This window comes from Lagenorhynchus albirostris, chromosome 19 (assembly GCF_949774975.1).
Source record: "Lagenorhynchus albirostris chromosome 19, mLagAlb1.1, whole genome shotgun sequence".
Taxonomy (NCBI): Eukaryota; Metazoa; Chordata; class Mammalia; order Artiodactyla; family Delphinidae; genus Lagenorhynchus; species Lagenorhynchus albirostris.
Genome location: NC_083113.1, coordinates 46,469,686 through 46,541,774, shown reverse-complemented (window position 1 = coordinate 46,541,774; position 72,089 = coordinate 46,469,686). Strand labels below are relative to the sequence as shown.

General features: G+C 40.4%; 1 protein-coding gene across 1 annotated transcript; it reads right to left on the bottom strand.

Annotated features, from left to right (window-relative positions):
• Positions 1-40,246: 40,246 nt before the first annotated feature.
• Positions 40,247-47,663, bottom strand: CMTR2 (cap methyltransferase 2). The gene is made up of 2 exons (XM_060130361.1): positions 47,391-47,663; positions 40,247-43,776 (listed from the first exon to the last, which is right to left on the bottom strand). Exon 2 carries the CDS (start codon positions 43,755-43,757, stop codon positions 41,457-41,459), a length of 2,301 nt encoding a protein of 766 aa, XP_059986344.1. The 5' UTR covers positions 43,758-43,776; positions 47,391-47,663; the 3' UTR covers positions 40,247-41,456.
• Positions 47,664-72,089: the final 24,426 nt, after the last annotated feature.

Here is a 72,089-nt window from a genome sequence, read left to right as displayed (position 1 = left end):
GTCCCTTCAACCAAAAAGGCTAACAGGAAGTATGAAGACTTCTCCATTCCTAAGCTACCTGACCCCCAAGGAAACTCATATTTGGATCAGGTGTGAGAGGTGAGGTCAGGGCCTTGTCCTTTCCAAGGTGTGAGCAGATAATTGGGTCAATAAGCAGATAAGACTGTGAAGACAGAGACTTCTTCAGACTTCAGAATGAAGTATGCCAGTAACCCTGAAGGCCCCAAGACACCAAGCCCACCTCAGCAATCCTGGTCCATGGGACCCATGCAGAGGAGGGCCCTGGGCAAGAAGCTGAGAGGCAGATACCCAGAAATCATCGACTCACCATTGTAAAGAGACTTAGAGCTCAATGTGTATAAAACTCTTAGAACATAGTAGTTGCTCAATACATGAGCAGTAATTTTTCTTACTAGTATGAGATGACTCCAGTTCTGAACTTATTCCTTGTGTGGAGATTGCTACTTAACCTCTCTGTGTTTCACGCAGCTCCCACATCTATAAAATAGGGGCAACCACCCCACAGAATTGCTGAAGATTAAATACGATAATAACATAGGGGCTTCCCTGGTGGTGCAGTGGTTGAGAGTCCGCCTGCCGATGCAGGGGACGCGGGTTCGTGCCCCGGTCCGGGAAGATCCCACATGCCGCGGAGCGGCTGGGCCCGTGAGCCATGGCCGCTGAGCCTGCGCGTCCGGAGCCTGTGCTCCGCAACGGGAGAGGCCACAACAGTGAGAGGCCCGCGTACCGCAAAAAAAAAAAAAAAAAAAAAAAATTACATATAAAAAAAAAGATAATAACATAAACCAAGGGCCTAACAAATGAAAGCTATCATTCTTGCTAATATTGTCACCATCCTTCAGTCTGTCTTCTTTTTGACATCACCTCTCAATAGTCATCCAGTGCTAGAGACAGAATGTTTGTGTCATTACTCAAAATTCAGAATACACTAATCCCCAGTGTGATGGTATTAGGAGGTGAGCCTTTGAGAGGTGATTAGGTCACGAAGGTGAAGCCTTCATGAATGGGATTAACGCCTTTGTAAAAAGAGACCTCAGCAAGTTCCCTCACCCCTTCCTCCATGTGAGGAGGAAGTGAGAAGAAACGCCATCTTCTCACCGTGAGGACACAGTGAAGTGTCCTCACACAGTGCCTTCACACAGTGAAGTGTCTTTCCTTATGAAAAAGGAAGTGGGCTCTCACCAGACACTGAACGTGCCAGCACCTTGATCTTGGACTTCCCAGCCTCCAGAACTGTGAAAAATGAATGTCTGTTGTTTAAGCCACCAGTCTCTGGTGTTTTTGTTATAGCAGCTCAAATGAACTAAGACACTCAGTCTCTGTTGAAACTCCTGCTCTTCATTCTCCCAGTTATCAAGTTTTGACTGAGAACTCACTAAGCACTAAACATTGTTAGGTACTGAGTACACCCAGAAAATAAAATGCAGTCCCTACTCTCAACGGGCTCAGAGTCTTTTTTAGGATGCTTACTTCTCACACCTTCTCAAACCTAAGATCAAGCATCATGCCAATCCATTTTTGAAGAGCTAAAATTTTTTGGAAATCTCTTCCTGAATTAACCCAGAATGTGACTCCCAATAATAGTTTCTCTTTTACATGACAATCCTTCCAGTTTAAAAACCACCCACCATGGCCTTCTAAATTCTCCATTTTTCAGACTAACCTGCCTAAGTCCCATAAGCAGTCTCTCATGTGGTACGATTTCTAGTCCCTTTACATCCTAGTCATGCTTCATAGGACAAATGCCATTGGGCCAATGCCCTCCTTCATCATTGCTCAAAATGGAACACACGGTTCTTTCAAGTGCTGTGAGTAGTGTGAAGAGTGGAATTATTGTAAGAAAAAATTTTACTTCTTCACACTCTGAGACAGTGAGGTAAATAAACCTTCTCCTGATTTACATTAAAAAAAATCTAATCAGCCTCATTTTGTGAGTAGCCACCATCAGAATTTCCTGTTGACGTTCGGTGCGGTGGCATAAATCACTGCCTTAAGAAGACTGAAGGTCTGCCAAAATTGAGACTCACTTCCCCTCCCTTCTGCTGTTTGGCCTTTGTCAAGGCTCCTGGCTGCAAATTAGAGAAATCTACTCGGACTAGCATAAGCAAATAGGAGAATCTGTTGAAGAATTCAACTAAGTCATAGAACCTGAGGGCAGCTGGACTTTCTGGGCAACAGGAACCAAGGAGTGGAAAGTTAAGCCAAAGCAGGGCTGGGTCCTCTGTCTACATCTCTCTCTCTGGGCCCAAACATCCCTTTGTTTCTGCTTCTCTCTCTACATCTATGTCATTTTCCTCCTTTACCGTAGACCTATCTTTCTCTACTTTTCCACCCAAATCTTACAAAATAGTCATCCCAGTGCCCCACGTATCCATCCTCTCAGTTCACATGCATCTCTAAGTCTCTAAGTGTGGTGGGTTAAAGGGTGGCTCCAAAAACGATGTGTCTGTATCCCAAAAGCCAGATCCTGTAAATATTACCTTATTTAGAAAAAGGGTGTTTGCAGCTGTAATTAAGAGTCTTAAGATATCATGAATTACCCAGGTGGACCTAAATCCACTGACCTTGTAAGAGACAGAACAGGAGAAGACACAGACACATAAAGGGCAAACAGCAATGAGACCACAAAGGCAACGCTTGAAGAGATATGGCCAAGGAAGCCAAGGACTGCCAACAACCACCAGAAACTGGAAGAGGCAAGGAAGGATGCTCCCCCAGAGCCTCCAAAGCAAGTGCGGCCCTGCCTATGCCTTGATTTCAGACTTCTGGCCTCCAGACTGTGAGAGAATAAATTTCTATCATTGGAAGCCACACAGTTGGTGGTGATTTGTTGCAGCAGCCGTAAGAAACAAGAACACTAGGTTTTCATTTCAAATTCTTGGGAGAGAAAATCTGATTGGTTTAGGCTGACTCATGGACAAAAACATATCCCCTGCGCCCATTCACTTCTGCCAGAGAGATGAGTCACAGTGGATGAACATGGCTGCTAGGGCCACTCCGGTATGGAGGGTGGTTGTCAGTTCTCAAGAAAGTGAAGGTGGGCTGGGCAGAGTCCCCAGAAGCCATCTACTACATGGGAGTTCTTCAAGTATCCAGGCGCCAGACTTCATTTTTCAGACCTTTCCTCCACATCCTGTTCGTTTACCATTTTTGGATCAGCTCTCTTTGCCTCTAATTTTTCACTTGTTCATCTCTGCAAATCTTCCCACTTCTTCCCAACTGCCCTGCCACCACTCCATCTCGAGCCAGCATCATATCTTGCCTTGGTCTACTGCCACAGTTCCCAAACTACATGCTGATGCACTTCAGGGTGCCACAGTGAACTCAGAGGGGCGTCTCAGGTTATTTTATATCGTCATGGGAATCACAGCAATGTCTGTCAGAAACTACTAGCTTGAGGTGGTTCAGTTTTAATATTAGGTTATTATACTGCTTCCAATGACCAAATCTTTTCAGAGCTGGGTTTTTAGTAATTGCTGTGATGAAAGCAAGCACCACGTGAAAGTCAGTGTGGAACAGGAAATGAGACTCATGGTATCTGATAAGATTCCAAGGCTTGAAAAGGTGTGCACTGTTCAACAGGCACTAAATTGTTAGAACAGAAGTGCTTATTAAGGTATTTGGACCTGCTTACTTAGTAAACGGAGTTGTTTGTTATTTCTTTCTGCCCAGGGATGCACTGAAACAATTACTAAGACACTAAAAATATTGCTCACCTTTGCATTCTTATTTTACCAAGAGTCGGAGATGGAACCAATTCCCATTTCAAAGATGAGCCAAGCATCATTAATGCCCCCAGAGAAGAAGGTTATTGGGACCTTTCTGCACAGAATGACTTTCTGAGATCACCTGTTGGGTCACTTAGGAAATATGTTTGCTTTGCTTCCTCTTGTGGGAATGTCTAGTATGTTCAAGTTAACTCAAAAAGGCATATATTGAGCATTTAGAATAAAAAGCACGAGACCCAGGAAACCTAGGTTGGAGACTCAATTCTACCATCTATCACCTTCATGTCCTGAGGCTAGCTACTTCACCTCTCTGAACCTGTTTCTGCAGCTATTTAAGGGCGTAATGCAGTCACTCAAAAAATGTTATTTATGAGCCTACTCTGTGCTCAGCATTGTTCTATACTGTGAAGCAATGTTCTCAACCTTTTATTTCATTATTGCTCCTCTAAGGAGACTTCTTAGACATTTTTGGTCCTAATTCTGCCTCCCAAATTTTAATACCATGTATATACTGTATATCTGTTGGTGTATTGTATATAAATCTGTATAAAAAGAGTGAGATTTTTTGCCCCCTCAAGAACTACTTTTTGCCCCCTAGGGATATTATCGCCCCTGTTGAAAATGCACACTGTAAGGAGAGAGAGGATATTTCTGCTCTCACAAAACCTATATTCTAGCATGAGAAGTTGGATTAAAAATAAACAAACAAGTATCAGATGGGAAAAGTGCTTGAAATAGTAAAATAGGATGTGCTGACGGAGAATGACTGAGGTGATGAGCCAGAGGCCTCTCTGAAAAGGTGACCTCCGTGGTAAGATCTGAATGACAACAGGGGCAGCCAGGCATCTTCAAAGGAGGAGCCTCTAGTGCGGTGGCCCTCTGCTGGGCACCAGCTGGATGAGAGGCAGCAGGAGGGCTGAGCACGGTGAGCTCAGCTGACACCGCCACAGCCATCGGAGCATGGTTTTCAAGACTGAGTGATACAGCAGAGGAAAACACTTTGGAAACAGTAAACTACTGAATGAATGGGAGGGATTATTATGTGCAAAGTGCTGCTTTTAGGCACGATGGGCAGAAAATGACTAAGCCCTGGCCCCTGCTGTCAAAAGAGTTGTTTCTGAAAAATGGCTAAAGAAGCTGGATTCTGGGAAAAGGTTTAAACAACCAAATATATGAGATCTCTATCTATCTAGATAGATAGAACTAGAAGAGAGAGAAACATTAGAAGTAAATAAATGGTACCCAACATTTCTGAAGTGCTTCCTGTGTGCTTCTGTGCAGAGTGCTTTACACATGAATCCTCACGACCCCATGGGGTTATTCTCTTCGTTTCACAAGTGAGGAACAGAAGCTCACAAAGCATAAGTGACTTGCCCCAAATCACACAAGCAGTAAGTGGCAGGACTTAGGTCTGTCTGACTTGAGTCTAAGGTCTTAACCAAGATGACACAACTCCCAGTTTCCCCACCTGGTTCTTTGTGGCACTCCATCTTCCATGCCTGCCCCTCTGATATCAGTGATTTATATTTATTCAATTTGTAGAACTGAACTTCTCCTGCTAGGACATCAGACTCAGCTCAACAATTAAAGACTAATTACAATGCATTACAGGGCCTAGGAACAAAAACTGTCCACACCATGTTTAATTACCCACTGTTTTGCTTGTAGGGGGAAAATATATCTTATCTCAGGCCCTAAGGATGACCTCATGTCCTTAGTCAATAGAGTCAATGTCTGGGTTGGAAGAGAGTTTAAAATCAGATTTTGTTCTGTCTTGGACTTCCTAAAAATGCAAATCCAAGAACAGCCAATGGGAATATACTGCCAGTGATTAACAGTCAAGAGGAGCCCCAGAGAGAAACACTTGTCAAGAGAAGACACCAGACACTTGCTGTGTCTGTTGGCCTTGAGACACAATTTAAAGAATAGTAGATGTGAACACCCAGGATCTGGGATTGATTCATGATACAAAAGTGTCATGCGGCTCTGGAAACGAAAGTATGTGGTAGAGAAGACCTACAGTTTAAAAGAGGTGGAGCCAGAGCTAGTGTGTGAAAAATTCTTCCAGTCATCAGAACTGCACAATTAATTGTCGGCAGAGGACTTGGTTCTTGTCAATATCCCGGCAAAGTAAAAATCATCTCCTATTAGGAAAATACTTGATAATGCGGTTATACAATTATAGATGCACTATGTTTGTTCTCCTTTTATTGATGAAAATCTCACAAAATAGAATCCCTGTGTTTGTAGGGCCCAAAGGTGTAGCAGTACCACAAAGAGTGAATATGTCTGTTTGTGAGGTAGCAGATGAAGATATATATGCAACTATCAATAATAAATACACCAATTTACATCAACCATGCTAGAGAAAAAAAACCCTGAACTATCTATTCTCTCTAGAAAATGATACTATAAAAGCACTGGGAGAGAAGGCACATAGACATGCAAATATTAATGTGTAAGACATCACAAAATAGCACTGTAATAACCTACATTATTACATTCAACAAATACAAGGGTGGTTAAGAAGGGCAAGACCATCGTTGGCTGCAGTTGTGAGTAAAGCTTCAGGAGAGGTTGAACTTAAAGTGGCCATTGAAGGACCAGTAAAATTCTGCTTCACTTATTAATATGCCTCTGACGGATTCATCAAATATTGTATTGAATCTTCACTCTAGAACAGATCATGCCAGTCACTGGGGGGCCACTGAAAGCTCACAACCCCATCATCTATTCATTTAACATATTCACAGCTATTCATGAGTATGTACTCCATGCCAGGCACTGGTGATGCTGCTGTGAACGAGCAAGAGCCCTAGAGAGCAGAGGAAAAGGAGGGGTGAGGCTTCCACATGGGGGCCACAACATCCCCATAAACAGCTCATCAGGGCTTCACCACAGTGAAGATGACAAATTCTGAGATAAAACTTAGTCTTAGATACTTGGAACAAAAGAATTGAAAGCAACAGAGCCAGAACTACATAGAGGAGAAAATGGAGATGGGCTATAACTTTGATTTTAGAGGGAAAGGGTTGCAACAAATCTCATACTCTCTTTCTGGCAAAATGAGGAAGGTTCTGCAAAATGCCCAGATGACCTAGAAGAGAAGAAAGAAAGGTCTGATTTGAGTCCATATAATAATTTTGCTCTGATAATTATATCCTGTTACAGAAATGGAGAGGAATATATAAGAACTCATCCATTCATTCATTTAAGCACAAATTTCTCAAACACCTATATATTCAAGACTGTATCAACTGTGTCAGATACTAGGGATAAGAGAGGAAAATTCTCAGTTGTTCGTTTTCCAGCTAGACTAAACATAAAAGGGTACAACCTCCATGATAATGACATGGGAAGGGGGCCAGTAGGAAGCAGACACTGAGCCAGTGGTCTTTCATTAGCTGTCCAGCCTGAATGTTAGGAGGAAACAAGCAAGTCCAATTTGAAAGTACCCCATTGTCCTTGTCGTCTCATTAGACCAACTCTGAGGCTTCAGAGAGTCCTCATCCCCAGGCCTCATTAGAAAAGCAGATGGACATATCAGAGGGGTTAATGGCAGCCAAGGATGACCCCAATATGATTTGGTCCTAGCTTCTGACCCTCTAGAGATGGTTATGACTTTGAAAACTGAGGGCAACAACTTTTGGTGGGGAATGAACAACAAGGTACAATCTAAAATTATGCTAGAATTTAAGAAAATAATCCTCCCGACAGAAACAGAAAAAAAAAGGAGAAATAAAAATTAAAATAGAGTAGTAGCAACATGGCTATTTATACAATCAAATATTGCCCACTTGCACTAATAAAGGTAGTCGTGGCATGGATAATACACCAAAAAGGAATACTTCAAAATATTCTTAGCTATTCTACAAATGAGGGCAAAATTGGGAACCTAGCAGAGGAACATGGCTGATATATACATGGGTGGATAGTGCTGTGTGTGTGTGTGTGTGTGTGTATTTCTTGAGAGCCAAAATGAAGATGAGGACATAAAGTCGAAGTCCACATGGATAGAGTGGAATTATATGATGTGTTCTGTCCATGTGTTCTTCCTGTTCCTCACCAACTGTCTTGGTCTGCCAGTGTCTGCACTTTACCACCTAAACCCTTAATAAACAGGCTTTACCTCTGCAGCTGGCAACAGAGTTATCAAAGTAACGTGAGATTGAAGCACTCTATACCGTGGATAAATGGGATTCCCAAAGAGTGCAAAAACACCAGTTGTGGCTCTTATCAGATGAGCTGCGGATGTTTCCCATCCCAAAATAACAGTTCTTGTTCCACTCTCAGTAAAACAATTTCATTATTTAGGAGCTCAGGAAATAAAAAATTTCCAAATCAGTGGTGACGATATCTGCACAGTCTCTGCCTTTTCCCCATAACACAGCTTCAATGAGCTGTTAACAGTTCAATATGCATAACTATGCAAAGAGAGCATTGGTCTTCCTGATTTATTAAGCCAATGACTTATCCAAAGTCTTGCTTGTGGGCACTCTCGGACCCGTGGTTCCTGCTCTCCCCACTCTTGTTTCCGCACCTCTGTTAGCCCTTCTCTTTGTCTAGTGTTGGGCACGAAAATGGTCCCTGGTCTAGAATGCCTTATGCATTCCTCACCAGGCTGCCCAAGAGACTTTTCACAAATTGCTCGTGCACTTTAAACTTTAATAATGAAGACTGTGGACTTATATGAATAATACGCAGATGGAATCTGAAAGCCAATTTCTTTTGCTCATTAAAATTTAGGACAGCCATATTATACAATCAAGCACAATAGACTCATTTCACATCTTGTGACATGGACAACTGGCTCTCCTAGGCAAGAAGGAATTCAATTTACATTTAAATGCTATTTCCGGAGTATGACAAAAGCTCTCTGCATTAAAGTTTGAAGTACTTGAGGTTTTAGCCAGTGCATTTTAGAAAGTGTTTGTGATTGAAGTGCAAAAAAATGAGTGAAGAAGCTGATACCTTGATTGCAGCCTGTGAGAAACCCTGAGCCAGGGGAGCTGGGATTCCTGCCCCACAGAAACTGTGAGGGAAGAGATGCTGCTGTTTTAAGCCACTAAAAAAAGGAAAATGAGTGGATGCTTTGTTAAACACCTACACACACTTCTGGGAAAGTGTATTTTATTTTCTCCTCACCTTCTTTTCCCCTCTCATCTTTTCTAACTTGATAGAAACTATGCAGCAAGTGGACTGGTCCTATTCATACCAGACTTTAAGCCATGGGTAGCTCTTTTTCCCAGATAAAGCCATGACCAGGAGAGGTACACATCCCCAGTGAGGTGTACACATCACTCATGTGCATGTGAGCACACATACACACCCACACACACACATGCACACATCATTTCATTTACTCTTCTGGGAGAAAAATTACTTTAAGAAAACACCCATTTATTTTTGAGATAAATTAATTCCCCCAAACCAATAAATATAGAGTAAGGGAACTAATATTTACTATGGCAAACAAGGTCATTTGGTGCTAGCACCAGAAGAGCCTTGAATTCCACATCTAGAAATTTAAACATTACTGTGTGTGAGGAACCATTCTGAGATTTCTGAAGATGGAGCTGACGTAAACCAACAGTTAACTGACAGTAATAGGAATAATGAAGTGGAGAGGAAAGGAAATGGAATCAGGGAGACTAGTTAGAGAACAACGGTTATAGTTTGTGGAAAAAACAGCACAGAATAAACCAGAGACAGTGTGAATGAGAGAAGGGGGAAAGCACAGAGCTACTGGGGCAGAAGCACCTTAGTAACTGATGGCTAGTCGGATGGAGGATGGAGAAGAAAGAGTAGATGCAGTTTCTAGTCTTCATGACTGTGTGTGTGATGATGCCATTAATCGAGATAGGAAATACAGAAGGGAATACAAGTTTGGGGACAGGGAAGGGTAATTATATGCTCACATTTTTTAAAGTTTGCTTATACTATTGATATGACATGATGAAAATGACACTTTACCTCTGTGATCTTCCTCCCCAAAACCCATAACCCCAGTCTAACATGAGAAAAAACATCAAATTCCAATAGAGGGACACACTACGATACACATGACCAGTGCTTCTCAAAATTGTCAAGGTCATCCAAAACAAAGTCTGAGAAACTGTCACAACAGAGAGAAGCCCACATAAACAGGATTACTAAAAGTAATGTGCTATCCTGGGTAGCATGCTGGAACAGAAAGTGACATTACATAAAAACTAAGAAAATCTGAGTAAGTGATACACTTTAGTTAACTGTTCTAAAAAATACAATCTGTTTTTTTAAAAGTTTACTTATTAAAGCTTTTCTTTTCAAATTAATTAATTTATTTATTTATGGCTGCATTGGGTCTTCCTTGCTGCACACAGGCTTTCTCTAGTTGTGGCGAGCAGGGGCTACTCTTCTTTGTGTTGTGCGGGCTTCTCATCGCAGTGGCTTCTCTTGTGGAGCAGGGGCTCTAAGTGCACAGGTCTCAGTAGTTGTGGCACGTGGGCTCAGTAGTTGTGGCTCATGGGCTCTAGAGCGCAGGCTCGGCAGTTGTGGCTCACGGGCTTAGCTGCAACACGGCATGTGGGATCCTCCCGGCCCAGGGCTCGAACCCGTGTCCCCTGCATTGGCAGGCAGACTCCCAACCACTGCACCACCAGGGAAGTCCCTTATTAAAGCTTTTGATATATGCTAACCCATCATGGGAGCTGGGGCACAGGGAACTAAGTTCTTGTTCCCCACCCACAAATACTCCATTACATTAGATCTCATCCCTGCTAACTCTGTCACCTCCCCACCACCCACCTGAATGAGAAAATTGACATGGAGGAAAGCAACTCATTGCCTACCCTTAAAAGCTAGAGTTTCTGGCACTAATGTTGAAATTAAGAAAGGGCACATATGGGTGAGATAGCAATGTGACAGCAGAGGGGAAAGCTGACCTGAGAAGAGCATTTTTTTTCCAGTGACTGTGTCAGGGCTGTAAACACTATGATCATATACCTCAAAGCTCTGTGCTTTCGGATTTCATCCAACAAACGTTTACTCCGCACTTAGACAAGCTGTGTACTGTGAGGTGCTAGGGATACGGGGAGGAATACACCACAGCTCCTGCCCATAAGACGCCCACAGTCTACACTAGAGACAGGATGGCAAATGATTACAGTACATGGTTAGAGCAGGGATGTTATGTATTAAAATGCAAAAAAAAATCATTTTGGGAGTGGCTAAGGAGTTAACAGTGACTTCCTTTTATCTAGGAAGGTGGTTAGGGAGGGCCACATCAAAGACTGAGCTTTGAACTGGTGCTTCAGAGATAAGTAGGCTCGGACTTCCCTGGTGGTCCAGTGGTTAAGACGCAGCACTTCCCATGCAGGGGATGTGGGTTTGATCCCTGGCTGGAGAACTAAGATCCCACATGGTGCGCAGCACGGCCAAAAAAAAAAAAAGTTAAGTAGGCTCATGCCATGTTAAGTGGGAGGATTCAGCATTTGCAAAGACATGGCAACATTCAACTGCATGGTGTACTTGGGGAAGTGGCAGCCAGAGTTTCAGGTATGGACTTACTACCTGCGGGCTGTGAGAAAGGTCAATCAGGGAGGAGAAAGGCTAGAGTTAGGGAGACCAGGTAAGAAGCTACTGTAATGATTCCAGCTGGTGATGATGAAACTCTACACTCAGGAAGAAATATAAAAAATGCCCCAAGTCTCCTACCCTCTCACTCTTCCATCAACACATTCAAGCAAAAGAACCTGAGTCCCCGATGTCTTCTGCTCTTGGCAATGCAGGAAGGCCTGGCATCTGTTTCTTGGCTAGAGGTTGCCAATGTTCAGGCCTCCTCTCGTTAGAGAACCCTGGGGTGCAGGCCCATGCCTGTTTCAGAATTCACCAAGGAATTCCACACGCACCCATCTGCTAAGTAACCCTTCCTTTCTCCCCAGTACAAGTCCTCTCAGCTCTGGATGTTAAAAGGGGGCATGCTCAGTGCCTGCCTGGGAGCACTTTGGCATAACTTCAAAAGCTGCAGAGATTTCTATCTATCTTTTTTGTTTCCAGGAAGATGGTCAAAGCCATGGAAATGCAGGCTTCTTTTTCCCTTGAAGGTGGGTGAAAATAACCTATGGCAGATACTTTGCTTAACAAAGTCAAATGGCCTCATGAAACCTCAGGGTTTGGTCTCAAATTCTCATTGTTGCCAGTTGATATAGCTCAAAGAACTCAAGCTCTGTAACCAGGAGCAGCGGTTCCTGTTAGGATGTAGGCCCTGCAGCTTTGCTTTCCTGGTTGTTGCTGAAGAGAGGCACGTGGTGGGATAGTGAAGGGCACAGACTCTGTAGCACACAGACTTGGCTTGGGATCCTGGCTCCATCACATACCAGTGATATGACCTTAGTCAACTGGTTTACCTCTCCATATCTGTTTCCCCATTTGTAAAAATGGGCACAATAAGAGTACCCACTATGAAGGCTGCTGTGAGGATTAAACATTATACTCTAGGTGAAGCACTTGTACACGGCCTGGCACATGGTAATTAAAGTTAGCTGGTAGATGCCTTTTGCAGGGCCCACCTGTACCAGCTCCACCCTGTGCCTCTGGGTGTGTTACACTAAAGCAGCACACACACAAAGTACCTGCCGCTTGTACAGCTAGAGGTTAGGGGTAGTGGTACATGTAGTTAAGGGTTGGAATTCAACTGCCAGGGTTTGAATCCCAGCTACTCCTCTTCCTAGTTGTGCGGTCTTAGGCAATAACTTACCCTCCCTGTGCTTCAGTTTTCTTACCTGTAAAATGGAAGTAATAACAATAACTACCTCATAGAGTTACTGTGAGGCGCAAATGAGATTCATACATAGTGCTACACATAGAGTTCATTCATTCTCACTGCTGTATACTAGCCCATTTGCAAATATTCTGATTCATTTATCCATTCTACTCTTGATGGAGATTTCAGTTGTTTCCATTTGGGGGCTATTGTAAGTAGTGCCGCTATGAAAATTCTTGTACATGTCTTTTGGTGCAACTATGTACACAATTCTGGGTCAAGTGGAATTTCTGGGTCAGAGGGTATCAGTTTTAGCAGATGTGCCAATCAGTTTTCCAAAGTGGTTGTTCCAATTTAAATCCCTGCTAGCAGTGTATGAGAGTTCAGTCGCTCCACATCCTCAACATTTGGTATTTTCTGACATTTTCATTTTACATATTCTAGTGGATTTGTAGCACTATCACACTGCAGTGTCAATTTGCATTTCCCTGGTTGAACACCTTTCTGTGTGTGCATTAAACACCATGTCTAGCATATAGTAAGTATGCAACTACTACTACTACTACTATTATTATTATTATTATTATTATTATTCCCTGGTCACCAAAGCACAACTTTTCAAATAGCGACCTGGACAGAGACTTCTAGAAGTTTCTAGACATTTTATACTCTCTTGACCCACCTTTTATATCTCCCATGTGTGCCCTTCCCTATGTCTCCCACTTCTCTTGGTTGATTTCCCTATTAATAACACTCCGTGACTTTCCCACAGTCCAGACATAATGAATAAGAGGAACTAGAAACCAGGCGAGACTTCTGACCTCCATCCCAAACAGGCTCCCATCCCTGCTCAGGTGTGTCATTTCCAAGAAGAGCAAAACAATCCTCACTCAGAGGCTCTAGACCACCCAGAATCTCATCCATCTGACCTCACTTCCCTCTAGACCCTTCCTGATGAATGGTTTTGACAACTTCCTCATTATTACTGCCTCTGGTCCAAGCCAGAATTGAATCTTTTTTTTTTTTTTTACATCTTTATTGGAGTATACTTGCTTTACAATGGGGTGTTAGTTTCTGCTTTATAACAAAGTGAATCAGTTATACATATACATATGTTCCCATATCTCTTCCCTCTTGCGTCTCCCTCCCTCCCACCCTCCCTATCCCACCCCTCCAGGCGGTCACAAAGCACCGAGCTGATCTCCCTGTGCTATGCGGCTGCTTCCGGTGTGGAGAAAAGGGAACACTCTTGCACTGCTGGTGGGAATGTGAATTGGTACAGCCACTATGGAGAACAGAATTGAATCTTTAATGCCTTCCATTAGGAAAGATGCATCACTTGATTTTTAAGATGCACACTCAATTCCCCCTCGCATAGCCAGTATCCTTTACGCATTTGTTAATGCATAAAGCCACATACCCCTGAGGAAAATTCCATGATGTCCCTAAAACAAGAAGACAGTTAAGCTCTATCCTCAGTTTAGTCCTTACTGGTAAGCTCCAGGAGAGAAGAAAAAAAATGGCATTGTATAACTGGGGTAGAGTTGCATCTTACAAGATCTTAGCAAAGAGGAAAAAAGGAAGGCAGCTTTATAATCCCAAATCAGGTCAAAACTTTTTGCCCATGTTTGTATAAAATATTCTTCATTATGTAATGTAATGGACACGATTTTATTCTCTAAGTAGTTGGGTAAAGACTTCCTCTTAGATGAGACCCACATTTCTTGAAAAAATTTCTTGGTGTACCCTATGGAATAAAATGTGGGACCCCTGCCACCAAGGACCTTGAGAGGCAGAAATACTCTGGATAAGACAAGAGAACAAATTTGCTGCTTTGTTGAAGGCAACAGAAAGAAAGAGACGGATGCTAAAATGCCAAAGACATGGTTAAAGGCCACTCCGTGTAATATTTGACCCTTTAAGTCTTCAGGAAAGGTGCTTACTTCTTTAAATGCATAGTGCCAAGTGAATCTTTTGTGGAAATCCACGAAGGAACTGAGATTTGGATGCAGGTCCTCCCGGGGTAGAATTGAGAAAGTCTGAATAGAGGAGTCACAACAAGGAGGCAGAAAAAATTAAGCAAGGGCTCTGGACTCAGTCAAGCTCAGAGTAACCAACTTGTTGTGATTTGTGTAGGATTTTTCCAACTTTGGCATTGGAAAGCTCGCATTCCAGGAACCCCCTCTGTCACAAGCAAACTCTAATCAGGCTGGAAAATTGAGGATTTGAATTAAGTTTACCTAAGTTTCCTAAGGCCAGGGAGGTCCCAGTTGACAACTAAATTATAACTAAAATAGCACATATACTGTTCAGCTTTTGTTTTCTAAGTATGACTTCTTCTTATACAAAAACGTATACACAGAAACACAAATACCGAAAGTGTACACTAAAATTAAAATCAAATCTCCTGACAAGCTAAATCCCCCTTCTGATCAGTAATTTAAGTTTTTCACCATGGTTTACTTAAGAGTTTGCATTCCTTTGTGCATGGAGAAAGATCCACAGCTTTGCCTCAGCTCCTGCTTAAACCCCCCAAATCAGCTGCCTTTCCACTGGAAGACCTTCATTCTGATCCTGTACTTTTGCGAGGGAGAGAATAAGCAGCAGAGCAAGAGGTTCCTTTCTGGGACTCATCTCATCCCCATTTTTCTTCCCCCAACATGTATGTATGAAATGTGGAAGAACTAACCTAGGAAGGACTTGTTTGTTTTTAAAAATCTGGGCCCAGTGATCTCCTGAGCTAAGATTAATTATGTTTTCAATAAGTTTAACGCAGATTTTCAACTTTTTTAGTCTTAGAAACCAGGAGAAATAATTTATTAAGAACATGATCTCATGTCTAAACATTCACTCACTCCAAGGACTCCTAAACTAGAGAACAAATCCCAAGAGTCAAATCAGAACTACACTTCAGGCTAATGGGATTAGAATAAAGCAGTATAATCTAGGTGTGTTTTAAAGCAAGGCATGCCTGGATTTTAATTACAAACCTGGTAGGAACTGGCAGTCTGGCCTTGGTTCTATTCTCTGAGAATGAGGGGTATGAGAGAATGAAAGGAATCAAGAATTTGGGCCTGAACATTTGTAGCAAACCGGATGAACCCAGAGGTTACCATATTAAATGAAGTTAGGTCAGAAAGAGAAAGACAAATATCATATGATATCACTTATATGTGGGATCTAAAATATGATATAAATGAACTTATTTACAAAACAGAAACAAACTCACAGACATAAAAAACAAATTTATGGTTGCCAAAGGGGAAAGCGGGGGGAGAGATAAATTAGGAGTTTAGGATTAAAGGATACAAACTACTATATATTAAACAGATAAGTAACAAGATCCTACTGTATAGCATAGGGAACTATATTCAGTATCTTGTAATAAACTATAATGGAAAAGAATATGAAATAGAATATATATAATTGAATCACTTTGCTGTGCACCAGAAACTAACACAACATTGTAAATTAACTATACTTCAATTAAAAAAAAAAAGAATTTGGGCCTGAAGAACTAAAAGGATGAGGTAGTAGCCAATTGAGATGGCTATAGGTAGAGCAAGTTTAGGAGGAAAGATCAAGAGTTCCATATAGGATATGTTAAGGAGAGAGTTCTAGATTGGAAATATAAAGTTTAGGACTCGCTGACATACAGTGAGGTATTTAAAAGCTGTGACCAAATAACATCACCAAGGAAGTGATGGCAGAGAGAGAAAAGTCTGTATGTCCACGGGTACGCCTCAGGGGTTAGCTGACCAATATTCCCTCCATGCTCCCTCTCCCCTGCACCTATGCTCAGTCAATCCACCACAGCAGAAGGTTTGGCGCTCCTCCATGAGAAGCCAGCAGTGCTGTAGGACAAAGAATTTCAGGCTTGGAGATAAAAGGTGGACTCGGGCTCGGATCTGCCACACAAGTGTACTGTCTTAGGCAAATCACTTAATTTTGATGAGCCTCTGTTTCTTCACCTGTAAATTGGAGATAACATTATCTCCCTATAGAATATCTGTGAGTGTTAAATAAGTTGAATAAAAATACTTCGTAAGATGCTTTACACGCTACAAATTAGTATCATTTATCTCATAACCTCTGATAACTGAAGGAAGAAAATGCTGTGCTTCTGTTAGTGATTACATATAAAGTTTAGGATGGTATCTACCCATGTTTAAAATGCATAACCCTTTTGTTTTTGTTTTTGCTTTTGTTTTGGTACGCGGGCCTCTCACTGTTGTGGCCTCTCCTGCTGCGGAGCACAGGCTCAGGACGCGCAGGCTCAGCACGCGCAGGCTCAGCAGCCATGGCTCACGGGCCCAGCTGCTCCGCAGCATGTGGGATCTTCCCGGACCCGGGCATGAACCCGTGTCCCCTGCATCGGCAGGCGGACTCTCAACCACTGCACCACCAGGGAAGCCCCACATAACCCTTTTAAAGATATCTTTTATCCTTATCAACATTCAAAATGCACATACCCTTTGATGCAGCAATTCCAACTATCCTAGAGAATATAGCTGCACAAGCGTAAAGATAAATGTGTTAGGCACTAGTAATAATAATAAGATGTTAGAAATTATATCAGTAATGGGTTGGGTAAATAAATCATGGTACATTCATACAGTGGAATACTAGTCATTAAATGTAATGAGAAAATGTATGTGTACTGACATGAGAAGATGCCCATGCTATTTATGTAAAATAACAGCAAGCAAGTTGCAGACAATATGTACAGCATAATCCAACTTGTTTTACATGTCTATGTATTCATATTACACATTTTGATACACACATAGCAAAAGAGACTAGAAGGACATGGGCCACACTGTTGAGAGCAGTCACAGGGTCACTGAGTGTGGCTGAGGAGTTCATGGCCCTCTGAGGAATGTGAATGGCAGACACTGGAAAGAATTACTTTCACTTTCTCCTTTTGATACTTTGGAATTCTTTGAAGTTTTATAACAAAGGAAAGCTATCTTAAAGACATACCACAAACCAATCCCTGTACCCTGAGGTCCTTAAGAGAGTGGGTGCATATTTCCAAGTCCAGAAGAATGTCTCTGTTGGGTTCCTGGTTATATTTCAATTCGGCAAGCCACAGCTTTCCTTCCCACCAAGGCATGGGGTAACATAGTGGAAGCAGTCCATTGAGGGGAAAACATAGGCCCCAAAGTAGGGCTACTTTGGGAAGGAAAAAGAAAATACAAATATATTCTGAAAACAGATGGTGTCTGGAAGAGAACGTGTGTTTGGCAACAAGAAGGGAAAATCACAGGGGGGAGGAGAGAAAAGCAGTAAAAGAGAAACAGCCAAAGAAGGTGGTAATTAAGTGTGAAGCTGAAGATTTCCAAGGGATTTTTCAGCTTTGGCAAAAGTCAGGCCTCTGGACAATTCTGCTGAAGTGTGTAGACATTGCTTTACATTTCTTTTATTTATTAAAAGTATTCCAAGAGAGCAGTAGCTCTGAACCATGATATCCTGAAACTAGTTTGTCACCAATGTTTCAAGTATTAAAATTTTCAAATAACGTACTTTTAGTCACAGTTAAAGAGGCCCCAAAGTTAGCCCTCTCACTCAGTGGCATCCTAATATGCTTCCTGGGGTGGGAGACAAAGGGTGGAGTCACTGCTAATGTTGAGGGAGTTGTGTATAACCCACAGGCTACCTGTCTCACCATCTCCTAACACTGTCCCTATTCTTCTCTGGGCTCTGGAAGTCCCCACGGGTCACTGGTGGGACAGGCAGGACAACCATACGTTGGGAGATTTGTGACAATCAAGAGTCATGCCACATCCCACCTCATTTATAGTATGAACTAAGGCACAAGCATCTGAAATGTCCAATAACAAAGAGATTAATTGATGATTTATTTTGCACTAAATTGCTTGCTATTGCAGCTGCTCAGAATGTCAAAGAGCACCTAGGAACTATGACCGTTCCAGCAGGGAACAGCTGTAGGGGCCAGAGGCCAGCTCCCCTATCAGTGAGGGAAGGAAGTCCTTATGTCTGTACTGACCCCTCCTGTCAATACCAGTGACGGTTCACAGACAGGATTACAAAGGATAGGTTTTGCACTTGGTCCTAAATAATCTTTTAATGTCACAAAAAGCTGAGCCACAGACAAGAATACATTATGACGTCTCAAATTATCAGTTCTACCTTTGGGATAAGATGTATTCCATGCATCAAACTGAAGGTCAAGAGATGAGTCTTTTCCTCCAGACATGGTCAAAACCTTTCTGGGTCTTATAAAATGGGGCTTGGAATACAAGTTCACTGTAGCAGGGAGCTTTTGGATTGCATGAACTCTAGACATTGGATGTCGAGGGCTGAGATTCCATACCAAGCTCAAGTTTAACCTCAAATTATATATATACATATATGTGTGTATATGTATGTATGTATGTACATATAGTATATGCATATGTATGCTGCCCAGGGGCTCAGTTTTGGACAAATTAGGTTTGAGATGTCTATTAAACATCCAAACAGAGATGTCAAGTAGGTGACTGAATATATGGTCCTAGAGTTAAGGAGAATGGTCTAGGCTGGAGACATATATTTGAGCATTGTGGAAGGCAGAACAATGTCCTCCCAAGGATGTCCATGACCTCGTCTTCAGAACCTGTGAATATATTACCTTACATGGCAAAAAACTTTGCAGATGTGATTAAGGGTATGGACCTTGAGGTGGGGAGATTATCCTGGATTATATGAGTGAGCCCAGTCTTATCAGATGGGACCTTAAAATCAGAGAATTCTTCTCAGCTGTGGTGAGAAAGAGAGACGATGAAGGAAGAAAGTTCAGGGAGATATGACGTTGCTAAGGAACAAGACAAGCTAAGGAACGTAGGAGGCCTCTAGAAGCTGGAAAAGATGAAGAAACAAATTCTCCCTAGAGATTCCAGAAAGGAATACAGCCCTGCTGACAGGCTATTGTAGCCCAGTGAGACTGTGTTAAACTTCTAACCTAAAAAGCTGTAAAATAATAAATTAGTGTTGTTTTAAGCCACTAAGTTTGTGGTAATTTGTTACAGCAGCAAGGGAAAACTAATGCCAGCACCATAAATATATAGATGGTATTTAAATCCATACAAATGGGATAGAGACAGAAAAGATAAGAGGTCTTGGGACTGAGCTTTGGTAAATTTGAATATTAAGTCAGGGAAATGAGAAAGACCCAACCGGGATGACAGAAAAGGAGTGGACATGAGGTAGAACAAGAAAGTGGTATTCTAGAAGCCAAATGAAGAGTCTGCATCATCTGCTGCTGAAGGGTGAGGTAAAATGAGGGCAGAATTAGCAAACAAGACAGACAGAATAGGGAGAGCACACGTGCTCAGGCCAGTTGATACACAGAAGGAAAAGAGTGAACCCTGGTCCTCAGCACTCAAGCCACAACGATGGGAGAGACACAACAATGGTACCCACTCAGAATGCAGACGTTTTCATATACAGGGACTCTAGTCACCAGCAAACATGGCCCAGCTACAATCCTGGGACATTTCCAAACAGATCAGCACTCTCTCCCCATGGGGGAGAGTAGGTGTGAAAGTCAGTAGCAAGAGGAGGAGAAAGGAGCAAGAAGACTTTCAACTTTCCTTTACAGACCTACACTACGGTCTCTCCTTTTACCATATGATGTAGTCTGAGCCGTCCAAGGCCCTAACTTGTTAAACAGCATATACCCTAAGTCCAAGAAAGTTAACATAATATCTCAAGAGCAGGAAATAGTTTTTTCTTAGGAAAAAACATGAGATCATCAAAATAAAAATACACAACCTTCCAAGACCTGACATTCCACGTCAGTCATAGCTTCAGACGACCTTTTATGTTTTGCTTTTCTTCACCTCAAAACTCATGTTAGGTAATCATCTACAAACGAACGACTGAAATCATGCATGGAAGACCTTGTAGCCTGAGACAAATATAGCCCATGTAACACTGCCTCACACTGACTTATAATGATTTGTTTACGTGTTTATCTTCTCCACTAGACTTACAAGTCCTCAAAGAGGTGAGACTGTGCCCTTTCATCACTGAATAGTAAAAATAATAATCCATTAACTTCCCATTCGTTGAACTAGTAATATGTGTCAGACACAATGCTAATTATTTTCAGGCATTTGATCTTCACACAAGCCTATAAGATGGGTATTACTTACTCCATTTCTCAGATAAGAAGCTTGAGATTCAGAGAGGTGAAGAAACTTACTTCATAGTCAAACTAAGTCAGAGAGTAGCAGAGCTGTCCAATGCCAAATTCTCGCTGAATAATGCTGCCTCCAAAGACGTTCACATCCTAATTCCTGGAACCCCTTATATGGAAAATACTACTTTGCAGATGTGATTAAATTAAGGGTTTTAAGGTGAGGAGATTATGCTGGACTATCCTGGGCTCAATGTTATCACAAGAATCCTTATAAGAGGGAGCAGGAGATATGGTGAATAGTAGGAGATGTGACAGCAGAAGCAGGAGTTCAAGTGATTTGAGGTAGGAGCCATGAACCAAGGAATGCAGGCAGCCTCTAGAAGCTGGAAAAGGCAAGGAAACAGACTTCCCCCTAGAGCCTCCAGAAGGACACAGACCTGCCAATACCTTGATTTTAGATTTCTGACCTTCAGAGCAGGAAGATAATAAATTTGTGTGGTTTAAGTCACTAAGTTTGTGGTAATCTGTTACAGTAGCAGTAGGCAACTGATACAGTGCTCTTTGCCTCTGTCCTTGTTTGTCCTTACATCCCCATGACCTAAGGGAGTCAATGGATGTTTGCTAGGCGAATACGAAGGAGGAAGAGATTTTCCTCTAAGGCTTCTCCCACCTGGCCCAACCTGAACTCCGGACCAGGAGAATATAGCCTTCCTCAAAGAGAGGCAGGCAGAAGCAGCCAAAGTATATCTGGGGTGATATTATGTGTTTTCCTAATTGCTAAGTCGAATGGATAAGCTAGTTGAAGCGTGAATCTCATTCTATGCCAGTCAGTGTGCCCTCGGAAGACATGACAAAATGCAACCTTAATTTACAGCTGTGAGCCACAGGGCTGAAGGAAGGTAGAAGGATGAGGGGAATTGGATATTTTTATGTTCTACTTCCTATAACAGTACATTAAACATCGCAATGATTCAGCTGAAATTATAAGCAGCATTAGTAAAAAGACGAACAGATATCATACTTTATAATCTAATTTCATTATAAAAATTATTTCATAGCTAATTAGAGCAATGAATACACTTGTACATACAGCAAATGCATATAATTCTACCTTCCTCTTTCTCTGAGACCATTATGGTCCATTCTTTAAACAAGGAAGATGATATCTTCTCTATTAGTATCAATAAGGAGACAGTTTTTCAAATTAATAAATTCAATACACCCCATAGCTTAGCTCCTTAAGAAACAAAGAGCTGGAAGACTGAACACAGTTTAGATTTCACAAGTGGCTCATCGTGCCATGAAGGATTTTTTCCCCTTTCTGTATCCCAGTTTCTCGAGCCAGGTTAAAATCCTACACTTAGTAAAAACTTCAAAACAGCTTTTGATCTTTTAAGAACAAGTATTAACATAAGCAGAACTAAGCCAAAGCAAAAACTAAGAGCAATTGTTTAGAACTGAATCTCAAATTCACATACACTTGTATTCCATAATGTATTTGTAGTCGACATAGAAAGTGAAATAAATTATTGGGTAGATCTAAGGTAAAATCAGTCACTACCCTCGGTCTAGACCTGATTGGATTGGCGATTCCCATGGTGTTCCCAGCTTGCATGGTTTTGCAGCCAAGGTTCCCAGGGGTCTTCAGTGGCTTTGGAATCTGAATAAATCACACATACTAGGGGTCCATTAAGACCATCAGAAACTCAATTTATTTGTGATCTGAGACAAGATTTTATTACTTCTCAGATTAATAATTAAAAATGTTTTGCTTTTCTACCTCAGGGGTATTAGTTTGATATATGAGACAGGGAGATTATTAAATCTTCAGTGCCTTCCAAAGATGTAAATTAAACCACAGCATCTCCTTATAGCCACCTCCCCTGTATGCTGGAGATTTATTATTAACTTGTCACTCTTGCATGCTCATCAAAACAAACAGCACCATGATTAATCACACCTGTTTATGTAAGGGTACCTGTCATACCAACTTTTTGTGGACAGGATATTACAATCTCCTGATTTCTTGGCAGAACTATAGCTAAGGACTTTTAGAGGGGAGGAGAGAATCACTGTCCTCTCCTAATCATTCCCATAAATACATTTGAAAGAAAGGTGGCCTATATGCAACTGCATAATGTTCTTTTTATTTTCAATGAAGCTGCACTTCATTTGATTTCCCCTGCCTATTCACAGACATCACGCTGGCTAATTCTGTTCATCTGGACATCTTTCGAACACTTGAAGAGGTCCAGCACTAAATGCACATAAAACTCTAAAATTCTCTTTTCAGTTCTGTCACTCACAAGTCAATTGAACAAATACAATATTTAGTAGGTCCCTTCCATGTGGCAAGCAGCAAATGTGAATTTATTCATTCATTTCTTCATCCAATATTTATTTAATGTCTTTCATGTGCCAGTAATGGTACTAGGTATACCATTCACTGTTCAAAACAGTGAACAGTCCTTGGTCCCTCAGAGTTTATAACCTTGCTACCCACTTCCCAAGGCATTTGTCTCTCCAAATTATGAAAACAGGAGAGAATGGAGGGACAGTGAGAACCTGGATAAAGGGAAGAATAGCAGAGCGTATCCTTAAGGTAAGGTTGCACGAAATAGACACTGAATTGAACCAGGATTAATAAGACATCTGCAAGGTTCATTCCCTCCTCCTGGTCCAGTGTGGGTCTGCAGGACTGAACTACATTGAAACCATGGCATTTCACTTCTTTTTCTTCTCCCTGTACCTGTCATATCACAGATTATCTGGTTTGCTAAATAATCACTGAAGCACAGGAAGTTTTCAAATGAAATTTTAGGCAGGGCTGCCTGACCTCTGATCTGCCACAAGAAAAGTTCACCTTTACCACTTTAAATTTTAGGATAATTACCTTTTTTTTTTAAAGAAATAGATTCCTGATTATATTCTTATCTCTCTTTTTAAAAGTTTTTATTATGGAAACTGACAAAAAATACAATAAAGATGAGATAATAAAATAACTACCTATCACCTAGCTTCAGTAATTATGAATATTTTGTCATTCTCGTTTTTATCTATCACATTTCTCTCACCCTTCACCTTTATTTTTGTTTTTGAGCATTTTAAAATAAATTCCCACTATCATACCATTTCACCTCCAAATACATCAGAATTTATCTATAACAAATAAGATTTTTAAAAAACATAACTATAATATCATTGTAATACTTAACCAAATAACAATAATTTTTTAATATCTTCTCATACCTAAGCCCATGTTCAAATGACTCTGATTGTTGAAAAAAAATTGTTTTGGATTGAAACAGGATCCAAACAAAGTCTACACATTGGATTTGGTTGATGTCTTTCATTTACACCTTTTCTCCTCATGTCCTTTTGAATATTACCAAAATGACCTTCAATATTTGATTTTTATCCAAAATAAATCCATCCAAACTTAACATATGTTCCTAGTGAAACCTCATTATGTAATATTTTCAAGGACAGGCTGATCATACAATTTATCTTCCAAATGAAGAAACTCTTGAATGTAAGGGGGATGCTATTAATAATTAGACTGGTGTAAATCAGGACAAAGAGTCATCCTACCAGTAGAGATATTAGGGGGTAAAAAGAAGGATCAGGTTTTGGGTTTTGGGTTTTGGGTTTCTGCTTGGCTATTGAGAGCTGGAAAAGACCTTATAATAGAAAAAAAAAGTTGAACTAGTTAGTTAATGACTTTTCCTGGATCCATCACAGAGCTGAAGTTGAAGAAATGCCAACTAGCCCCAAATATGAGAGACAAATGCCTACAGGGAGACATGAAATGCAAGCACTTGTTTACTTGGGGCACTTGAACACTGGTAAGAAGAATTCACCAAGAATTGTTAAGAAATTGGCGAAGGCTAGTGACAGAGTATGGAGCTCTAAAGGCTGCAGATAAAGGGGACTTCACACCACTCACCGGCCTCTCTCTCTGCAGACTCCAATGGATACTCACAAAAAATGATGGCAAGAGTCCTGAGAAAGCACTCCTCATGGTACAGGCTTAGGGGAGAGGAAGAGCAGCTGCTGCAGGAAAGGCATGGAGCCCTACCCAGATCCTTCTTCTCTATCTCCCCTATTAAAAAAAAAAAATTACCAGTCATGTGGTGTGCAAAAAAAGCAAGAGAAAGAACCCACAATGCCAAGAGACAAAACAATCAACAGAACCAGACTCATACATGACACAGAAATTGGTGCTATCAGACAGGGAATTTAAAATAACTATGAAAAATATGTCAAAGGCTCCAGTGGAAAAATTAGACAACACTCATTGTCAAATGAGGAATTTCAGCAGAGAGAGAGAAACTATAAGAAAAAAAAAGAGAGGCTAGAAAAAAAAAAACACAGTAATAGAGATCAAGACTGTTATTGAGAAGCTCATTAGTAGACTTAACAAAGCTAAGGGAAGAATCAGTGAACTTGCTAAACATACAAACTGAACAACAAGGAAAAAAATATTTAAAAATAAAAACAGAATACAGCATCCAGGAACTGTAAGACAACAACAAATGATCTAATAGATGTTCAATTAGAATTCCAGAAGGAAAAAAAGAGACTGCGATAAAATAAATAGTTGAAGGGATAATGGCTAAGAATTTCCAAAATTAATGGCATATATCAAATCACAGATCTAAACTACCAACCAAGATAAATACCCAAGCAAGATGCAGACATATCAAATTCAACCTCTGAAAACACAGAACAAAGAGAAAATCTTGAAGGCAAAGGGGAAAAAAAGACACATTACTAAAGAGAAATAATGTAACAATTGTAACAGCCATCTTGTTAGAAACCATGCACCTAAAAGACAATAGTGTGACATTTTTAAAGGACTGGACAAGGGTGACGTCATCAAGATGGTGGAGTAGGAGACCCCCACACACACACACAATGAATAACAATTAGACACCTATCCATGAATGAAATTAGCTCTGGGAGAGCTCAGGAGTCCACTTAAGAAGCTTCAGCAACACAATGGAGACAAAAAACTGAAAATAACCACAAAAAAAAGGTAGGAAGAATAGTTTCATTTTGTCTGTATCATCCCACCCCCCAGGCTGGCACTGCTCAGTGCTAAGAGGAAACTCCTCAGCCTGAAGTTTCCCTCATCAGTGAAAGGAAAGTGGGGTGAGCAACCAGCTTCCCCAGCCTTTCAGAGCACTGCACAAAGAACCCAATTCACTTTCACCCTGCCCAGAGACCAGCAAGGCTGAGATACCTAGAGATGGCTAGGAACAGAGAAGGGCAGGAGCTACCAGTATCAGTCCTGAAGCATGAGCAAATGTGGTTCCCAGTAGCCGGCTCTGCAGAGGACCACAGAAGTCTTCACTGCTGAGGACCACAATGGCCCTTGCGGACACTGTAGACCGCCTTTCCAGCTTTTATCACTGAAGATCTCATTGCAGATCCCAGCAGACTGCTCGCAGAGGACCCTAACAGCTTTTGCTGCTGAGGAAACCAATAGCAAGCATACTCACTGCAGGCCCCTGAAGATTTTGCTGCTGAGATTTTCACCTCACAGGTTTTCATGTTCAAAGACACCATCTGCACAAGTCCCTCCCACCAAAGCCCAGGATCCACACTGGCTACTAGTAAGTCTCTGCAGCCTAGGTCCCCAAAACGGATCCCCATTGCTGTGCATGCACCCATTGCTGTGCATGCACCCATGGCCAGTTACTGCAGCCACAAGAGTACACAGAGACAGTCAAGGCCCCCTCAGCAGCTTGTGGACCCAGAGATGGCCCTGATTCCTGTCACTGGCCTGTACTGCTACATGGGCCTGACGCAAGCCCCTGCAAGTGTGTGCCCGCAAGCTGCCTGCCCCAGCTCCTATCACTAGCCTCCACTGCCTTGCACTCACCTAAGGCTTGCCCCTTTAGTCAAACGAGTACATACCAACAGCCAGGGTCTCCACAGCTGTTCCTGCAGCCACAGCAGTTGGTCCTGGCCCCTGCTGCTGGCTCTGGCCTTTGCCACTACACGGGTGTCTGCAGCCAGCCCCTGCCACCATGCAGGCACCTGCAGCTGCCCCCACAACCAAGTATGTGTATACCCTGACTCTAACCACCACTACCACATGCCCTGGTCCCTAGCCACTAGACCTAGAGGCACCACTGAGGACCAGGAGCCCTTGCAGCCACTGGAGACCCCTGCAGCTCTTTCCAAGGATCATGCAATTGTCAATGTCGTGGAACCCAGCCGCCTGAGCTAACAAGACACCATGTACCCTGGACCCAGAACCACAACACACCCTCACACTTGGTGCCCCACACCACTAGACTTAGAATCACAAAATGCTCCAGCATGCCACCACCCAAAGGTGAAGGTCTTTCCTTACCAAAGTCAGTCCATAAAGTTTGGAAGAGGTGACTGATCCTTCAAATGTGCAAATGCGTACACAAGGCTACAGGGATTATGGAGAATCAGGGAAACATGACACCATCAAAGAAACACAGTAAACTTTCAGTAATTGACCCCAAAGAAATAGAGATCCACAGATTACCCAAAAAAGAATTCAAAATAATTGTTCTAAAGATGGTCAGACTGCTACAAGAGACTATGGATACACATCTTAATGAAATTGGGAAAATAATATAAGAGCAAGATGAGAATTTCAACACAGAGATAGAAAATATAAATAAAAACCAAACAGAAACTTTGGAGGTGAAGAATTCAACAACTGCACTGAAGAATTCAATAAAGAACTTCAACAGCAGACTCGATCAAGTGGAAGAAAAAAATAATCAGTGAGCTTGAAGACAGATTATTTTAAATGATCCAGTCAGAAGGGTAGAAAGAAAAAATAATGAAAGGGAATGAAGAAACCCTAAGGGACTTAAGGGGCACCAAAATCACCATCATCATCATTATCTATGCATTATGGAAGTCCCAGATTGAAAAGAGAGGGAGATAGGGGCAAAAAGCTTATTTAAAGAAATAATGAATAAAAATTTCCCATATCTGGGGAGAGATTTAGACATCAAGATCATGAAGCTCAGAGGTCCCCAAACAAATTCAACCCAAAGAGATCTTCTCCAAAACACATTATAACAAAACTGCAAAAAATAAAAATAAAAAAAGAGCAAATCTTGTAAGTAGCAAGAGAAGGAAGCTTGGCACTTACAAGAGAACTCCCACAAGACTATCACTGAATATCTCAGCAGAAACCTTGCAGTCCAAGAGAGAATGTGATGTGATTATATATTCAAACTTCCAAAAGAAAAAAAAAAAACAAATCTGCCAACCAAGAAACCTTTACCAGACTAAGCTGTCCCTCAGAAAAGAATGAAAGATATTTACACGCTCAACAAAAGAGCACCTAAATATATAAAGCAAATATTAACAGACATAAAGGGAGAAATAGATAGCAATACAAGAATAATAGGGGACTCTAATACTCCATTTTCATTAATGGATAGATCATTCAGACAGAAAATCAAAAGGAAACACTGACCTTTAATAACACGTTATACTAGAAGGACTTATCAAATGTATCTGAACATTCCATGCAAAAACAACAGAATACACATTCTTCTCGAGTGCACATGGAACATTCTCCAGGATAGATTATATGTTAGCCACAAAACAAGTATTAATAAATTTAAGAAGACAGAAATCATATTAAGCAACTTCTCCAACCACAATGGTATGCAACTAGAAATCAATTATAAGAAGAAAACTAGAAAATTCACAAATATGGAGAGATTAAACAACATGCTACTGAACAACCAGTGAGTTAAAAAAGAAATTAAACGAGGAATCAAAATATACCTTAAGGCAAATAAAAATGGAAATGCAACATACAAAAACATGGGATGCCACAAAAACAGTTCTAAGAGGGAAGTTCATAGTAATAAATGCCTACCTCAAGAAATAAGAAAATCTCAAAAAAATAATCTAACTTTATACCTCAAGCATCTAGAAAAAGAGGAAGAAATGAAGCCCAAAGTTAGTAGAAGGAAGGGAATAACAAAGATCAGAGTGGAAATAAATGAAATAGAGACTAAAAACACAATAGAAAAGATTAATGAAATCAAGAGCTGGTTTTTGAAAAGATAAAATTGATAAACCTTTAGCTAGACTCATCAAGATAAAAAAGAGAGGACTCAAATAAATAAAATCAGAAATAAAAGAGGAGACGTTATAATAGATATCACAGAAATACAAAGGATTATAAGAGACTACTATAAACAATTGTACACCAACAAATTTAACAATGTAGAAGAAATAGGTAAATTCCTAAAAACACTACCAAGACCGAATCACAAAAATAGAAAATCTGCAGCCACTGTGGAGAACAGTATGGAGGTTCCTTAAAAAGCTACAAATAGAACTACCATATGACCCAGCAATCCCACTACTGGGCATATACCCTGAGAAAACCATAATTCAAAAAGAGTCATGTACCAAAATGTTCATTGCAGCTCTATTTACAATAGCCCGGAGATGGAAACAACCTAAGTGTCCATCATCGGATGAATGGATAAAGAAGATGTGGCACATATATACAATGGAATATTACTCAGCCATAAAAAGAGACGAAATTGAGCTATTTGTAATGAGGTGGATAGACCTAGAGTCTGTCATACAGAGTGAAGTAAGTCAGAAAGAGAGAGACAAATACCGTATGCTAACACATATATATGGAATTTAAAAAAAAAATATCATGAAAAACCTAGGGGTGAAACAGGAATAAAGACACAGACTTACTAGAGAATGGACTTGAGGTTATGGGGAGGGGGAAGGGTAAACGGTGACAAAGCGATAAAGAGGCATGGACATATATACACTACCAAACGTAAGGTAAATAGCTAGTGGGAAGCAGCCACATAGCACTTCCAACTCATTTTATGAGGCCACAAGAAAAGAAAATTATAGGCCAATATCCCTGATAATCATAGATGCAAAAACCTCAATAAACCAAATTCAGTAATACATTAAAAGTGATCATACACCATGATCAAGTAGGATTTATTCCAGGGATGCAAAGATGGTTCAACATCTGCAAATCAATCAATGTGATACACCACACTCACAAAATGGATAAAAAATCATATGATCATCTCAATAGATGATCACAAAACCACAGGGACATATCACCTCCCACCTATCAGAATGGCTGTTATCAAAAAGACAACAAAAAACAAGTGTTGGAAAGGATGTGGAGATAAGGGAACCCTTGTGCACTGTTGGTGAGATTGTAAATTGGTGCAGCCACTATGGAAAACACTATGGAGTTTCCTCAAAAAATTAAAAATAGAACTGCCATATGATCCAGCAATTTCCCTTCAGGGTATATACCCGAAGAAAACAGAAACACTATTTCAAAAAGATATATGTATTCACTCCAGTGTTCATTGCAGCATTATTTAGAATAGCCAAGATATGGAAGCAAGCTAAGTGTCCATCAACAGATGAATGGATAAAGAATATGTGGTATATATATACAATGGAATATTACTAAGCCATAAAAAAACCTTTCCATTTGAGACAACACGGATGGATCTAGAGGGTATTAAATAAGCTAAGTAAAGTAAGTAAGTCAGAGAAAAACAAATACCTCACGATCTCAGTTCTATGTGGAATCTAAAATAACAAAACAAACAAAACAAAATGAAAACAGACTCATAGATAAAGAGAACAAACAGGTGGCTTCCAGAAATAGAAGTGAGGGTGAAATAGGTATAGGGGATTAAAAAGTATAAACCTCGGGCTTCCCTGGTGGCGCAGTGATTGGGAGTCTGCCTGCCAATGCAGGGGACGTGGGTTCGTGCCCCAGTCCAGGAGGATCCCATGTGCCGCGGAGCGGCTGGGCCCGTGAGCCATGGCCACTGAGCCTGCGCGTCCGAAGCCTGTGCTCCGCGCCGGGAGAGGCCACAGCAGTGAGAGGCCCACGTACCGCAAAAAAAAAAAAAGTATAAACCTCCAGTTATATAATAAATAAGTCATGAGGATGTAATATACAGCATAAGGAATATGGTCAATAATATTGTGAGAACTTTGCATATGGACAGTTACAAGACTAGACTTATTGTGGTGATCATTTCATAGTGTATGCAAATGTAAAGTCATTATGTAATACAACTGAAACTAACATATTATACATTAAATATATTTCAATTTAAAAAAAAGAAAGAAAAAGAAAATGCAGTATGCATTATGCGATATTATTCACCCATAAAAAAGGAAGGAAATCCTACCATTTGTGACAACATGGATGGACCTTGAGAGCATTGTGCTAATTGAAGTAAGTCAGACAGAGAAAGACAGATACCGTATGATCTTACTTACATGTAGAATATAAAAAATTAAAATTTAAAAAGTGAGATCATGGATACAGAGAATAGGTTGGTGGTTGGCAGAGGTGGAGGTTAATACCTATACAGTTGACCCTTGAACAAGTCAGGGATTAGGGGCACCAATGCTCGATGCAGTCAAATATTCAAGTATAACTTTATATTCAGCCTTCCTTATACACACTTCCACATCCATGGATTCAACCAACTACGGACAGTATAGTGTATGTATATAATACACATTTAGTGAAAGAAATCCACATGTAAGTGAACCTGCACAGTTCAAACCCCTGTTGGTCAAGAGTCAACTGTCTGTAATTAAAAATACTCTACTGTATACTTGAAAGTTGCTAGGAGAGTAGATCTTCAAAGTTCTCATCGTAAGAAATAGAAAATTTGTAACTTATGTATGTGGATGAATGTTAACCAGTCTTATTGTGGTGATCATTTTGCAATATATACATATACTGAACCATTATGTTGTACACCTGAAACTAATACAATGTTATATGCCAATTTTAAAAAATAAAGCAGAAATTGATGAGTTAGAAACAGAAAAAACAAAAAGTAAACCAAAAAAGCTGGTTCTTTGAAAATTAATCAACAAAGTAGAAATAGTTAACCTGATTTTGAAAAGAAAGTACAAACACACAAAAGAAACTAACCCAAAACAGGAAATTTTTTTAAATCATGAGACTACCCTGTACAATTTTATGGAAAAAAAAATTTTAATAAAATTTAGATGAAGTAACACTCTAAGTAAATATACCAAAACTGACACGAATAGAAACAAAAGCTCTAAACAAATGAATTTTGTAAAAAGAAATAAAGGAAATCATAAATGAGTTCCCCTGCCAAAAATACACCAGGCTCAGCTTGTTTCACAAAGCAGTCTACCAAAGCTTAAAGATCAGATGATGCAAATGCGATTTACACTCCTTCAGTGCACAGGGGAAAAAAAGAAAACATCCAAATTATTTTTATAAAGCAAATATAAAATTGATTCCAAAACCAGATAAATACTGCTCAATAAAACTACAGACCAATTTCACTTATAAATATTAATGCAAATATTGTAACTACTATTAGCAAACAGAATCCAATAATCCATCAAGACCAAGCAGTGCTTATTTCAGAAATGTTAAGAGGAGTTCAGTATTGGGAAATCCACTAATACAACTAATCATATTAACAGAGCTAAAGAGAAAAATATGCTTATCTTCACAGATTTAAAAAAATGGAAAATTGAACACTCATTTATGTTTTTAAAAGTCTCAAAAATAGGAACACCTCATTAATATAAATAAAAATAATGAAATAAACTTTTAAAAACTCAGCAGCTGATATAATGGGGAAACACCTGAGCTCCAGTTCTCAAAGTGTGGTATGTGGACCCAACCAAGACATTATTTCCCCTTTTCACTATGTTACTAGTGAATGTTATGCAAAAGCAGTGGGCAAAATTGCTGGTGTCTTAGCACAAATCATGGTAGTGGCAACAAACTATACTAGTAGTCATTCTTCATCACACATATCATAGTGGGGGGAGGGGAAGCCATTTTTACCTATGAATACCTTTGATGAAGTAGTAAACACGAGGAATTTTATTGTCTCAATCCTTGAGTATGTCTTTAATATTCTAGGTGAAGAAATGGGAACTACACATGAAGCACTTTTGCTGCATATCCAAGTAGGATGGCTGTCTCCAGGAAGCATTTGTGCACTGAGTTGTAAACCGAAGTGGTGCATTTTTCATGGAACACCATTTTCACTTTAAAGAACCACCAGCAGACAAACTATAGTTATTCAGACTTGAGTATTTTTGACAGATATTTTCTCAAAAATTGATAAAGTGAGCTGTCACTTCAAGGAAAACAACTGACAATATTTGCTGCCATGATAAAATTCAAGCACTCAAGTGAAAATCAGAATTTTAGAAAAATTTTGTCCACCACTGTGAGCGTGACAGCTTCTCAGTACTTAGATTTCTCTGATGAGATTAGTGGGGATGTTTAAAAATGTGATTTATTTTTGATACCATATAATCAAATGTGTCAACATTTGCAAGATGTACAAAATTCAATGAACTGATATTTTCCAAATGACAAATTCACGGTGTTACAAAACCACATGTGGGTAAGTGACCCTCTCAAAGTGCAAGACAGACCAGTGGATGTTAGTGTAACAGAGTATAAAATGTTATTAATATAGTTTAAGATTCTTCATTGCAACCAACTTTTAAGAAACTATTACCTGTCACATTCTAGAGTAGCATCAAAGAATATCCATAATTACATAAAGAGGTTGTTAAATACTCCTCCATTTCTCAATCACATAGTCATGTGAGGCCAGATTTTAAGTACTTCAATCAAAACTGTGTCACAACAGACTGAATGTAAGAACAGATATGAGATTCTAGCCATCTTCTATTATAAAGACAAAAAAAAAAGATTTGCAAAAATGTAAACAATGCCATGCTTCTCACTAAATTTTGTTTTTTAAGTTATTTTTCATAAAAATATTTATATTGACATATAATGGTTTTATCATTATTTTTGAATTAACAAACAAAATTTTTCTCAGTTTTAATTTCTGATATGGAAAATATCAACAGATAAACTCCCATAAACTAAAGTTCTTTGGATTACTCAATAATTTTTAAGAGCATAAAGGGGTCTTGACACCAAAAATCTTGAGAACCACAGCACTGCAGACATTCCCACTAAGGTCAGGATGACATCAGGTCGAGGCAGAAAACATAAAAGATGAAACTGGCACATGCTGTGCCAGAAAGTATCAAAGACTGCTTGAATTAGGTAAAAAATGACATGGTATCAACTTGAAGGAGTCTCTCTCCCACACACCCATGTCAAATAGGATAATTCAAGCATCAAGTGAGAATAATGGTAATTGATTAAGATACATCAAATAGGGTTTCCCTGGTGGCGCAGTGGTTGAGAGTCCGCCTGCCGATGCAGGAGACACGGGTTCGTGCCCCGGTCCGGGAGGATCCCACATGCCGCGGAGCGGCTGGGCCCGTGAGCCGTGGCCGCTGAGCCTGCGCGTCCGGAGCCTGTGCTCTGCCACGGGAGGGGCCACAACAGTGAGAGGCCCGCATACCGCAAAAAAAAAAAAAAAAAAAAAAAAAAAAAGATACGTCAAATATATAACCACCCATGAGGTCCTAGAGATAGTTTAAAAAAACAACTGCAAAAAAAATTTTTGTCACCCCTGGAGGTTGCTAAGACACCAACTTACTTATCTGAAAACTGATAAAGTGTTTTTTAAAATTAAGCATTTATAAGACCACAAACCATAAAACTCCTAGAAGAAAATATAGGCAGAACACTCTTTGATATAAACTGTAGCAATATATATTTTTTGATCTGTCTCCTACTGCAAAGGAAACAGAAGCAAACAAATGGGACCTAATTAAACTTAAAAGCTTTTACACAGCAAAGGTAACCATCAACAAAATAAAAAACAACCTACTGAATGGGAGAAGGTATTTGCAAATGATATGACCAATAAGGGATTAATATCTGAAATATGTAACTCGATACCAAAACAAACCCAACCAACCTAATTTTAAAATGGGCAGAAGATCTGAACAGGCATTTTTCCAAAGACATACAGATGGCCAACAGGCACATGGAAAGATGCCAAACATGGCTAATCATCAGAGAAACGCAAATCAAAACCACAACGAGATCTCAGGTACCTCACATCTGTCAGAATGGCTATCATCAAAACGACCACATGTAACAAATATTGGCAAGGACGTGGAGAAAAGGGAACCATTGTACGTTGTTGGTGGGAATGTAAATTGGTGTAGCCACTATGAAAAACAGTATGGAGGGTTCTCAAAAACTAAATATAGAACTATCATGTGATCCATCAATTCCACTCCTAGGTATTTATCTAAAGAAAACAAAAACACTAATTTAAAAATATGCATGCACCCCAAAGTCCATAGCAGCATTATTTACAATAGCCAAGAATATGGAAGCAACCTAAGTGCCCATCAATATGAGTGGGTAAAGAAGATGTGGTATACATATACAATGGAATACTACTCAGCCATAAAAAAGACTGAAATTTTGCCATTTGCAGCAACATGGATGAACCTAGAGAATATTATGCTTAGTGAAATAAGTCAGGCAGAGAAAGACAAATACCGAATGTTATCATTTATATGCAGACTCTAAAATTAAACTAGTGAATATAATAAAAAAGAAACTGAGTGACAGATATAGAGAATAAACTAGTGGTTACCAGTGGGGAAAGGAAAGAGGGGAGGGGGAAATAGGGGTAGGGGATTAAGAGATACAGACTACTATGTATAAAATAAATAAGCTACAAGGATATATTGTACAGCACAGGGAATACAGCCAATATTTTATAATAACTATATATGGAGTATATAAACTATAAAAATTTTGAATCACTATGTTGTATACCTGAAACTAATACAATATTGCACATCAACTATACCTCAATAAAAAAATTAAATTTTTTAAAACTTAAGCATTTCTCCAGCTTTTTCTGAACAAACTGCTTCAGGAAGAAACAAATAGTTGATGACCTCAAGAACATATTATAAAGTCCAATTAGTACAGAAGAAATGTGGTCAGAAAACCACTAATTTGCAACCCCTAATAGAGCTAAAAATCAATATTCAATAGAAGCTAATGCTATTAAGTGAAAGATTGATAGAAAACTTAGTAGTGTAAAAATAAAATTGATATCTGAATCTCTGACTAACCCTAATGTCACTGAGAGGGGGCAACCAGCCATTTTGTGCTTTGTGGCATGATAGAAAAGGAAGTACACAACACCACTTATGAAGTATCCTTGCCAAAAGCAATCAATTCTCTAGATCTAACTACCATTTTATAGACAATGTGTGGCATATATACAAGTTAAAAGATAAAATAATCAGCCAAACCCAGAATGTGGAAAACTACAGGACAGTTAAATTAGCATGGAAAAGAAAATGTTGGGAGAGGGACTCAATAGATGGAGAGACTTTGGAGACATATTAAGTAAATGCAATGTGTGAGCCTTATTTGGATCCTTATTTGAGTCAACTGTAAAAAGCCATTTTTGAGACAATCTGGAAAAATTAAACACAGACTAAATATTGGATGATATTTTGTTAGGTGTGATATCTGTTAGAGATATTTCATGAATTTGCTTCAAAATACTCCAAAAAAAAAAGTGGAGGATAAAATTAGTTCAGAAAAATGTGGATAGTTATGGTAACTGGGTGAGAGTATGGGGGGGGCTGTTATCTAATTTTAATGTTGTATATGTTTGAAAGTTTTCTATAATAAAAACACAAAATCAAATAGTATTCTATAGACGCCTATATTGACAATATTAGATACAAAATAAGTATATGTCATAGTGCCTTGCCCTTGAGTTTATAATTCTGGCAAGAAAATGAGAGAATGGAGAAAAAAAAGAAAGAACAATGTAAGTAATGTTCAAATGGAATATAATCTTTAAAAATTCTCAACTATGTTGTACACCTGAAACTTATATAATATTGTACATCAACTATACCTCAATAAAATATATATATATATAATACTGCAAATAAAATGTTCTAGAGAGCAGAAAAATCAATCAATCAAAAATTTTCAAATTGAATGACCCAAGCAGTAAGTGAAATAAAAACAGCTCCAGGACGAGATTAACATTACTTGAGTTACAGGATAGTTGCAGGAATGATGTTTACGCTAACAAAAAAAAAAAAGAAATTCATTAGGATATCTGTGCTTGTTTTGAATCTTCTCAGCTAGTCTAGTATAAAAACTAAATTTTCAGTCCTGGAGTTCACTGGAAACAGAATAGAACTCCCAAAAGTCTAGACAGTAAAAGCACATCTGTCTTGCCCAGTAAATTAATTTGGTGTTGATGCACACAATCTTAAATCCTAAACCCTTAAAGAGAAAAAAGATGTAGATATACATGTAAACAAAATAGGTTTATCCACAAAGATATGTAGACTTTTCAAAATAAAAGTATCTTTTTAGCATAGTGTACATAGAGAAAAAGAACAATCTCTACAAATGTGTTCCTTAACTATATCATAACAAATTTAAGCCACAAATCAACAATGTGGCTGCAATATTAAATATTATTAGATCCCTGGTAACAGGCTAAACTGATGCTCCTGCACTTGGTATAAATGAATATAGAATGATTACACCTAGTTAATCTATTAAGACACTCTGTAAAAACACAACGGTCAAGATCTTGAGAAAATTAGAAAAACACTATTATGGGTACAATTTGTAAATGAGTATGCAACCTATATATGAACATAAGCAGATTACACTTTTAAATAAAATTTTCAATTGAGTGAAATTAAATGCAAACCTATGCTCAGTGACAGATAATTTCTAAATATTTTCACTAGTAAAGAACAGTTGGCATCTTCCATATCTGTGGCTATAAAGCAGCTTCACCTCTTCCCAAAACATTCCCGTATAAACTTGTACTTATCCAAAGATAAATTACCTTCATTTTCTGTATTGACCAAAACTAAGAAAAAACAAATAACAGAATGGGGGGGAGGGCAGGGGAATCCCTTCTTATTCAAAAATTTTATATAAACTATTTTATATAAACTAAAGAATGCATTGATTGGAAGCACAAAATAATAAATAACTTATTACAAATTTATTGAGGATTATTGTTTTAATTACATGCCCTAAAACATACCAACATATTATAAGTGACTATATGTAGTATCAAGTTTTTAGTTTTTTGCTACTTGGCCATTAGGCCAACCGGAAAAACATTTACCATCCAAATAGAAATTTATTAGGAAATATTGAAATTTTTGTTTTATAGTTAGTTCTACTAAGATCATCCAGAAATAAGTTTTAATCTAACTTAAAAAAAAAAAAAGGTGGGGAGGCCTATTATCAAATAATTGAGTCTCTCTTTTCAATAGTAACTATATTGTAAACAAATTTTCAGCCAGGCCTTGGCTATCTGTACCATCTAAGTATAATAATTTTTCATCATTTTAATAAAGGATAATATCTATATTAAGTCTAAGTTTTGTTCAAATTGTATTAAACAGATTACAAAGGAAATTTAAGACGTAATTGTACCAGTGTAATTAGTAAATGTTTTTATATTTTTAGAACATAAAAATTAACAGAAAACCTCTCATGCTTTGGTTAAAATCTTTGTAAGGAGGTACTGGTTTTATAAAAAGTAATAATCATTTACTGCTTGAGACAATTTTAAAAACTGAAACAAAACTAAAAATCTCCTTTTTCGTACTTTCACCTTCAAAAGCAAAAATACACTAAACGAAATATGTTGCCCTTTTTAAAAAATCAATGAAAAGTATTAAATATTTAAACATGGAAAAAAAGATTTTGATTGGGTTTATAATCAATATTTTCATTTCTAAAAATGTGAGGTATTAACTGATTTCATATACCCATACCACATATAACAGTACCGTAACTAACGTTAAAACTATTCAATTAATGATCTCATCTGGAAATAAAAGATAAGGTTTAAATATTTAAAAGACCCAGTATTCTCATCAAAGATAAGTAAAATAACAAAAGCATAATAAACATGCTTTTTCCAACTATCCTAATATCTTGCTTCTTTCATTACACTCCAAGATCTTTGGAGTAGAAAAAAATTTTTAATGCAAATCTTTTTAAACAAAATAATTAAAGATAGAGAAAGTCCACAAATTTGGATTTTAAATTTATTCAGAAAAGATACTTTTAACACATTTAAATATTTATGTGACATTAGGGTAATATATAAAAGCCCTCACTAAAATACAAAACTGACTTTTCTCTTAGGGAGAACAAAAATCAATACTGAAGAAAGTAAATGTGCAAGACCTCTTTCTCTAAGTTTGTTAGGAAACACATTTGTGATGTTTAAATTTTCTGGCTGTTAAAAATTCCTTTCATAAATCATCACAATTGGGACTTCCCCGGTGGTGCAGTGGTTAAGAATCCGCCTGCCAATGCAGGGGACACGGGTTTGATCCCTGGTCTGGGAAGATCACACATGCCGCGGAGCAACTAAGGCCGCATGCCACAACTTCTGAGCCGGCGCTCTAGAGCCCGTGAGCCTCAACTACTGAGCCTGCATGCCATAACTACTGAAGCCCACGCACCTAGAGCCTGTGCTCCGCAACAAGAGAAGCCACCGCAATGAGAAGCCCGCACAACGCAACAAAGAGTAGCTCCCCCCGCCGCCACAACTAGAGAAAGCCCACACGAAGGAACGAAGACCCAACGCAGCCATAAATAAATAAATAAATAAACAGCATCACAATTAAGTTAAAAATCTCAAAATCTACTAAAAAGAATTTTTTTAAGAACAGTAACTAACTTGATAAACTATACAAATCATCTCTCATCTTATGGTCCTCCTCTATTTTTTTATTCATTTTTCAGACAGCATTTTTCCTTCCCTTTTTCTTAAAGAGAAATTCTTATAAATCATTGGTACCCGTCAGCTACATCCGGTTCAATATGAACTTTCCTCCAGTTGTATCTCACCTCTAGAGCAAATCTGAATCCAATAAACCAGATGAACAGCAACTGATCCCAAACACTGGATTAAAAACCAAAATACACTCTAACATACACCAGGTATGTTACGTATTCCAACACAGGTTAATGTTAAAAACAACTAAGCATTCAATACTTATTTGAGGGGCTTAAAAGAAAGTGTTAGTACCAGAACCTGGAGCTAGGCTTTCAACTTCATTCTAATCAAATAGTTAAAACAAGTAAAAACAAACTGAGTCGTTGTACTGGACCAAATCAACCAAGGCATAAAGACTATTTAAGCGCAAAATGGTTTCCCCAGAGTGGTTTTTGATTCTCTCTTGGTAACCAATTTTTCTATCAGACTTCTACCATTATACAACTATAAAAGCTTCCATAAAGTCACAAGAAGAAAATCACATTTCTTTCAGAAATCTACCTCTAGTACTCCACACCCTCCCTGACAAGAAGTACATCTACCCTCTTCCTCCCTCCCTTAAGTATTCAATTTCTTTCCTGAAGCAGAGCTTCCATAAATATTGCAATATTAAGGACTAAATTTTAATGAATACAAATCAGAGGAAATGAAGGAACATTAACTCCCATTCAAACCTTCCTTTAAAAAAATGTGTTTCCAAGTTATATTTTTAACTTCCCCATGATTCTCTTTAAAAAACTGAACACAAAATCTCTCTGCTAATGACTTTATTCATAAATCTATAATGGAACTCAAAATAGCAAAGAACATGAAAAAATTCAGGTTAATATTTGTCAACCAAATACATCAAAGAATATGTTTACTTTTCATATAACTAACAAAAATGTCTAAAATGCACATGTGACAATACACATATTCTTCACTGTGCAGAATTTCAAAGTTACAAAGATCTGCTTAATTCAGTTGGCCAGAATAGCCCATTTATACTGACAAATACATATAATTCAAAAGAAATCAAACATAATTGATAAAGTAACGATCTCATGGTTAATCTTCTGGTAAAGTGCTACTTTCATACTGAAAAAAAGAATTAATGAAAATTTAAAAATTTTTAATGTTATACCATCATTCTGAAAGTGTTAAAATTTCTCTTCAGTACTCACTACATTCATCACATTCACATGTCCACATTATGAGACCATAAACATTACTTTGCAATTTAAAAAAACTCTTTCTGTTCACAGATTATTTCCCAGAAGTTAAAACTTACATACCATTGCTAAGTGAAACTTTTCACTCATATAGGAGTGTTTTAGACACAATAATTTTTCATTTTTTTAAACATGATCTTTGGTTCGAAGCTGTCTTGATATCCTTTCTAGTTGGATGGTTGTGGTTAAGTAGAATATTTATAAAACAGCACAGTAGCTTCATTTAAACCACAGAAGTAAACTGGATCGATGGTCTAAAGGCAATGAATGGCATGTATCAAGATGTCTGGCATGATGAATTCCACATATCCATAACTGACATGGTCAGTATTAAAGGAAATTAATGTTGCTGAGTAGTGGCTCACCTCCTTTCATCAAAGACCTCTATCAATTCAGTAACAGTATTAGCCACTGGAAGAAAATTAGTTGGAAAAAAAATCTAATCTGAATGAAGGCACACAGGTGCAAATCTTAAGCAGATAAATAAGACCAACTGCATAAACTGCATATGCAAGCATGGGTGTGTCCACCCCAAGCTCATACACACTTCTCATGTTTGAGGTTGAATATCATCACTGCATATATTCTACCACATAGAAAACTCTATGTCTGTGAGTGTATATACCCTAGAGGTCAGAACTAGCTGATGGCTTTCCAGAAAAAATGAAACTTTAAATGATGCAAAAGTTGTCCTTTCCTCAAAATAAAAGGTTTTAAATCAATACAAAGGGATGCAATACCAGTGGAAACTGAAAGATGCCATGAAGCTAAATCTCAGAAAGGACAAGTTCAACTTCATAACTGAAGGCTGCTGATGATTTCTTCTCTCTCTCCTTGAATAATCAAATGCAAATGCCTTTTAGCAATGGTAGCATTCAAACCCCACAAAAAATCAAGTAGTGTGCCCTTAAGGAGCACCTCCATTGGCACAAACTGTAAAACCTGCTGGGGTGCATCAGAGTTAACCAAAGCGCTCAACAATTCATTCACATTCTGCAGATACTGGAAAACTGGGTTTGGAAGGTCTTGATAACCAACACAAAGCAGAACTGCACAAGTCTTTAGGGGCTCGGAAGAGGTGGGACAAGAAAATGTGATGAATCTAAAACAGCTGTGGAGTACAAAGATCAAACCAGCCATAAATCTTGTAAAACAAGAAAGTACAGGCAAAATCATAATATCTCCTGTATGAAGCTGCTGCAATGAATGTAGAAGGCAGTCCAAAAATAACTGCTGGTAAGCTGGGTCTCCATCATGAAGCAATGAACAGCTAAAAGTCATGAGTTCAGCTGATTCCAAGAGCTGAACTTCCAATGGTATATGTATTTTGACATGTTGGAGAGCTGGAAAACCCACAAGCAGGCACTTTACTTGGTTGCTGGGTTCTACATCCTGCTCATCCTGAAGGCATTTTGTAAGGCTAAACACCTCAGAAAATACCAATTCTTCAGAAAAAATGTGACAAGAACAACAATACTGCTGTTTTGGCCTAAACTTGGAATCCAAATTCAAGGCTCCTCCCAATGACTTTTCAATTGCTTCATTAAGAGCCTTTAAAATTTCACCATCACAGAAAGGAGAACAGTTTACCCTTGGCAGTTTCTTTCCCTGTAAAATCTGCCATAAGTGACACTCAAGATTGGAAGCTGTCCCTTCTAAAAGAGCACTTTGCCCAGGATGATATGCAGCATGTTCTTCAGCCCAACTATTAAAGTACCCTTTGGCCACCTTATCTTTCCATGAAAGGGTTTCCAGCATTTTCCTTTCATTGTAGGTTTTAAAATATCTGTTCCTCTGCCCAAACCATTTTGTATTTGTACTACAACCAATATTAGATTTTTTCACTAGCCAATTATTTCTGGAAAGAGGCTTCAGTTGAAACTTTTGCATGAAATACTGAACAGCATAGTCCCTTAAACTATTCAGCTTTGCTTGTTCCCCTTCTCCCATGCACTCAAACAGACGAATGTTCTCGGAAATAGTCTCTAGCTGGTATTTATGAAAGAACACACAACATTCTTCATGTCTTTTAAGAAAAGATTCGGGAATCATGTGATGGGGAAAGAGAGCTTTCCTGGTCATTTCAGGCCCAAAATTCAACACCATCTTAGATAAAAGAGGATAGATTGCCTCTCTTCCCTTATAGTAGAGACATACCACATAGACTTCTGAGTTTCCTGCCTTGCTGGTAGCAGGTTTGAAAACATGGACTTTGTCAAAAGAACAGTTTAGCAGGTACATCAGGTTTATGGAACAATGTTCAAACAAAGTAAACATCTTCAGAACAAAAGAGCCACCACTTCCAAGAGTCATCAGAGCAGTGACAGCTTCACAGTAATGCAAAGAAGAGACTAAAGCTTCTTGTTCACCTGGGTTTCCTTGGCAATCAAAACTTCCATCTGCAGTGATCAAGTGAATGGTATCCATGCTGCTTATGAAATTCTGAAGTCCAGTCAGATATTTCAAGGTCATGATATCGCCGGTGTTATCTGGACCAAAGTACCAGCAACGTAAGGTATTTGCAATAAGTCGGTCATCCATAATCATCATAAGATTGTCATTTGCTTCATGGTATGGATTCAAAGTATTAGCCACCCAACTCCAATCACAGGGGAATCGATGGGATTTTAAGTAGTGATTGAGACTAGCTATAAAAGCTCCAGGAGCTTCACAAAGGTGTAGAGAATTCAGTTTTCCCTTCTGAAAAGCTTCCTGTGGAATAAGTGGAAAGCTACACAAAATTTCATGAAACTTACACCATGCTTGAGTACAAAGTTCAGCGTTCACAGATTTTCTCACATAAGAAATTATTTTCCCAGCTTTATTAGTGAAAGCCGTGTGCTCATGCCACTCATCCAATTTCTTATCACTCAGTAGGTTTTTCACTTCATTTAGGGAGCTCTTCAAATCAAGAAACACATTGAATTCCGTGTGGTCACAGGTGAAAATCTCACTGGAATCTGGTAACTGCCACTCATCGTTAAGTGGCTTGCCATAAGAAAAGTTCTTGGCAAAGAGTTCAAAAATATCAGCAAGAACATCTGGGCTGAATGTCTCAGGACTTGAACCCAGTGGTAGCTTTCTGCACTTACTCATTTTCAAATTAAATTAAAATCTAGAAAAAGAAAACACACAATTAAATGAATCAAATTTATTAGTGAGTGAAAACTCATCCACAGCAAACTGGATCACAATCATGACAACCCACAAAAAATGGGAAGACTAATGTCAGCACAGTTCATTACATGATGAGGCAATCTGGAATGAAGAATAAAGGCTTTGCTATCCGATAGACCTGGGCTCAAATCCCAGCACTGCCATTTACAGCTTAGTAAGAGGCTGTGGGCAAATAACTCTACATCTCAGTTTCTTATTTAAAAAATTGAGGTATCATTTTTTTAGATGAGGATAAAACATGCTAGCATATAAAAAGCATATACCAAAAAATATTCATCAGTGACTGGCAGCTCTTATTACCAAAGTAACGCACCGAGCTCCTCTCCGAAGTTCTCCTCTACCCATCACTGAGACACTGCCCACAGGGCCCCAAACACTTACTTAGACTAAGATTCATCCCTGAACGTGACCTTTGATCAAACTCTAACAAGTGACTTTTAGCTTTTTTTAGCTCCCTCCAAATCTCACTTCCTTCCAGGAGAGGTTCCCGCACCTGAACCCAGCACTGGTCCTGTTACCAGACCTCTCTGACACCACCCACTTACTCACCTACAAAGATTGCCAAATATATCCTCTGTCCAGATCTCACTCTCTTGCTAAATCACACACTTTGGTGGTACCAAATCGCCTTTGCAGGCTACCAGCAAACACTCATCACCATATTGCTTGTCAACTGTGGTGTACCTGACAGGTTAGCCTCCTGATCAATGTTGAAACTGACCTATAGTTCACCCTGGCATGTCTCTAAACTAGATTCCTGCTTTATATGGCTGGTCAGACAGCTCCATGCTTGTATTATAAAATATTAATTTTTTGCACAAAAACTTAATACACTTTGATAGAATAATTTTAAACTGAAGAAATATCCTTAACGAATATACAAATTACAAATAGTAACCCTACATTCTGTGTTCTAACACTGCCTAAGAAACCAAAAACATCTGTCCAATGGAAGGGGATGGGGTACAAGAGAAAGAAGCAAAGCTTAATGGCATAGTGTTGGAAAAGTTCTAAATTCCAGCAGATACAGCGATGAGTATTACACGGTACTTGCTGGCACAATGTTAATCAATAGGTGCTTCAGTTCATGACTACTGCATTTACTTAGCATGTTCAATACATTCTACACCAGCCTGAAGATTAAAATGGGAGATAAAGGTGAGCGGGCAATACAATAAACAAAATAACAGCCAGAAGACTATTCTATTAGCATTTGTACTCTTCTCTTAACACACTTTTTCATCCTTCTACATTTTTTTTTTTTTTTTAAGCTGTACGTGGGCCTCTCACTGTTGCCTCTCCTGTTGCAGAGCACAGGCTCCGGACGCGCAGGCCCAACGGCCATGGCTCACGGGCCCAGCCGCTCCACGGCACGTGGGATCTCCCCGGACCGGGGCCCGAACCCGTGTCCCCTGCATCGGCAGGCAGACTCCCAACCACTGCGCCACCAGGGAAGCCCTACATTTTATTTAAATTATTTATAAGTATAGCAGAAACTAACACACCATTGTAAAGCAATTATACCCCAATAAAGATGTTAAAAAAATTATTTATAAGTCTACTCTACTAGCTTGTAAACTTCTTAAAGTAACAAGTATCTTCTTAGCCATTTCTGTTTGCCACCATATATTTACACATTGCACAAAAATTGCGGATAATCACAGTTACCCATTAATATATTTTTCTTACCTTAGATTTTTTTTAACTGTTAGAAGCTATATTAGCCAAACTTCTGAAAGATGGCAAAAAGAAGGCATTCACTAAAATCCTAAATAAAAGTAAATAAGAGTTTACTACAACAAGTTATTCTGTCCTAATTCACACTTTGCTAACTGGAAACTACAACTTTTAGATTTCAACTATATTCTATTTTGGAAAAAGTCTGATTTTAGTCATGAACTTCCCATATTAATTAATGGTTGTAGGTAAGCTCTGAAATCTTACTTAAGCTAATAGGTAATTATTCTCACAGGAAAACAACTAAAGTGATTCAAACACTCCATTGTTCTTCCCAACTATACCTGTGGAACACAGACCAAAATTATATATTTATATATAAATTGTATATTATATTGAATAATGTTCAGGTCAATAATCCACAAATTATCCAAACATTGTTTCCTACTATCAAATTCCCAGAATCCAACTGCTTCTCACCCACCTCCAGCTATCAGCCTCCTGATTGTAGACACTGTCAACTCTCTCCTGGATTACTCCCATAGCCTTCTCACTGGTCTCTTTGCTTCTACCCTTGCCTCCTACATTCTATTCTGAAACATACCCACCACAGTAACTTTGTAAGACCTAAATTAGATTGTATCCCTGCTCTGCTCAAAACTGGGCTGCAGTGGCTCCCCATCTCAAAGTAAGGGCCAAAGTCTTCACAGTAACTTACAAGGCCCTTGAAGATGTCTGTCCTCCACCCCCACTCCATCTCTAACCTCATTTTCTAATACTACCCCTCTTACTAATTGTGTTCCAGCCACACAGGCTCTCTTGCTGTTCAGGTAAGACCTCAGACACACTGCAAGGGGAAAGTCTGTCTATGCACGAGTTAGTCCCTCCGCCTGGAATGCTCTTCCCTCAGATATCTGCATAGTTACTTCCCCTACCTCCTTCAAGAATTTACTCAAGTGTCACTTCCTCTGTGAAGCCTACCCTGACATCCTAATTTAAAATTGCATCTTGCATTACCAATGGTAAAGTAAAGGTAAGAACCTTGCTGTATTTTTTTTTTTTCCCCCATGGCACTCTTTTCCTTCTAACACATAATTTACTTATTTATGTTTACTGTTAACTGTCTTCCCAAAACTACAACCTAAGCTCCACATGGCAGGGATCTTTGTTTTCTTTACTCACTTATCATTCCAAGAAGTTAGAACAGTAAGCACTCAGTACACAGTAAGCACTCAATAAGTATTTATCGAATAATTGAAGGGATAGCAGATTAGCACAAAAGGCACTCCTCCGACTAGGTTCTGAATGTCTTAACAATGCACTTCAACGTCACTCTAGCACCGCAATGCTTAACAACAAAAATGCTTGTGGTTTACAGGATATAAGGTAAAAGTTTCCAGTATGTGTTCCTCTGTCCCTCTCATTAAGCACTCCAAAGAGCTTTGTGGCACTGTAATTCTGCTACGAGGGTCAGTAATACCATTCTTGTTTTGCAGAGTCGAGTAGGGAGTCATGTAGACCCCCTGCTCAAAGCCACGAAGAGAATACCCGCAAAATTCGCCGGCCTAACACAAAACCCGCAATATCTCATATACAATTGTTACTCCTCCAACCAACACTTAAACGAAAGAGTTTTGGAAGTGTTTCCGCCAACTCCTCCTCCTCCTAGCAACGGTGAAAATAATGCCTAGTGTGTATCCAGCGCTTTACTTTGGGCGAGGAGCACCCAAGACCTAGCTTCCTCTGGTGGAAGTGAGTCCCAAGCTCCATTCGAACGGCCCGGTCCCTGACCCGGAGGAACTTCAGTTCCAGCCCCTGCCTAACCCACTGGAAAGTCGAAGGAGGACCCGGGCTCGGAACCAGGGCCTGGATTACCTTCGCTCACGCCCACCTCAGCCCCCAGACTCTACAGAGGCTGCGCTTCACTCCCTCTCCTCACTCGAGGAGGGCATTCTCCACTTCCGCTCGTGGGGATGATTTCCGGGAGCGTCGCTCCTTCAGGCCTTCTGTGTCCCCGACACAGTGAAGGGAGGTGGCGCGCCGGGAGGCCGGGAAGGAGGCAGGGACCTGCCCTCCTTACTCTAGTGCTGCAGGACACACGGAGCAGAAGCACTCCTCCAGGCTGCGCCGCCGCCGAAAGTCGGCAGACGGCGGCCCGAGAACTCTGACACACGCTCGCGCATGCGCCTCAAGGCCCGGCTGGCGTCACACGTCAACGTTACGCACGCCGGCGACTCTCGCAGCGCCGAGACCTCGGCTCTCTAGGTTTCGTTTCTCCTCAGGTGCAGAAGCTGGGAAACTCCAGCCTCCCGCCCCAAGGCTGCTATGGCAACTGCGCGCACAGAGGGAGCGTCCTTTGGCCCTGCCCCCTCGAGAGTGGATGCGTGGGATGGGGCGGGGCCAACCTGTCCGGGACACGCTGGCCCCGCCCACCTGGGCCCTGGGCAGAGGTTTTCTTTTGCCGTTGGGTAGAATTGAACTCCTAGTACTGCTTGACTTCAAACTGGTGCTCAGAAGAACATGAGAAAAACCAAGCTAGGGAAACTACGAAATAACACTCTGTTATCATAACACATATATTTATAAACCAATAAGAAAAGATAACCTCAGAAGAAAAATGGGAGATTTGAACAGGCCATCCAAAAACAGTAATATGGCCAATAAGGATATAGTACAAAGCTGTTTAACTTTTTAAAAAATAATTAGAAATGTTTTCTTTTCACTCAACTTAGCAAAGATTTTAAAAGATCGATAATAGCTACTTTTGGTGAGAATGTGGAGAAACAGGTTTACATACTGTGAGGAAGAGTGAAAATTGGTACTACCTTACAAAATGGCCTTGCACCTTAGCCCAGCTATTCCCACTCCCAGCAATTTATCTTTAGAAAACAAAGAACTGGCACTCACTTTGGACAAAATGTTTATTACAGCACCTTAATTACATCAATAACAAAACCTGGTTACTCTAAATGTCTGCTATAAGGAAATTAAATTCTTTATGGTACATCCATATAATGAAATACTATGCAGCCATTAATAGGCCATATATGCCAACAGTATTGTGTGAAAATAGAATATAGAACTGTGTGTAGAGTTTGATCCATTTATGTAATATATATATACACACATATATATGTATATATACACACATATATGTATGTGTATATATATGTCGATGTATATATGTGTGTGTGTGTGTATATATATATATATATATACATTTTTTACAAGTCTTCCAGGACATGCATCAGTGGAGAAGAAAGTCTTTTCAAAAAAATGGTGCTAGGACATTTGGATATCTATATGGAAAAAACTTTATTTGGACTCTTACCTCACATAATAAAAATAGATTTCATTTGGATTGCCAATCTACATTTTAAGGATCAAACAATAACTCTTTTAGCAGAAAATATAAGAGGACATCTTCGTAACCTTTAAATAGGCAAAAAGTTTATAACAGGATGGAAAAAGCACTAATCGTAAAGAAAAAATATATATAAATTGAACTACATTAAAATTAAGAATGTTGGGCTTCCCTGGTGGCGCAGTGATTGAGAGTCCGCCTGCCAATAGGGGACACACGGGTTCGTGCCCCGGTCCGGGAGGATCCCTTGTGCCGCGGAGCGGCTGGGCCCGTGAGCCATGGCCGCTGAGCCTGCGCGTCCGGAGCCTGTGCTCCGCAACGGGAGAGGCCGCAACAGTGAGAGGCCCGCGCACCGCAAAAGAAAAAAAAAATTAAGAATGTTTATTCATCATAAGACAGCACTGAGAGTGAAGAGGCAACCTATAGAGTGAGAGAAGATATTTACCATACGAATATGTGACAAAGGACTTGTATCCAGAGTATATAACTCCTACAAATAAGTGAGAAAAGATGTCCCAGTGGAAAAATGGGCAAAGACCAGAAAAAAACTTCAAAAAGATGGTATCCAAAAGGCCAATAAACATATGAAAAGATGCTTGACCTCATGTTTTGGGGCAAATGTAAACAAAACCCAAAATGAAATACAATTACACATCTACTAGCTAAAATGAAACACGGAAAATATAATTGTTGGAGAGTTTGAGGGGTGACCAATGGAAAGCTGTTTGTAAGAAAAAGATCTTCCAAGATCTTCCAAACTCACGGGTTGTTTGCCTTTTTCAGTTTTTTCGAGGTATAATATATACAGTCAAATGTTCAGATCTTAAGTGTACTACTCAACCATTTTTGCCAAAGGCCTATTAAATATTCCAGAAATTTCCCTCGAGCCCCATCCCAATCTCCCACCCCCAAGAAGCAACCATTAATCTGCTTTCTAACACTATAGTTTAGTTTTGTCTGTTCTAGAATGTCATATAAATTCTATCATTACAGTTTATAATTTTTAGTTTCCAGTCCCTTTCCATTCACTGTAATTTTTTTTTTATATTGTAGGGGAGAAAAAGAATCTCTTCTACCCTTCTAGGTTCTTGGCTGGGGCTCTGTAACAAAAGATATACTTGACGAAAGAAAGGCATATAAATTTATTAATGCTTTTTGTGACATGGAAGCCTTCACAAGGAAATGAAGATCTGAAGAAACTGTTTTTACACTAGGATTTTTTTTTTTTTTTTTTTTTTTGGCTGCATTGGGTCTTCGTTGCTGTGCTTGGGCTTTCTCTAGTTGCGGTGAGCGGCGGCTACTCTCCGTTGCGGTGCGCAGGCTTCTCATTGCAGTGGCTTCTCTTGTTGCAGAGCACGGGCTCTAGGCGTACAGGCTTCAGTAGTTGTGGCATGCAGGCTCAGTAGTTGTGCCTCGTGGGCTCTAGAGTACAGGCTCAGTAGTTGTCACACACGGGCTTTGTTGCTCCATGGCATGTGGGATCTTCCCGGACCAGGGCTCAAACCCATGTCCCCTGCCTTGGCAAGCAGATTCTTAACCACTGCACAACCAGGGAAGTCCTATACTAGGTTTTTATACTAGGACCTGAGTGTTTTTACATAGGTTTGATGAGAAGTGGAAAGTCATGGGAAAATGTGACAAATGAGTATGAGCTAAGAGGGGCAAACTGGGGGAAATTTAGCAAGGTACGTTCATTTAAATTCCTGTTGGAGTCCTCCCATCTTTGGAGATAAGGATGTTTCTTTCCTCCAGGCACAGGGAGGGCATCTCTCACACAAGGTTCTTATGACCTGCTTCAGAGCAAGGTCAGAGAGTCTTTCCTGCACCTACCATTTCTTAGATTCCTTTAGCTTAAAATATTCAGTATGCCAAGACGCCATATTTGGTGGTAGTGTGTTCTGAACCCTGACAATATTCATCCATGTTGTCTTCCGTATCTGTAGTTTGTTCCTTTTTATTGATAAGTAGTATGCCATTATATGGATAGACCACAGTTTAATTATCTATTCTCCTACTGATGGACATCTGAGTTCTGTTTCCAGCTTGCGGCTATTAGGAATAAACCTGCTGTAAGCATTCCAGTACAAGACATTTTGGTGAGCATATGTTTTCTTTACTCTTGGGTAAATACCTAGCCGTCATATGGCTGTGTAATGAAGTAGATCAGGGTTTCTCAACCTTAGCATTATTGTCATTTTGAGAATCACCAAGGGAGATGTACGTGGAACTCTCCAAGCAACCCCCAAACAGTTTTCTCAAGTGCTCGCACCATTTTACATCTCTACCCACAGTATGTGAGCATTCTGGTTGCTTCACATCCTCACCAAATTTTGGTGTTGTGAATCGTTATTATTTTAGCTATTGGTGGGAAATGGTTGCTTTTTACATCTGATTCTTAATAAATAGTAATTAAAAACTAAAAGCTGTGGATATTGTTCTTTCATGGGACCAAAGACTAGATAAAGGATATGTAATCGTTTAAACACAATCACTATGTTCCCCAAAGTTTATAAATATAATCAGGAATATTCCAAATAACAAAGCTTATAGTGAGCCTGTCTTTACTAAAATAATCACAACATTAACATTTTTTGAGTACATAATATGTGCTAAGCACTGAAAACTGCCGTTTTTCATTTCCTCGTCTCAACAGCTTTATTTGGTCAATATATGTATTGTCCCCATTTTTTTTTTTTTTTTTTTTTTTTTTTTGCGGTACGCGGGCCTCTCACCGTCGTGGCCCCTCCCACCGCGGAGCACAGGCTCCGGGCGCATAGGCCCAGAGGCCACGGCCCACGGGCCCAGTAGCTCCGCGGCACGCGGGATCCTCCCAGACCGGGGCACGAACCTGCACCCCCTGCATCGGCAGGCAGACCCCGAAACACTGCGCCACCAAGGAAGCACCTGTCCCCATTTTATGAACAGGGAAATCAAGGACCAAAGTGATTAAGCAATTTGCTGAACGTCATGCAGTCAGTCAGTAGTGGAGTCAAGGTTCGGACCTAGGTCTGCCTGACTTCAAGGCCAATCTGTTCTGCAGAGAATTCCTAGAAATTGCCTCCAGTAATTTAAAAACAACTTTATAGTCCACATTCATGGCCAGAAATGCTTACAGTAGGCCAGTAATTTATGTTTTTTAAAAAAAAGATGAGTTTTATTCATTTTGTCCTAAAAGCAGGAAGGTAGATTGTCGCAAAGTTTTTAGAAAAGATGAAATATAATGAATGAATGAAATTAGTATTTAAACCTTTGCAAAGTTCAAAGAAAATAACCAGGCCTTGCACTAATGTATTTGCAAATTTGTGTTAAAATGCAGTTATGTGAATGCATTTAGTTTCAACTTTTTAAAATATATTTTGATGATCATACACAGTACCTGGGTGGAAGCTAGCTACAATTAGTTATTCTTTCCAGTTCCTGAGCATTCCTTATATTCAACTGGCATGACTACAACATAAGTAGCATCCAAGAATTGAAACAACTGGCTCCCTGGCCTCTACTCTGATTATAATTCTGTCAAAGCAAACAAAAACTAAACTGCTTCTGTGATCATTTATCACCAATCAACTTGCTGAGTCTCTAATTACATCCTCAGATTCTGTGAGGTGACAATGTACAAATCGTGGTTCCAAAACCCCAGAGGGAGTTTTCTGGGGTGATGGAAATGTTCTATATCTTGATAGGGGATTTAGGTTAAGAGGTATATGTATCTGTCAAAACTCATCAAATGGTACAATTCAGATTAGCATTTCACTAAATATAAATTCTGCTTTAAAAAAAAAAGAGCCACAAATAAATACTGAGCTCTAGGTTAACCATTTGCATGCTGAAATGTTTAGGGGAGAAGTATACTACATCTGCCCCTTACTTTGAAATGCGCTACACGTAAGATGGGTTGATGGATGGAGAAAAGGACGGATCGATGATAAAGTGAGTATAGCAAAATGTTCACGACTGTAAAATCTAGGTGGTTGGACACGTGGCTGTTCACTATGTAATTCTTTCAGCTTTTCTCTTTTGAAATTTTTCATAATAAAATATTGGGGGAAATAAACAGAGATTCACAGCATGAAAGGCAAAAAATGTCATCTCTTTCCACTAAAAAACAAATAAATACATACAATGAGTATCTAGTACTTCCCATTAATGCAGTGAAGAGAGCCTCTAAGTGAGCTTTAGGTGAACAGCTTCGATCTGGTGAAGACCAGGTGAATGTCTTTATGGCTCAGTCATTTGACCCACTTACCTGACTTAGTGAACAGCATTCAGGCTTGGTTTTGACCATTACACAATATTAAACTGTTCCTATTCTTTGTCACATAGTGTTCTGCTTCCTCTCTTCCTTCCACATGGAATGGACTTGTTCAAAGGCAGCAAACTAAGGGAACATTGACACTGAAATTTCAGAAGTCAATAAAGGTTATAAACCTGATAATAAGTCTTCCAATTTCCCTCATGACAATCTTCCACTAGATCTTTAAATTGTATTCTGATCAAAATTCTCATGCAGCACCTTAAACTGTCAAAATACAATGTTAGAAAGAGAAAATATAGTAAAAATTATAACCAATTTGTCTATTCAGCCATTGGTTAGAACTTGTACATGGTGGTATTTGAGGAAAAGTGCTTGAAAACAGCAGCCTATAGTCTATTTTTTTTTCTTACTGTTTGGAAACGAAACAAAAATTATTAAAGCAAATCAACTAATTTTTAAGCATAAATGCAAGAATTTTAAATATCTGATCATCAAAGCAGTTTTTGTCTATCTTTGGTGCTGTAAACATAGCTAAACTTCATTCTGCATTTTAAAATATCCAGGACTAAAACTCAATATGAAATGTCTTCCATAAAATTTATTTTTTAACAATTTATGTTTTTTTTCTCATATAGTTAATTTAATGTTAACAGAGTGAGTCACTTACTAAAGGAAGAAAAGTCAAAATGTGTTTTTATATGTTATGAATAGCATTCAAGATTATATTTAAATGAACTTTAAAACAAGATTTATAATACAGTCATTGATAATATGCTGACCTAAAATATGTTTTTACTTAAAATTAATTCTTTATTTTATTTTTGTAGAAATGACCAAAATGACTTTTTTTAAATGTAAGGGTTTAAGAGAGGATGTATATTACCGTGAGATGGTCTCAGGAGGTTAAAAAAAAAATTAGTTGGGAAACACTGACATGTGGAATAGAATACAAGACACGGCCCACCCTTGAAGCATTAAGCAATTCATTGCAGACACGATGTTAAAAAATAAATAACATTATACAACTAAGTACTGTATCGTACAGTACAGGTTAAGTGTTGTAGAAGTCTAAAGAAAGCGGGAACTAGTAATGAAAAGATAGGGGAAAGAGACTTTAATTTTTCCCTTAAAAGGCTGTTATTATTTGGGGAGAGGGAAAATAACATAAGTGAAAAAACAGGGAAGAGGAAGGATAATTGCAGAAAAGGGACGGAAAGTTAATAAGATTAAAACGCTATATAGGTGGTATCTTAGTTCAGGCTGCTAAAACAAAATACCATTGACTGGGAATCTTAACCAATGGAAATTTGTTTCTCACAGTACTGGAGGCTGGGAAGTCTAAGATCAAGGTGTGGGCAGATATGGTTCCTGGTGAGGGCTCTCTTCCTGGCTTGCAGAAGGCTGCCTTCTCACTGTGTCCTCACAAGGCAGAGAGAGAGTGAGCAAGCTCTCTGGTCTTTTCTTATAAGGGCACTAATCCCATCATGGGGACCCCCCTCTCATGAACTCATCTAAACCTAATTACCTCCCAAAGGCCCCACCTCCAAATACCATCACATTGAGGGGGAGGGCTTCAACATATGAATATTGTGAGGACACAATTCAGTACACAGCAGGTAGTGAAGAACCAGAGTATAGAGGACCATTGAAGCCAGACTGAGGTGCCAGAATCTGCAGCAATAGAACATGGTCAAGAAGAAAAGAAATAACTAAGTTTGGTTCTTAGAGAGTTAGGGATGGTAGAGGAATAGCCAAGCAGAAATATCCTGGAGGGAGTTTGAAATCAATGGGTGGCTGAAGTTCAGGTGAGAAAACTGAACTGAGGTAACACTCAACCCTGTGAATTTTTAAGTACTTTGTTATTATTTATTATTAACATCCATTATGATACTTCATTCAGAAGTGAAATCCATACCAAAAGTTGTTAAAAGCACTAGCCCTGGGGATTCTTTCTGTTCACAGCTCACCTAACACTGTCCCTCCTTGGGCTCAATACGGCTTCTCTTTTTGAACAGTTAAGCATATCAGCTCTAGCATCTGAGTGCCTAGATTAAAATCTTCATCTAGAGCTCTGTGACCTCGGGCAAGAAAAATCTCCAAGGGCCTCACTGAGGATTAACAAATAAATGTAAAGTGCTTAGTACAGGGTTTTTGCACTTAGCCCATATCTGACAAATGTTAGCTGCTCCTGAAAAATGTCTATTCTTTTCTGGAAGATAGGGTGCTAAATTCAGGCCCTCCTTGCAGAGTGCTCCTTCTTTTGCTGTTTCTTTTTTTATTCAAAATCCTTAATAGAGCAGGAGAGGAAAAGAGGGAGGGAGACTAAGGAAGAGAAAGGGAAAACTGAGAAGACAATTGAGACCAAATTATTTCACATCTGTCACTGAGAAGCTGCCAGATGTATCTGCTTTCTGTCTTCAACAATTTCGGCAGGTTTTAAAGAACAGAAAGAGGGCCAGCTGTAAAATGAATGAGCACACGAATCAACATGGCTGCATCTCAAAAACAGTGTAGAATGATAAAGGCAAGTGGCAGCAGTTTTACATTGCTTTACCATTGGTGTAATGTTTAAAAACACACGTAACAATTCTGTTTAATGTTTACTGATACAAACATAGTAAAAATATAAAAACACAGATGAGGAAGATGCACACTGTAACTTCCAGAGAGTGGTAAGCTCTGGGAAGACAGGAGGGATGGGAAAGAAGCACAAAAGGGACCTCGACTGTATCTGTAATGTTTTTATGCTTTTTATTAAGCACTGAAGCAGTGGCAAAATATTAGCACTTTAAAAATCTAGGTAGTAGATACATGGGTGTTATATTATTCTCATTACTTCTTTGAATGTCTGAAATATTCCCTAAAAATTTTAAACATAAAAAAAAGGACAATCTGCCTCATTGTTAAATCCATTCAAACTCCCACACACTGTAGAAATCGAGTTGTTCAGCTAAATCACATGTATGAATGATTTTCAGGAATGAGTCTGCTTCTCAGAATCAATTTGAAAAGAGTATAATGAATCTATTAAAAATAGGTTATGTTTTGTGTCATGTTTATGTTACCAAAAGAGATTTCAAATTCTGATATCTCGTTTGAATTACACATACTACCATATTATTGGGTTTTTCTTTCATTTTATTTAATTAACAGTTGATAGTAAGACCACATTACAATTTGCGGGTGCTTTGTAATTAAAAGATTGGTTGTGTATACCTCAAGATTGTATATACCTTAAGAGTGTGTATACCTTAAGATCACCAATGGGCTTCATCACGGGGCAAACCCGGATTGATGGTGGCTGCCTAGAGTGCTGTGTTGAGCCAATTGTGAAACAATATCTGGGCTCCACTGGACAGGCAACGATCAGCTAGGGAGGTATGTCAAGGGCAGAGTGGTAGAATGGGGCCCTGTGTGTCCCACTGATACTCCTGACACTTTCCTGATTCTCCTTCTGCCTCTCTCACTGTTTTTTCTCCATCTACCTTCACCTACCCCTTCTATCTTGGTGCTTCCAAGAATTCCCCCTCCCTCATTCCCCTTGATCTTCACTCAGCCTGCAACAGTCCCTGGCTGATTTCATCTTCATCCACAGCAGCCCTACATGCTGATGAGTTCCTCTTCTTCTGTTTACCTGTGAAGCCTTCCCAGGTCCATCTGGGCCAGGTGAGACACCCGCGCCCCGCTTTCATCCCCATGGCATGCACAGAGCATTTATCTCTCAGTATTCCAACTATTTGTTTACCCATCTATCTCTGCTGTTGGGCTTTGAAAGAACAAGCCTGGGTCTTACTGATCTCTGCACTCCCAGCTTCTGGCACACAGTGAGCAATCAATAAATGTTTGTTAAATGAAAGAATGATTTAATGAATGGTGTCCTTACTTTGCAGAAAAGGAAACAGACTCAGAAGTTGGGGTTTTCTCAAGGTTTTCCCTCCTCCAAAACATCCCCATCTTTCCTCTAGAACAGAGGTTGACAAACATTTTCTGTAAAAAAGCCAGATAGTAAATATTTTCAGCTTTGTGGGTCATAAGGCCGCTGTCACAACCATTTCACTCTGATGTTGTAGCTGGAAAGCAAACATAGACATGGCTGTATTGAAATACAATTTTGTTACAAAAGCAGGCAGTAGGCCAGATTTGGCCCATAGGCCATAGCTTGGGGACCTTGCTGTAGAAGATGGTAAAATAGACACTCCTATGTCTCTGGTTCCTTCACTGAACATCCTCTCTGCCTCAACCCAAATCCCAGAATCCTGATTCCAGTGTATCCATAGTCCCTGTTGGAGTTAGGTCGACAATCCCTTCATACCTCCAAACCAAGGAGTTGAGGAAGGCTTATGAGAAAACTGGCCGCAAAGCTGGGATCTGAAGGGAGGAGAGGACCTTGTTGACAATGGCTCTCAAGAGACCTAGAGGAATCCAAGCCCAACTGATCCACATCCTCCTTGATCACTTGTTTTGGGTTTTGTTTGTTTGTTTGTTTTTCGGTACGCGGGCCTCTCACTGTTGCGGCCTCTCCTGTTGCGGAGCACAGGCTCCGGACGCGCAGGCTCAGCGGCCATGGCTCACGGGCCCACCCGCTCCGCGGCATGTGGGATCTTCCCGGACCGGGGCACGAACCCGCGTCCCCTGCATCGGCAGGCGGACTCTCAACCACTGCGCCACCAGGGAAGCCCCACTTGTTTTGTTTTTGTATCCATTCAGCCAGTCTGTGTTTTTTGGTTGGAGCACTTAATCCATGATCACTCATTTCTGAATCCCCTTAACATTTCGAAATGAAAAGAGGTCCATTTCTTGGGTGCAGTGGACAAAGAAGAAAGTGGAACGAATAACTCCTTTCTATTCCCCCAACTCCCTTTCTGTGTTTCCAAATGACTAGTCTTTTTCTCTTCCAGAGACTACCTCAAACTTCTCCCACTCTTCTCATATTTCCTACCCTATCGTCCTCTCATTCACTGTCAGGAGATGACCTCATCTCCTTCACTAAGGAAATAGAAGCCATCAGAAGAGAACTCCTTCAGAATTCTGCCACTCAACCCAAACTTATCTGTACCCACTCTCTACTCCTTTTTTTTTAAATTTATTATTTATTTTTGGCTGCATTAGGTCTTCGTTGCTGCGTGCAGGCTTTCTCTATTAGTGGCGAATGGGCGCTACTCTTTGTTGCGGTGTGCAGGCTTATTGTGGTGGCTTCTCTTGTTGTGGAGCACAGGCTCTAGGGCATGCGGGCTTCAGTAGTTGTGGCACGTGGGCTCAGTAGTTGTGGCTCGCAGGCTCTAGAGCGCAGGGGTGGTAGTTGTGGTACACGGGCTTAGTTGCTCCGCGGCATGTGGGATCTTCCCGGACCAGGGCTCGAACCCGTGTCCCCTGCATTGGCAGGCAGATTCTCAATCACTGCGCCACCAGGGAAGCCCCTCTCTCTATTCTTTCTTTTAACATTTTATTTCTTTTTTAAATTCTTTTCCCATTTAGGTTGTTACATAATATTGAGCAGAGTTCCCTGTGCTATACAGTAGGTCCTTGTTGGTTATCCATTTTAAATATAGCAGTGTGTACATGTCAATCCCAAACTGCCTAACTATCCCTTCCTCCCTCCCTTCCCCCCTGCACTCTCTATTCTTCCTGCCATAATGCAATAGGTGTCTAAGACTAATCCCTCCTTCTCTCCTCTGTGTCCCGGGTCTTTCCACCTTCTCAGGGAATGTGATTCCATCAATCATTTCTCTCTCCTGTATCTCTCGGTCTCTCTCTCTGAACTTCATCCCAAAGGCACAGAGGAGCCTCTCTCCTGGTTCCATCAACATTTACATATGCGTGTCTCTACCATCTTGAAAATAAGTCTCTCAAACTCGTGACTTGCTCCAATCATTGTCCTATCTCTCCCCTACTTCCTTCATGGCCAAATTTCTTGAAAGAGCTGTGTGATCATGGTTTTCACTTCATCATCTCCCAGGAATTCTTCAACTCATGAAAAACGTTTCTCCTCTCTCATATCCCTGAAACTCTCTCCTTGAAGACCTGAAATGACCTTGTCTGTTGTTACATCCAACCTGGAATTCTTTGCCCTTATCTTTACTGAACTCCTGACACTATTCAACACTGTGGTTTTCCTTCTTCAAACATTCTCTTTCTGTGACTTTGACAACAACCTCCTGGTTTTCCTCCTATGCTCATTCTTCCTTAAGCTTCTCTGTAGGCTCCAGTACCGCTGTCTATGCATTAAATGTTGGTGTCCTCAGAGTTCTCCACTAGGCCTTCTATTCTACCCTCCTCAGTCTACATGCTTCCCTAGGATGTCTCGTCAAATTTCCAGGCAATCCTTAAATAACTTGATGATTCTCAACGTTACTTGTTCAACCCAGAGCTCACTGCTGAGGCTACAGCCAGCTGGCCAACTGCCTAACAGAATTAGAAATTATCCCTCTTCTCCTTTATTCACCACATCCAGTCCCATCTTTACAAAGCATTGTCTTGACCCCACCATCCCAGCCAGCTACCTCCCCTTTTCTTCAACCCATATGCAACAGCGTTTCTTGAAAATTCTCTTAAACTCTTCAATCAAGCTTACTACTATACAACGCCATTGAAACAGCTCTTGTCAAGATCACTCATGACTCCTGCATTGCTAAAGGCAGTGGACAATTTTCAAGTCTCATCTTACTTTGATCTCTCAGCAGCATTTGACACAGTTAGTCACCTACTTTTCCTTAATATCCATCCTTCACTTGGCTTTTCAGACACCACCTTCTTCTGGTTTACCGCCTTCCTCACTGACTTTCCTTCTCAGTCTTCTTTGCTCATTTCTCCTTTCTCCCTGACTCTTAACATTGGGGTTAACAAAGGCTCATTTCTTGGCCCTCTTCTCTACACTAATCCCCTGAGAGATCTTATCCAATCTCAAGCCATAAATGTCATCTCTAGATCTATGATTCCTAGATATATATATATGTGTATCTTCAATCCAGACCTCTCTTCCAACCTCTATTCTCTTATATACAACCTCTATTCTCTTATATATACAACTGCCTGCTCAACTTCTCCACTTAAAATGCATCCTAGGCATCTCTGATCAAACCGAGATCCAATTCCAGTCCCAAACACCTCTTCTGCCCACAGCCTTCCACATGTCAATAGATGGGAACTCACTCTCCCAGTTGTACAGGCCCAAACCTTGGTCTCATCATATACAAGTTAACTCATTTCCTTTAATATGCTTTTTCCATTTGTGTCTTTTTACCGTGGTTTCAAGAATTTTTTTTCAAGAGGGCTCCTAGGTACAAAGTTTGAGCAAGCTTAAAAATGTCTCCTTTATTCTCAAAGGATATTTAGACTTTCTTTCCCTCATAAGTTTGTAGAATTTGTTCCATGATCACCTGGTAATGAGTGTTGCATTAGTTCTTCTTTCCTGACCTCTCCATTCATCTTGTGATTTGTTGAATTTCATCACTGAAGTAGGTGGGTTTTTTTTTTTCAAACTCTTTTCTTATTGAATTCATGTTAATTTCCTCTGTAGCTCAAGGCAATTGCAGGGAACTTTAACTAGCTTCCTTGTTTTTTTTTTGTTTTTTTTTTTTTTTTGGCATCTATTTTACGCCTGCTGTGCTCATTTAACTTTTTTTTTTAACATCTTTATTGGAGTATAATTTCTTTACAACGTTGTGTTAGTTTCTGCTGTATAACAAAGTGAATCAGCTATATTCATACGTATATCCCCTCCCTCTTGTGACTCCCTCCCACCCTCCTTATCCCACCACTCTAGGCGGTCGCAAAGCAGAGAGCTGGTCTCCCTGTGCTATGCAGCTGCTTCCCACTAGCTATCTATTTTACATTTGGTAGTATATATATGTCAATGTTACTCTCTCACTTCCTCCCAGTTTACCCTTCCCCCTCCCTGTGTCCTCAAGTAACTCTTCCTTTCATTTCACTCACCTGCAGAATGCTTCCTTAGTTACCATGTTGCTTCATGTTGCTCATGCTTCAAATGTACAGCTCTACCCAGTTCTTCATTCTGCTTTGTAGAAAGAGGATGACAACTTCTTAATCTTATCTAGGACCTTTTTTCCCCCCTTCCAGCTACATTCTGAGGCCAGGGAACTGTATTCTGTCCACTTTCCTATAGCCTGAGGGCAGGAACTTGGGAACGAGCTTGGCAAACTTCCTGCAGCCTTTGGTATAGGACTGGGCTTACCTTCTCTATTAAGATTTTGTCAAAGTCCAGGCTGGGGTACCCCCTTTCCATGGGGGTGGGGGGAGGAGCGGGTGTTCCCGGGCTTCATCTCAGTTCCCTGACTCATCATGGAATCCTGGCAGATGATAACACCTGGGGACTTTTCCTGGCTCAGGAAAACCTGAGATCATAGGTGGAAACCTCTACCCTTGGAAGAGATTTCCTTGCCTTTTCTCTAAGTTCCCTACTCCCAATTTTGTCAGCTTCTATTCAAATGAGGGGCGTTGGTGGGAATTCTCAAGGTTTTGCACCTTCCTTCCTTTCTTTGTGTCACTCTCTGGAAAGGGGAGAGGGGGATGTAAGTCACACCAGAATCTGCTCTTCTTTGTCGAGCGCTCTTCAGTCTATAGCATGAGGACAAGGTCTTTTCCTTGTTTGGTTGTTGCTGGCAATTATTTTTAACTGGCTTATTTCACTGAGTGATGGGGACAGTGATTCTGGAAGCAAAAAAGTGGTTTTTTTTAATTGTTTGGAGACTGGCCATTTCACTCTACTATCCTTAGGGACAGGGTTGGGTGGGGGAGGAGATGAAATGTGGTGAACTTACACAGACCCCAGCCTGGTGGCAGCGGCAGGCTCTTCTCAGGGAGCCTGGTATTTTTTTTTCGAAGGATATCTGGCTACCACAACCCTCATTTACTCTTTCTGCTGCCCTGTGTTTTCTCAGCAAGGAGTAGTGTCACCCTTAACACAGAAAGGGCTTCTACTGTACTTGACTTTAGAACAGCACAAATGGGAGAACCAGGAGGCTGCTCCCCACTCAGCAACCAGGCTCAGGAAGGAAGCGGCCCAGCAGTGTGAAGGAGTGGAGATGAGAGCAGGCGGCACTGTAATAAAGACACAGCGTGACAGAAGGAGACGGGTGGGAAATCCGGGCTTGGGCGGTAGTCTTGGGATGGAGTGGGGGAAAAGACAGAGGTGAGATGGGTGGGAGATCTGCAAATCTGACATCTCCCATCATCACCCAAGGTCCACAGCTGCCAGTGGGAGAAAACCAGCATCCCCAAGGAGCAATGAAAACATGGTAACTGAGCATTGGAGCTTCGAATTAGTGAGCACATCCCAAGAAAACTCTGACACAATGGGCTTTGGCCTCAGAAGGCAGAAACCTTTTAAGTGCCAATGAACATCGCCCTGCTCTTCATCTTAGGCTCTGTCTCGGTGATGGATGGCCACCTGCATAGTGCCATGGCATTTCGAAGCACAAAATAATTGGCTGCAGAAGGCTGTTGGACGCCTTTGTGGGAAGGAAGCTGCAAAAACAAATTCTATCAACTCAAATATTTTTTGATATTTTGAATCGGAGAGCACAAATTCTGTTATTTGACTTCTCCACGATATGAAATTGTTCCTTACTATAAAACCAAAAAGAGTAAAATGAAAACAGCCCTCCATATTTAGCAGTTAAATAGCCATTTGCTTTAAAGAGATTTTTGGATGTTTTTTGTTCCTCTCTGTATCATCCCTGTAAAGGGCATAGAGTTCTCCACTTCTTTGAAGAAACTGAAGCAACAATAACCCAAGAGTATAGAGTTAGCAGAGCTGTGAAAGCTTAGTAACAGTAGCTACACTTTATTGATATTGCTAATATTAGTTAATGCACGAATGAATATTAATATAGTTAAACTTAATGCTGGCACTGGGTTACTCATTTAGTCCTCCCAACAACCAGATTATTACTATTATCTCTATTTTACAGAAAAGAATGTGACTTGAACAGGTTCAAGAGCTTGAACAAAACCACACAGCTAGCACCTGGTGAAGTTAGGACAAGACACAGGTCATCTGACCTCAGAGGCTCTTCAATCACCGCGTGCCTGCCTAGTTATCTATTGCTGCGTAACAAACTAGCCCAAAATTTACTAGCTTAGGGGTGGAACTTCCGGAATGGTGGAGGAAAACTTAGTGGCTTAAAACAACATCTGTTATCTTATGGTTTTTGCGGGTAGGGAATCAGAGCACAGCTGGGTGCCTCTGGCTCTGGGTCCCTCCCAAGCCCATAATCAAGGTATCAGCTGGGACTGCAGTATCTCAAGGCTCGAGTAGGAAAGGATCTGCTTCCAAGCTCACGCCCATGCTTGCTGGCAGGATTTAGCTCCTTGCTGGCCCTTGGCCAGATGCCACCCCAAGTTCCTTGCCCCATGGACCTCTCCATAGGGCACAACGTGGCAGCTTGCTGTATCAGAGCAAATAAACAAGAACCAGAGAGAAAGAGTCTGAGCGAGATGGAAGTCCCAGTCTTTTGTAACCTAATTTTGCCACAGTCTGTTCATTAGAAGCAAGAGTCGCTAGATCCAGCTCACACTTAAGGGGAGGGGGTTACACAGAGGATAATTCCTGTGGACGCCAGGAAGTAGTGATCCTTGAGAGCCATTTCAGAAGCCGCCTGTCACCGTGTCCTTCTCCAGTAACTGCCCCTCTCCCATCACTCACAGGGGCAGGCTAAATGGTATGATTGTATAATGTGACTGTGACCCCCTAGCCACAGTCCAGAGCTCGACACCTGACCCAAACCTGGCCAGTTAGATACTTCCCCCCACGGGAATTCAGAATTACAATCCAGAGACCCTGGTTGGTTTCTAGGAGAGGCTTGAAATGGACTGAAATGAACAGGAGCTATGAGCAGCCATCTTCGGCTGTGCTCCAAAATAAGCAGAGAGCGCCACGTATGAGGGGGGCGGCGGGGGAGGGGAGGAAGACAGAGAGAGACAGACAGATAGATAATGCTTCCTCCCCTGGATTTGAGAGGTACAATAAGAAGTTTAGGTTTCTGTCACGTGTAACCAGGGGTGATAGTCATAATACTTAACCACCGATAAGGCGCAAATGCCAACCAGTCCGCAGGGAACTCACCATAAACACCGAGTGCAGCCCACTGCTGGACTCTGGGTGCTCATCAGCTCTTGCCCACCCCCCCCACCAAAGCTCACCTCTTTCCCACCTCGACCACGCTGCTGCCCTCTGAGAGGCTGCAGGAAAACGTGACCTAAGAACCTCAGGATCACCAGAGCAGGACCACGCAGCAGATCACACAAACTGTAGTGCGATCACAGCTTTCCTCTGTAGCCCACTGGGGAGTCAGTATCGCTTTCAGACAACTCACAGATGAGTTTCTGTGATAATGTCAAGTGCGGTTCACTGTGATCCCTGCAGTAACACACACAAGTGGCCTATACAGGGATGGAAAGCTTCCATCTGACCTGCGTGAGAAGGGGCTAGATCCACTAGTGCGTTGTGGGATTTGGGGAACTTGCCACTCCGTCTAAAACAGGAACATGGAGCTCCTTGATACACTCCAGGAACTGGGAACCCCTAGACTGTATGCACAGAGAGTTGTGGGTATTCACAGGTATGTAGGTAACATCAGGTACTCCAAAGACATGACGAAGACAAGACAAAATGAAAGAGGCCAAGAGGTGCTGTTTAGGGAAAGGATTAGGTTTCTTACGACTATTTTTTAAATTAAATCAACTGAGAGTCAGCAAAGTCAGTGAATGCTCACCCAGCCTGATTCTGCTCAGGAACAAGGAGTAAACACAGCATTCCTCTCTAGACTCGGAAGAATTTCCACCCTGACTCCTTGTCTCCCCACAATTTTCTTTCTCCATTAGGAATAAACATCAATGAGTGCCATCTGAAAGCTGGTAAGGAATTGATCACTGAAGGAAGTTTTGCCCTGCACATTAAACCAAAATCTGATTTCCTTTTGAGATATCCTGTTGAGTTAAACCTCTGCGTGAGAGCTATACAGTCAGAGGATTCTTTTTCCTACGTTAGATATTGTGGATGATTCATCTGCTTCCTTGTCCAATGAAATATGGGGTAAATTGTTACAATTTGCAACAAAGACAGTTTTATGCCCCTGTCTCACAACTGAGCGTGGTGTGCACGTTTCTTTCTTTAAAAAAGGAAGGTATATACTTCGATGCACTGAAGTGGAGATCAATATTCATAATTATAAGTCATAACTCACAATACAAATTTTCCTTGAATCAGGAATTTTTCCCTAGAAGAGATTTTTCTTAAGGTATATGTTACTTTTATAATTAAAGGAAGGAGGGAAAAAAAATATATATGTAATCGTCATTTTTTTATCAGAGCTTTAGATGAATTAATTGCAAAATCCCGTCCTACATTACCAACTGGGCGTGCAGCAACCACATGTTTCTATGTGGAGATGTCCTTTGGAGGTTCATCACCATCAGGAAGAGTGCATGATATTTTCTGAGCACTCACTGTGTGCCAGGCACCACACTAAACACTAGGCATGCATCTGCTCACTGGAGCCTCACAGCAACCCTCCCAATAACTATTATTATCTCCATTTTACGGAAGAGGAAATTGAGTCATCAAAAGGTTCAGAAATTTAACCAAAGGTGCACGTTTAGTAACTGGGAGAGCAGGGATTTGGAACCAGGTCTGTTTTATTCCAGTGTTTACTCTGAACCACTGTCTTTGATCCCTAAACTTGAGACTCTAAAAATATCAAGTTGTCTTAAGTATTTAGTAATATAGTTAGTAACCTTCCAAATAGTCTCACCCAGCATCACCCCGCTCCTTCAACTGGCCTACGTAAAACTTTAAGTACCGTATCAGTTAGCTACTGCTGCAGAGTAAACTCTCCCCAAAACTAAGCAACGTGAAACAGCAAGTACTTGTGATTGCTCGAATCTGTATGGGTCAGCTGAGCAGTTCTTCTGGTCTCTGCTAGACTTACTCATGTAACTGAGGTCAGCTGTGGGTCATGTAGGCAGTCCTGCTGACCTTAATTGGGCTCTCACACCACTGGGGTCTGTAGGTTACTGATGGCCTGGTCCTGATGGCCTCGTCTGGGACAACTGGCCTGTGCTCCACGTGGTCCTAACCCTCCAGCAGGCTAGTCCAGGCTTTTTCATACGACAGTGGCAGGGTTTCAAAAGCAAGCAAGAGATTGCAGAAGAGTGCAAGGCACCTGGAGGCCCTGGCTTGAAACTGAAAGATGCCACATGCTATGGCCCAAAGCAAGACATAAGGCGAGCCTGGAGTCAGAGTGGGCAGGGACTAGAAATTCTCACTGCAAAGGGTATGGATACAGGGAGTCACTAACTGGGGCCATTGATGCAATCAATCTTCCACAATGAATAGCTGTGGAAACAGTCAAACGCCTATTTTGACACCAGTAACAATACTGGTTGAATGCAGGGTATGTGTGGACTCTCTCACAACTTCTCTATCACAATTGCCCTCATATGAAAGGAAATTGAGGCTTAAAGAAATGAAGAAACTTGCTCGCAATCTGACACTTCCGCACAAAGGACATAGCCTTAGCTTGGCTGGCTCTCCAACCAACTGGGCCCTGAGCCAGAGGCTCTGGTAGCTTCTTCTCTTGAAAAGCATAAAGGGCTTCCCTGGTGGCGCAGTGGTTAAGAATCCGCCTGCCAATGCAGAGGACACAGGTTGGAGCCCTGGTCCTGGAAGATCCCACATGCCTGTGCATCACAACAATTAAGCCTGCACTCTAGAGCCCACGAGCCACAACTACTAAATCCGTGTGCCACAACTACTGAAGCCCGCGTGCCTAGAGCCCATGCTCCGCAACAAGAGAAGCCACTGCAATGAGAAGCCCGTGCACCACAACAAAGAATAGCCCCCAATCTCCGCAACTAGAGAAAGCCTGCGCGCAGCAACGAAGACCCAATGCAGCCACAGATAAAAATAAATAAATTTATTTTTTTAAAAAAAGCATAAAGATTGATCTGTACCTACCTGGTCCCAAATGTGTATTCAAGGGTTTTGATTTTTCACCCTTTCAGTGGAGGGTCCTATGAAATTGATAGGACCTGAGAGCTCACAACTCTGAAAAAGCTCCTTCTCGGTTTACTGCTCTGGGAGCTTTTGCTCTAATTCCTAAGTGTGTGTGGTGCCTGGTGGCATAATAGCCTTCTTTAGAACGGCAAACAAGATCAGTCTCAGCTATTGGATTTCATGTCCTATAAGTACATTGGAGGAATGAACAGGGGCTAGGGACCAGGCACTTCGGAAGGCCTTTGTTTCTTCATCTGCAAATGATAAATATTTAACCTGACCCTGTCTCTCTCACAGAATATTTAGGAGGACCCAAGGAGGCAATGAGTGTGAGTATGCTTTACGAAGATAAAAGGTCTGGGGGTGTGACGCAGAGCAAAGGAGGGGAGGAAGCAGAATAGAACAGGAGACAAGAGGAAAGAGGGTAGAACAGGATCTAGGAGAAGAGAACAGGTGGACTCCTCTACCCAGAACCTGCCCACATAGGCTCAGTTTTAGGCTACAGAAACTCTTACCCAGACCCTTATGTGAAAAGCAGACAACCCCTTACTCACAAGTAATACATTGGCTACTCTGCCCCCTGCTGACCATCATGTGTAAGAGCATAAACACTGAACAGCCAGTGAAAACAATGAACTTGGGTTTCAGAGACCACCAGACCACACATGTACCAAGGAACCTATGAGGACTTTCTGCCTACTCAGCCTCAAGGCTGCTTATTAGGTCTAGTTCAGAATCTCCCCCCTCCCTTCTCCTTTTCCCCCAGGGATCCAGAGAATCGGCATTTGTTCCTTTGCCTCAGGCATTGGTACCATCCCATCCACTCTCTAAGTTGGTTGTAACATGGGACCCAGTCTTCTCAGCTTCTCTGTTCTCTGCAAAGACAAAGCCCAAGGGTCATTATTTCTTTCCAGCGTTTTACTGCTAATCACCGTGGAGAAATGGCAGGTGGGGTGGGGGGAGTGGAGAGGGATGCAATACAGCAAAAAATTCAATCATGTTATTAAAAACTGAAGGGACTTGCCCAAGGTCGCAGAGTTAGTAAGCAAGGGAGCTGGGATTTGAATGCAGGCTTTCTGATTCCAACACCCACAAGCTTAACCATTAGAATACACTGCCCCTCACTACAAGTAATGAGACTGATCTTTGTGGCTTATGGGCTCTGGGACTTAGTTTGCATTTTAATCCCCATTCTGCCTTTCTGTCATTTGCCATCTGTGTGAACTTGGACAGTATACTTAAATTCTTGAAGCTTCAGTTTCCTCATCTGTAAAACAGAAAGAAGAATAGAATCTACCTTACATATTATGACAACTATTAAATAAAATGATACATATAAAGCACATTGCACAGAGCCTGGCAACACTAAGTACTTAACAAATGATAATTATTCTTTTAGTTTTACATTTTTTCTACTGTACCGAATCCATTTACTGTTAGAAGAAACCTAATTTTTTTTACCCCCGGCTCTACCATTAACACACTCTATGATTGAGGAGTTATCACTCATTTGGATCAAAGCAGAAGCCTCTTCCCTCTACTCCATGCTTCTCTGTTGCCACTTCCAATAGCCTATTTTTCTTAGACAGCTTGAGTAGCCCTTTCAAAATAATATCAAATCACTTTGCTTCCCTGCTTAACACTTCCGAGTGGTTTCACAGTGCACAAAGAACGACATCCAAAACACTTGCCGTGACTTGCAAAATCATGCATGATATGACCACTGCAGCGCCACCCCTTCCCTCACTGCGATCCAGTCACACTGGCCTTCCTTCTGTTCTTGCATATAACAACTTATTCCCTTGTGGTATTTGCCAGAGTAGCAGCCAGAAAATTCTTCACTTTGACCTTTGCAAGGCTGACTCCTTGTCAACTCAGATCCCAATTCAAAAATCCATTCTAGAGGCATGTTCCCTTATTCCCATGGCCAACCCCTTTCCCAGTCACTGTCTCATTAGCTTGTTTTATCTTCTTCCCAGTATTCACCACCATCTGAAACTATCTTACTTATTTATTTGACTGGTTTTCGCTCTGTGTCACCCCATCAGAATGTAAACCACCGAAGAGCAAAGAAGGTAGTTAGAACTTTTTCTGTTTTTTTTTTTACTAATGAGGCCCTGTAGTAACAGAAGCTCAGTGTCTGGCATCTAGTAGATCTTTAAGACATAGAGATTGAATTAATGAACAAATGAAGGAATTCAATTAGCCCAAGACCCATTTATGAAACAAGATCCCTTGGGTTCAGTGGTAATGAAATTTCTTTCTAGCTCTAAAATTTGAAGAACTTTGGAACATTTGGGGGCCCTAAGCCAAGCATAGGGAATAGAGAGTGATCTGTCTGGATTGTGGAATTCTAGGAGATGTTACTGATAATTGATGTTTGCCCAATGATGGGAACAAGGTTTTAATCATCTTCCATATAACTCAGTCACATTTTGTCCAAATGTCCCCAAAACTTCTCTCAGTGTAATATTTCACAACCTTCTCTTAGGTTTAGCTTTATTATCTCTTCCGTATTCCTGTAATCACAACCTAGGACAAGCAAAAGGGCACTATCAGAAAAGATGGTGGTTGACACTGGCTGATAGGACCTTTGCCCCTAATCCAGAGACGTTTGTTGACTCTCAGAGTTCTCATTTTATGAGTATTTTCTTCCGAGAATGTTCCATTTTACATCATCCATGAACAATGAAAACCCTTTACAGATGGACCTGGGCTGTATCCAACATCTTGGCACTAAAACTACCACGGTGATACTTACCTAGATCAAATTTATTTTATTTATTTTAATTTATTAATTTATTTTTGGCTGCTCTGGGTCTTCATTGCCACGCGCAGGCTTTCTCTAGTTGCGAGGAGGGGGGGCTACTCTTCCTTGCGGTGTGCGGGCTTCTCATTGCGGTGGCTTCTCTTGTTGCAGAGCGTGGGCTCCAGGCGCGTGGGCTTCAGTAGTTGTGGTGCACGGGCTTAGTTGCTCCGCGTCATGTGGGATCTTCCCGGACCAGGGCTTGAACCCGTGTCCCCCTGCACTGGCAGGCAGATTCTTAACTACTGCGCCACCAGGGAAGTCCTCCAGATCAATTTTTAAATTAATCAGTTCAACAAACATGTATTCAGCACCTGCCATGTGCAGTCAAAGGAGATCAAAAGAGATACCAGTACCTGTTCTTATAAAGTATCCATTGATCAACCACCAAAACTATGTAAGTGCCACCTGTCAACTCTGATACAGATGATGGCAAAACATTCTCAGGAATCCTGTATAGTAGGTAAGAGAATGCAGGCTGAGAACAGAACAATACTTACAGATGAAGAACAAAGGGTAAGAAATATTAACCGGCAATGTAAATAGAGTTCTGAATAGCTTTCTACATTTAACCTCTTTGAAACTACTCTCTTTTGAGACTTTGCTTGTTTATGCGGATCTAATCAGCATGTTTGTTTGGGAGGTGAGGAACCACAGGGGGCCGAGCCTATCATTTCAACACGGGGAAAACCCACTTCCTTAACATCCTGATGTCCTCATGTGCTTGTCTCCCTGCACACATTAATTTGTGATCATCTCTGGGGAAAGTAGGGAGGAGTCTGCAGAAACAGAAAATAGAAAGAGACAGGTGAGGTCTCAGGCAATGCACAAAGCCCCGTTAATAGGCAGTTCTGGAGGGGAGGAGATTGCATCAGCTTCAAGAGCAGATGAGCCTTGCCTTATTTTTCTTTGCTCATCTGACCAGGTACTCCATAAATGTCAGACAGAGGATGAGAAGAAGTAAACATGTTATTAAGAAAAAAGAAGGGAGCCATCTGGTTCATGTCAGATGTCTGGACTCTAAAATATTGCAATGCCCAGGTGACCTTGGGGAAGCTTGCACCGGTACTATACCGGCCATTTACGTAGCTATATTGATACTCTCTGGTTTGAGCTACAGAGTGTATTTACCTCAATTGCAAACAGAGGTGCTCTTTGAACATGTGTGCTCTCTTCCTACTCTCTTGAGTTGACTGTGTTCTCTTTGGCTGGATTTTCTCTAAGCCAACATATAGGCATGTGGAAGGTAGGTTTTGCTGCAGGAGAGCCTGCTGCGTTTAGCAATCCCTCAAAACGTAAGAGAAGCATTTCTCCAGATGGCAGGGTGTTTTAGGTTCAGAGGGATGTGCTCTTGGCCATCAGCAAGGCTTAGTCCTCGCTGTTGGCCAGTCACGCACTGAGCATCACGTGCAGCTGTGCACTGTGACAATCTGCCACAGATCTGGGCACTGGGCTAAGTACTGTTATTTGAACCTTCTGCGAGAAAGTAAATACTACACAGCAGAATTGAACTAAATTATTCAACTCCCATACTTACACATCTTAAGGAGAACATTTTATTAAAAATCTTTGAAGTCAGAGAGGTCTGGATTTAAATCTCCACTCCACCCCCTCGTAACTGTGTAACCTTGAGCAATTTATGAAATCTCCTTGGCAATCCACTTATTTATCTTTAAATGGAGATAAGAATGGTGTCAACCTCTTGCAAACAGCGTTATTACGAGGATTAAGGGAGATAATACATGCAAAGTGCTCTGAACAGTGGCTGACAGCTAACACGAGCTGTTTTCGATGCACAGATTTCCACATCGATACATTCAGCTGTATAGTCAGAGAATATTTTTCAGGGTCGGAAAGAGGAGAAACTGAGCATAAAAGTGCATCTTCTGGTGGCTAGCTCAAGAGGTTTTAGGATGCCTTTTTTCACATACCAAATCTATATAGTGGGCAGAAATCAGTACTGTGGACAGGTCTGCCAACAGCAAATAGGGCAGAAGGTGCTGGCTTTGAACTTGGCCAGCTATACTGGTGTTTTTAAAACTGTGGATATAGCAAAATCAATACTAGAGGGCTGTGACCAGCATTTTTTAAATAAAAGAATGGAATAAAAAGGCACAGTGTTTTTGCACAGACTA

Excerpts from the sequence above, each read along its gene's own strand:
- CMTR2 (XM_060130361.1), bottom strand. The coding sequence starts at position 43,757 with ATGAGTAAGTGCAGAAAGCTACCACTGGGTTCAAGTCCTGAGACATTC.